Genomic DNA, 72,089 nt, shown 5'->3' with positions numbered 1-72,089 from the left:
CGATCGATAAGGATTTATAATTTTAACTGCCAGCAAATATCATAATGAGAAAAATTAGAGATACTTCAATTCATTGATTTTTATAAATAAATAAAAAAATTGATAAACAATTTTTATATATGTATTTTATTGCAACACTTACGTGATAAGAAATAGAGTTATTAAAAAAAAATCTTAAAATGTATCCAAACAGATAAAAGAAAATATTCCTCAAATTAACCTGCTTCAAGTAAGTCAAAAGTACCGGCTTAATTATTAGAACTAGTTCTGATATACAATACCGGCTTTATTTAAAAAAAAAAAAACGTTCCTTTCAATTTTAGTGTGTGCATATCGTCCTGTGTAACCGAAACTATTAACTATTATGTTATTAGATCATATTTTTTTGAATAAATTGGGTTTATATTTAATAATACTTCTTTGCTTATCTAAAATTTGAACTTTTATCAAATAAATTTAAACTTATCTTTCTAAATATATGATATGATTCATTTTCTCTTGCTATGAAGCGCTTACGACGTATTTTGTTTTTTTCAAAGGATAATAATGTTTATACCATCATATTCTCAGTTTGAACGACTTTAATAAAACAAAATGAAAATTTTTGTTCCGAGGATTTATCAGAGCCTTGAGTTAAATTTGTCCTAATATAATTTCATTATAATTTTTTCCTAGACAGTTAAAAAATAATTATTAATATCGCAAGATATACGATACGTATCACATAATATGATAACTTAGCAATATAATTCATTTGCTTGTATCAGAACTGGACTTGGATCAAACCGAAATTGTATATCATATCATAATTTATAATTCAAAAATAAAACAATTTTATGATTTTAAATTAAAAAAAATCTAAAAAGTCACTAATAATTGGGGGGAAACAGAAATACAATTTGTAATTTAAATTAAAAAATGAATACAAAAAATCACTATAAATTAGATAAACAATCAAATAAATACTTAAATTAATATACAAGTCTCTTCGATCTGTATACAATCCAATACCAACAAAGCCTTGAACAATTGATAGATAGCTTGATACAACCGTATCGAAGAGGAAAGGGAATAAGGGATAGAAAAGTAGAATCAAAAAGGAAACTCAAGTTTTTATTTATCAGATGCTGTTCTCAGATACATGAATAGCTACTTATACTCAACTGTTTACACGTATCATTTCTATATTACACGTATCATTTCTACAACTAACCGTCTATCCTATCTGTCACTATATTATTGGTCAACCGCTTAACTAGTTAACTCCTTCCAGATTCTTCTTGTTCTGATCTTCCTTAACAGGTATAATACTCATCCAGGCTGGTGTGTCCTTCCTTCTACTGGGACGTATGGCAGAGATGGTATTCGAACTTGGGCCATTCGAATCTTCTTCAGTTGGGCCCGTAACAACTACTCCCTCCCTGAGAGAGACCTTGTCCTCAAGGTCTAATGCTGGGTATGCAGCTTGTAAATTAGTACCTGATTCCCAGGTTGCATCTTCAGGAACAGTGTCAGTCCATTGAACTATTGCATCTGAGGCATGCCACGAATTAAAGAAGAACGAGATGCCAATATTGCAAGAGGTTTCTGAACTGGTTTATTGTCAAACGTGTGAGGTGGCAGAGGAGAGAAGTGTACTCCTGGTGTACCCCGAAATGGCTTCAAACAAGAAATATGAAATGTAGGATGAATCTTAGAAGTGGCAGGTAAGTCTAACTGGTATGCAACAGGACTGATGACTTTCTTGATGGTGAAAGGACCATAGAATCTCTTAGCAAGCTTCTGGTGAGAGCGGTTAGCAACTGAGATTTGGCGGTAAGGCTGTAATCTGACTAACACCAAATCACCTTCTGCAAGGAGTAAGTCCCTACGATGCCTGTTGTAAGAACCCGTACCGTTAATTAAGGAAATTAAATAATTAATTATGTGAAATTAGGAAATAATTCCATAATTGACCCTAATAATTATTATGAGGCTCTAATAATTATAGTAAGTGAGTAAGAATGCTGAAAGTTGCTTTTCGGAAGAAAAGTGCAGATACCGATTCTGCTAGTCGGTATAAATGCGTACCGAAAAAGTATCCCAGAAAATTATAATAAGTGCATGATAATTACTAGAATAATATGTAGGACTTGTAAAACGAGTTTCAAGTCAAAATATTGAGAAATGGTGCCAGAAACTGGTACTGGCTATGAAAAGCGCGTACCGGAAAGGTGCTCGGAAAAATATAAGAAAAGTATGATAATTCTTGTAAAATTGAGTAGGTTAATAATCTAAAGTTTGGGATTAAAATGCTAAGCGTAGCAATTAAATTTAATATTGTGTGTTAATTGGTTAAGTAACTATATAAGCCTTAGTTGGCACTCAACCCTAGGTGCCACTCATTTGCTACGTGACTTGGAGGCTGACCAATTTCTCCTTGCTCTATTCCCTGGCTTCTTCACCATTTTGTGAGCCATGTGAGCCCTTTCCTTCCTTTTCTCTTCACTAAACACTTGGTGCTTGTGAGAAGGATCCTTGTGAGAGTGGGAGGGGGCTGTGTTCTTGTTGATTCAGCCACTGTTTGGGTTGTTGAAGGGGGGCTGACTTACTTGGTGGGTTGTGGGAGCCTTGGTCTTGGTATTTTGAGGTGCAAGAAGCCTTCTTTGTGAAGAAAGATCCTTGCTTGGGTGGTATTTTCGTGCACCCTTGAAGTCAGTACCTTGGAGCTGTGGTGTGAGCTCCAAGAGCACCCTTTTTGCTGAGTTTTAGCTTTGGTAAGTTGTACCAACCTTGGTCTTGAGTTTTGTTTCTTAAAGATGAATTCTTGGCATGTTAAGGGGTTAAACAAGTAACCAACTGTCATATGAACATAAATGAACCTTAAGATGCATGTTTAAGCTTCTGGAAGTGTTAAAAATGGAACCTTGGAAGGATATCTTCGCGAAATGCAGAAACTGCATTCTGTCGCGAAATATCCGGATATTTGCCGTGGAATATCCGGATATTGATATCCGGATATGGGGATCTGGATATCCGGATATTGATATCCGGATATTTCCAGAGTGATATCCGGATATTGGATATCCGGATATTGCCTGTTAGATATCCGGATATTGCATATCCGGAAATGTCCCCGAGGAATATCCGGATATTCTGGGTTTGCGAGGAACAATAGCGTACTGTTCATCCAGAACTGATCTATGGGTTTGTGGACCCTAGTTTGAGAAAGTTGAACTTCTGTAATTAATTAATGTAAGTCAGAATCATGTGATTAAGGGCTTATAGCTTGGTGAGAAGCCTTAAGACGTAAAACGTAATGAAAAGGCGTTGTCTTTATGTTGTATACTTGAAGAGTATGTTTGTTGATGTATTGTTGGTCCATAATAGATTGTGAATCTGCTGTGTTTGGACTTTGAGCTGTGGACTCTTGGCTTTGGGTGTTAGCTTGCAAGGTAAGCTTTCGTGTCCTCGGTTTAGCCATGTTGTGGTTCCACCATGTCCCATGGGGGTATGGTTATATGCATGCTGTGTTACATGCTTTGGATATTTTGAAATGCTTTTGAGCTGATATGTGCAATGGCTTATAATATGTATGTGTTGTTTCCACTTAGTCGGTAAGCCTGAGTATGTGGCGTCATACAAGATGGTGATCCGTGGGTGGGTGCAAGTAGCGTCTTGCATATTGTGTGGGTAATAGACGTATTCCTGCATTTCTCTGATCAGTAAAATAGTATTGACACATATGACATGATTATCTGTTGCATTGCACTATTTTAGAACTGATGATGATAAACTGCTTTTAAACTTATATTGCACATGTAAGTGAGCTTGGGGTGGAAGATCCTTGAGGACCCCTTGCCTTACTGAGATTTCTTGTTTAGAGATCTCACCCCACGTTTGGGGAATGCTTATTTCAGGTTCATGTAGTATGGTGACTGATGCCTCTGGCGGCAAGAGGCCAGAGCTTCGCTGATTATGATATTTATGCTGTATTGCTGCTATGACTGGATTGGATGCTGTTTATGTTTTCTGCTCTTTATGTTTTGAGTTGAGACTTATGTTGGGCTTTGTTGCCTTATTTGGGTGAGCATGGGAGTTGTCCATGCCACCATGTTGTTAGTACTGTTAGTCTGAGTTGTATAAACTGCTAGTTGGTCTGGTCTACGTGTTGTAGTTCCGTGACTAGAGACATACTTTATGTTGTATTAATTAATGAGGTATTTCAGTTAGCTGTTTTATTGCAATTTCATACAGGCGATATTTTATTAATTGATTAATAAGAAAGTTGGTAATGATAATGACTTCATAATTGAAAAGAAAAAGATATTCTACATTTTTAATTAAGCGCAGCTTAATACGATAGTATGATAACATTTCTGGATATATACGGGGTGTTACATTTATGGTATCAGAGCAATGGTTCGAGGGAAAAGCCTGTATGTATTGCAATAGCTAGGATGTTTGGTTGTGTCTGTCTTGTGTGTTTACTCCGTCGAATTTTATTATGATAATGCATATGTAATCACATTGCGTGGGCCTGATCAACTCATAATTTGTGTAACTTGTGCACAGTCATGGTAAGGTCCGGGAGAACACGAGAGACTTCTGAGGATCAATCCGATCCTATCCTGACTACATTGGCTGAGATGCAGGCGGCTAGGTTAGCTGATCAGGAGGCCACTAGATTGGCCAACGCGGCAATGATGGACGATGTTCGTGAGGCGAACCGGATAGCCGCAGAAGAGGTTCGTGAAGCGAATCGGAGGACCACTGAGGATGTCCTCGAGGCGAACAGGATGGCCAACATGATGATGATGAGAGTCATGTTGGAGGAAATGAGGGCTGGTCCTGCTGTAGGGCAGTTACCACCGCCACCACCACCGCCGCCACCACCTAGTGTTCAGGATGAGAGCCTGAGTCACATTGGCAGTGCTTCTCATGTCGCTGAGACGATGAAGACTCTTGTAGAGCCTGCTGAGGATCGTGATGTGATTGATCGTTGGCTGAATGCTTTCAGGAAGCATAAGCCACCTGTGTTTGAAGGGTCTTTGGATCCTATTGCTGCGGCGAGATGGCTGGAATCGCTGGACAAGATATTTCGGGTCATGCAGTGTACAGACCCACAGAAGCTGATGTTCTCGACTTACATGCTGGAGGGCGATGCCCATGAGTGGTGGACGAACAGCTCTCGTGCTTTTGAGATGCATGGTTGTGTCTTGACGTGGCCATTCTTCGAGGAATGCTTTCTGGGAAGATATTTTCCCTACGATGTGCAGGAGAGGAAGCAGGGGGAGTTTGATCGATTGGTTCAGGGCTCGATGTCTGTTGACGAGTACCTGGCCAAGTTCAATGAGCTTGTGAAGTTTGCGCACTTCCGGATGGTTCCTCCTACTCCAATGTTTCTGGTTGCTAAGTTCTGCAGAGGACTTAGTGAGATGATTGCTGAGCATATTGCTGGAGCTGCTTCGAGGGATTTTGGTACACTGGTTCAGCAGTGTAAGGACATTGAGGATGTCTGCATAGCGAGCAAGGCTAAGAGGGCCAAGGTCGACGAGACCAAGGGGACTGTTAGTTCCACTCCTGTTTCTACTTCTTGGAAGGACAAGAAGTTTGCTAGGAAGGGCAAAGGTAAACAGTTGGCGACTAGGCAGGCGCCTGGTCAGTTCAAGAGGACTGCTTCACAGCAGAGGAGTTTTTCTAGGTCTCCTTCCACTCCGAGATGTGCGGGGTGTGGAGAGGAGCATGCTGGTTGTTGTGCTTCGGGTCAGCTGATCTGTTTCCTGTGTGGCAAGGAGGGTCACTTCTTGAGAGACTGTCCGTCGTCGATGGCGAGCTGTTCAGGCAGTTCCTTTGCATATGGTTCTGATGGCTTCTACTTCGGCACCTGCGGTGCCACCTTCTGTTGGGCGTGTGCACACCTTGGATAGGCAGCAGTCGAACCGTGCTCCGAACCTTGTTAGAGGTACTGTGTCTATTGGTGGTATTGCTGTTGATGCATTGTTTGACTCCGGGGCTACGCATTCGTTTGTTGCTACCCCGATTGCTTTGGGGCTTGAGTTGCCCATGTCTGTGCTTTCTCCACCGTTGCAGGTGACTACCGCCACCGGATAAATATGTGATTCTACCACTGTACGTCGTGATGTAGCGTTTCAGTGGGACGGTCGTGAGTTCTCGGTAGATCTGATGGGATTGCCGATGGCCAACTTGGAGATTATTCTGGGCATGGATTGGTTGTCTAGAAACTGTGCACTGATTGATTGTTGTGCAAAGCGTGTGGTGATGTCTCAGTGTGATTCCACAGCTAGTTCCTCGCCATATATTTCATTGCTGCAGGCTAGGAAGGCCTTGAGAGCAGGGGCATTTGGTTATGTCATGTTGGGAGGTTTGGTGAGTGGGACACAGGAGGATATCACTGGCATTCCTGTGGTGGGGGAGTTCCTCGAGGTGTTTCTGGAGGAGATTCCTGAGTTTCCGCCACAGCGGGAGATAGAGTTCTCCATTGATTTGTTGCCTGGTGTGGGGCCGATCTCTTTAGCTCCATATCGGATGTAGCCACTAGAGTTGGCTGAGCTTAAGAAGCATATTGAGGATCTTTCAGTGAAAGATTTCATTCGGCCGAGTGTCTCTCCTTGGGGAGCACCGGTCATCTTTGTGAATAAGAAAGACGGGACAATGCGATTGTGCACCTACCGACAGTTGAACAAGGTGACGATCAAGAACAAGTATCCTCTTCCTCGGATTGATGATCTGTTGGATCAACTCAGGGGTGCTTGCGTGTATTCCAAGATTGATCTCTGGTCCGAATACCATCAGATTCGGGTGAAGCCAGAGGATGTCCCTAAGACCGCGTTTCGTTCGAGATACGGTCACTTTGAGTATTTGGTGATTCCTTTTGGACTCACAAATGCGCCGGCAGTGTTCATGGATCACATGAACATGATTTTCCAGCCGTATCTGGATCAGTTTATGAACGTCTTTATTGACTACATTCTGATTTACTCCAAGACTGAGGAGGAGCATGCAAAGCATCTGAGGATTGTTCTGCAAGTGTTGAAGGATAAAAAGCTTTATGCTAAGCCTTCTAAGTGTGAGTTTTGGCTCAAATCAGTCAAGCTCCTTGGGCATGTGATTTCAGCGGATGGAGTTGCAGTGGATCCCAACAAGATTGAGGCCGTGCTGGATTGGGAGAGGCCCAAGACAGTTACGGAGGTGAGGAGCTTCTTAGGTTTGGCAGGTTACTATCGGAGGTTCATCAAGGGTTTCTCCACGATGGTTCTCCCTTTGAATCGCCTTACCCGAAAGGAGACTCCATTTGTGTGGACTCACGAGTGTGAGGCGTGCTTTCAGGAGTTGAAGGAGAGATTGACTACTTCACCTGTGTTGATCCTTCCTGATCCTGAGGAGCAGTTTGAGCTATACTGTGATGCTTTTGGAAAGGGGTTGGGCTGTGTGTTGATGCAGTCTGGTAGAGCTGTTGCTTTTGCTTCGAGGCAGTTGAAGCCTCACGAGGAGAACTACCCGACTCATGATTTGGAGTTGGCTGCGATTGTGTTTGCTTTCAAGATTTGGAGGCATTACCTGTTCGGTATGCAGTTTGCGGTGTTCAGTGACCATAAGAGTTTGAAGTATCTGTTTGATCAAAAGGAGCTGAACATGGGGCAGAGGAGATGGATGGAGTTTCTGAAGGACTACGACTTTGAGTTGAAGTACCATCCTGGCAAGGCCAATGTGGTAGATGATGCTTTGAGTTGGAAATCCATGAGTCTATCCAGTTTGACGATGGGTGACTTCGACCTCATAGAGAAGTTTCAAGATCTGAAGGTGACAACCTTGTTTGGGGGTGCACTTCTCGAGATGGAGACTGTGAGAGTCAGGAACGAGCTTATGGACAAGATCCAAGAGGCGCAAGTGCAGAGAGAGTGTCTCGACTACGTGAAGAACCAAGACGGTGTGTCTTGGAATGAGGATGGACTTCTGTTGTTTCAGAAGCGTGTGGTGATTCCTCGAGGTCCTTTGACCAAAGAGGTTATGGCGGAGGCCCATAAGGGACAATTTACTGCTCACCCTGGTGCTACAAAGATGTACCAAGACCTGAAGAGGAATTTCTGGTGGCCAGGAATGAAGAAGGACATAGCTGTGTATGTGTCCAAGTGTTTGATCTGCCAGAAGGTGAAGATTGAACACCAGAAGTCGTCTGGTAAACTTCAACCTCTTGAGATTCCAGAATAGAAATGGGAGAGCATTTCCATGGACTTCGTTGTGGGTTTGCCGAAGACTCAGGTTGGCTGTGACTCTATATGGGTCATTGTGGACAGACTGACGAAGTCTGCCCATTTTCTTTTAGTGAAGGTGAGCTTCACTACTGAGAAGTTGGCCAAACTATATGTTCGCGAGATCGTGAGGCTTCACGGGGTGCCCGAGAGTATCATCAGTGATAGGGACCCGAAGTTCACATCTCGGTTCTGGGAGGCGCTGCAGGGAGCTTTAGGTACTCAGTTGAGATTGAGTACAACCTATCACCCTCAGACTGATGGACAGACTGAGCGGACTATCCAGACCTTGGAGGACATGTTGCGGGCTTGCACGTTGGAGCAGGGTTCGGCATGAGATAGGTACCTTCCGTTGGTGGAGTTTTTGTATAACAACAGTTTCCATGCTAGCCTGGGCATGGAACCCTACCAGGCACTCTACGGTAGGAGGTGTCGTACACCTACCTGCTGGTCTGAGGTTGGGGATCGTAAGTTGTTTGGTTTGGACTTTGTCCAAGATACCACCCTGCAGATCCAGATGATCAGGGAAAAGCTGAAGCAGGCGCAGAATCGCCAGAAGAGCTACTACGATGTCAAGCATCGCCCAATGGAGTTTAGTGAGGGTGGGCACGTGTTTGTGAGACTTTCACCTGTTACCGGTGTTGGACGGGAACTCGGAGTGAGGAAGCTGAGCCCGCGGTTTATTGGGCCCTATCAGATTCTTGGTAGAGTAGGACCTGTTGCCTACCGGCTTGCCTTGCCCCCGAACCTAGCCAATATCCACGACGTGTTTCACGTGTCTCAACTTCGCAAGTATGTAGCGGATCCTTTGCACGTGGTGCAATCGGATGATGTGGAGGTTCAGGAGAACTTGAAAACTCCTGTCGGACCACTCAAGATTCTCGATCATGGCGAGAAACAGCTGAGGAGCAAGATCATTCCGATGGTTAAAGTGCAATGGTCAGGAAGAACTCCTGATGAGTGTACCTGAGAGCGAGAGGACGAGCTTCTCCGGCAGTATCCCGACTTCCGAGACATGTATATTCTGATTTTGAGGACAAAATCCTAAAAAGGTGGGGTGAACGTAAGAACCCACATCGTTAATTAAGGAAATTAAGTAATTAATTATGTGAAATTAGGAAATAATTCCATATTTGACACTAATAATTATTATGAGGCTCTAATAATTATAATAATAATTATAGTAAGTGAGTAAGAATGCTGAAAGTCGCTTTTTGGAAGAAAAGTGCAGATACCGGTTCTGCTAGTCGGTATAAATGCGTACTGAAAAAGTATCCCAGAAAATTATAATAAGTGCATGATAATTACTAGAATAATATTTAGGACTTGTAAAACGAGTTTCAAGTCAAAATATTGAGAACTGGTACCAGAAACTGGTACTGGCTATGAAAAGCGCGTACCTGAAAAGTGCTCGAAAAAATATAAGAAAAATATGATAATTCTTGTAAAATTGAGTAGGTTAAGAATCCAAAGTTTGGGATTAAAATGCTAAGCGTAGCAATTAAAGTTAATACTGTGTGTTAATTGGTTAAGTGACTATATAAGCCTTAGTTGGCATTCAACCCTAGGTGCCACTCATTTGCTACGTGACTTGGAGGCTGACCAGTTTCTCCTTGCTCTATTCCTTGGCTTCTTCACCATTTTGTGAGCCTTGTGAGCCATTTCCTTCCTTTTCTCTTCACTAAACACTTGGTGCTTGTGAGAAGGATCCTTGTGAGAGTGGGAAGGGGTTGTGTTCTTGTTGATTCAGCCACTGTTTGGCTTGTTGAAGGGGGGCTGACTTACTTGGTGGGTTGTGGGAGCCTTGGTCTTTGTATTTTGAGGTGCAAGAAGCCTTCTTTGTGAAGAAAGATCCTTGCTTGGGTGGTATTTTTGTGCACCCTTGAAGTCAGTACCTTGGAGCTTTGGTGTGAGCTCCAAGAGCACCCTTTTTGCTGAGTTTTAGCTTTGGCAAGTTGTACCAACCTTGGTCTTGAGTTTTGTTGCTTAAAGATGAAGTCTTGGCATGTTAAGGGGTTAAACAAGTAACCAACTGTCATATGAACATAAATGAACCTTAAGATGCATGTTTAAGCTTATGAAAATGTTAAAAATGGAACCTTGGAAGGATATCTTCGCGAAATGCAGAAACTGCATTCTGTCGCGAAATATCCGGATATTGATATCCGGATATGGGTATCCGGATATTGATATCCGGATATTTCCCGAGTGATATCCGGATATTGGATATCCGAATATTGCCTGTTAGATATCCGGATATTACATATCCGGATATGTCCCCGAGGAATATCCGGATATTCTTGGTTTGCGAGGAACAATAGCGTACTGTTCATCCAGAACTGATCTATGGGTTTGTGGACCCTAGTTTGAGGAAGTTGAACTTCTGTAATTAATTAATGTAAGTCAGAATCATGTGATTAAGGGCTTATGGCTTGGTGAGAAGCCTTAAGACGTAAAACGTAATGAAAAGGCGTTGTCTTTAAGTTGTATACGTGAAGAGTATGATTGTTGATGAATTATTGGTCCATAACAGATTGTGAATCTGCTGTGTTTGGACTTTGAGCTGTGGACTCTTGGCTTTGGGTGTTAGCTTGCAAGGTAAGCTTTTGTGTCCTCGGTTTAGCCATGTTGTGGTTCCACCATGTCCCATGGGGGTATGGTTATATGCATGATGTGTTACATGCTTTGGATATTTTGAAATGCTTTTGAGCTGATATGTGCAATGGCTTATAATATGTATGTGTTGTTTCCACTTAGTCGGTAAGCCTGAGTATGTGGCGTCATACAAGATGGTGAGTCCGTGGGTGGGTGCAAGTAGCGGCTTGCATATTGTGTGGGTAATAGACATATTCCTGCATTTCTCTGATCAGTAGAATAGTATTTACACACATGACATGATTATCTGCTGCATTGCACTATTTTAGAACTGATGATGATAAACTGCTTTTAAACTTATATTGCACATGTAAGTGAGCTTGGGGTGGAAGATCCTTGAGGACCCCTTGTCTTACTGGGATTTCTTGTTTAGAGATCTCACCCCACGTTTGGGGAATGCTTATTTCAGGTTCAGGTAGTATGGTGACTGATGCCTCTGGCGGCAGGAGGCCAGAGCTTAGCTGATTATGATATTTATGTTGTATTGCTGTTATGACTAGATTGGATGTTGTTTATGTTTTCTGCTCTTTATGTTTTGAGTTGAGACTTATGTTGGGCTTTGTTGCCTTATTTGGGTGAGCATGTGAGTTGTCCATGCCACCATGTTGTTAGTACTGTTAGTCTGAGTTGTATAAACTGCTAGTTGGTCCGGTCTACGTGTTGTAGTTCTGTGACTAGAGACATACTTTATGTTGTATTAATTAATGAGGTATTTCAGTTAGCTGTTTTATTGTAATAGCATACATGCGATATTTTATTAATTGATTAATAAGCAAGTTGGTAATGATAATGACTTCATAATTGAAAAGAAAAAGATATTCCGCATTTTTAATTAAGCGCAGCTTAATACGATAGTATGATAACATTTCCGGATATATACGAGGTGTTACACCTGTCTGCTTGATTCTTCATCCTATTCTGAGTCCTCAGCAAATTTTCTTTAAGACTGGATAGAATGTCATTCCTTTGACATAGGAGTGTGTCTAAGGCTTCAATTGGAACTAATCCACGAGGGTAGTGAGGTATTGAAGGAGGGACCCTCCCATATACAGCTTGAAATGGAGACATGCCAATGGAAGAGTGAACTGATGAATTGTAATGGAGTTCAGCCCAGCATAAGAATGAAGACCATTTCTGATGTTGCTCAACACAAAAAGCTCTTAAGTATTGTTCCAAGTAACGGTTGGTCACCTCCGTTTGTCCATCCGTTTGTGGATGATAACTAGAGCTGGTTTTAAGCTTAGTACCACTCAAGGAAAATAACTTTTTCCAAAACTTGCTCTTGAAGATTGGGTCTCTATCAGAAACCAAAGAATGAGGAAAGCCATGAATTTTCACTATGTGCTCACAAACTATTTTAGCTACAGTGGCAGCTGTGTAACAATGACTCAATCCAATGAAATGAGCATATTTTGATAAACGGTCCACCACCACTAATACCACAGAAAAGCCATTAGATTGAGGTAAGCCAGTAATGAAATACAATGAGAGATCTTCAAAAATGGCTTCGGGCATCGGTAAAGGCTGAAGTAGCCCCAAGGGTGCTGCTGTAGTGGTTTTAATTTGTTGGCAAATAATGCATTGTTGAACAAATTTAGTGACATCTCTTCTCATATGTTGCCAATGAAAAGAAGCAGACAATCGAAGGAATGTTCGGAGAGAACCAGCATGCCCACCCAAAGGAGTCGAATGAGCTTCCTCAATCAAATCTGTCTTCAATTTGGAATTGGATCCCAAAAAAAAAGGCCCTTATGGTATAAAATGCCATCTTTAGCTGTGAATAAAGGATCAAGCACAACACCAGTAGCTAATTGTTGGTGCAAATTTGCTAGCTCAGGATCCGAAATATTTTCAGATTTAATGGTGTCAAGGATTCCAAAATTTGGTTCAGAGAATAAAGGCAACAATGAACCAGCCTCAGTGTTATCAAACTGCCTTGACAGTGCATCAGCTACTATATTTGCAGATCCTGGTTTATATTCAATGGTAAATGAATAGCCAAGGAGCTTATGGACATACCTGTGTTGTTCTGGTGTCTGTATGGTTTGGGAGAGCAATTCTCTGATGCTTTGGTGATATGTACGTACAATAAGATGGGCTCCAAGTAAGTAATGTCTCCATTTCTTCACTGCCTCTGTGATGGCATAGAGCTCTCTAACATAGGTGGAGGCCTTGGACAGTCTGACCCCAAGCTTCTTGCTAAAATATGAAATTGGTTTACTGTTTTGAAGTAGAACAACCCCTATGCCTATACAAGATGCATCAGTTTCAACAATGAATGGAAAAGAAAAATCGGGTAAAGCTAAAATTGGGGTTGAACTCATAGCCAGCTTCAATTTGCAAAAAGCTTCATTTGCAGCAGATGTCCAAATTAATTTGTCAGACTTCAAGATATCAGTGAGTGGTGATGCAATGGCAGCATAGTGATTAACAAATTTTCTGTAGTAGCTTGTCAAACCCAAAAAGGCACGAAGATGTTTAATGGAATGAGGTGTTGGCCAATCCATCATAGACGCTACTTTCTTGGGATCTACCTTCACTCCCTCAACACATACAATATGTCCCAAATAAGAAATTTCCATAACTCCAAAGGCACATTTGCTCAGTTTGACAAAAAACTGATGCTGATGTAAACATTGAAGGGCAAGTCTTAAATGTTGTACATGATCAGCCAAGGAATGACTATATACTAGTATATCATCAAAAAATACAATGATAAACTTCCTCAAATATGGTCTGAAAATTTGGTTCATGGTTGATTGAAAAGTGGCAGGAGCATTTGTGAGTCCAAAAGGCATCACAAGGAACTCATAGTGTCCTTCATGAGTCCTAAGAGTAGTTTTGAAAACATATTGGGAAAACATGCAAATTTGATGGTAACCAGCCCTAAGGTCCAATTTGCTAAACACTGATGCACCCAACAATTCATCTAATAATTCATCAATTGTGGGTATAGGGAACCTATCCGGAACTGTCAAGGCATTCAAAGCCCTATAATCAATGCACATGCGCCATGTGCCATCTTGTTTCTTTACTAAGAGCACAGAGGATGAATAACGACTCTTACTCGGCTGTATGAAACCTGCAGATAGGAGATCAGAAACTTGTCTCTCCAATTCTGCCTTTTGATGATGAAGGAACCTATAAGGCTTCACATTAACTGGTTTGGCCCTATCTAGTAAGTGTATTGAATGCTCCATCCCTCGAAAAGGAGGTAAAATCTGAGGTGTCTGGAAAACAGCCTTGCATTCCTGCAACACACTCCATAAAGCAGGATTGAGTGTATGTTTGATAACTTCTAATTCAGGCAACATCTATCCATCCTGCTCAATTGAATTAACTGCTGTCAGTAAGCAACAGGAAGCCTTTTCCACACAATCAGCATTGTGAGGCTGTTCAAGGACACCTTGTAATTTGACCAGCTGACCATCTTTAATAAACTCCATTGATTGATGCACATAATCATGAGTTACTCTGCCTAAACTTTCAAGCCAAGTCGTGCCTAAAATGGCATTCAAGTCCTGTAAGTCCAGCACCCAAAAATCAATCACGAAAGGATGATTCTGGATTGTCAGTTGAATCATGTTGCACTTCTTGTCACAGAATAAAAATTCCCCATTTCCCATGAAAACCTTCATTCCCTTGGAGTGACTCATAGGAATACCAAGTGTGGTAGCTAACTCACGATTGATAAAATTGTGAGAACTGCCAGAATCCACCAGTACATCAACATTGTGGTTGCCAAGCAATGCAGTCAAAATTAAAGTTCTATGATTAAAGGAACTTGCTAATGAAAACATAGTAGCATCTGGATTTGGCTGTATGCTAGCTGTTGGAGTAGCATCCTTAGATTCAGGTGACCAAAGGATTTCTTCTTCAGTATCTTGCTGATCATCATCCATCTCTCCAATTAAGAGAAGCATTTTGGATTGCATCTGTGTTTAGAGTGCCACTTTTCATCACAAGTGAAACATATGCCAAGTTCACGTTTCCTAAGGATCTCTTCGGGTGGAAGCTTTTTGATAGGCAATGTGGAAGGCTGAAAGGATAGTGGTTTGGGTATGCTGTTGAATGAGGTTGGTTCACGAAAAGTGGAATTGGGATTTGTTTTGGGAAAAGTTGTATTATTGCTGGTAGAAGAGAAAGAATTTCTGTTCTGATTGGAAAAAATTGACGAATGTAATTGATCATGGTGAGTATCCAATGCATATGCTAACTGCATAGCATGATGAAGAGACTTATGCCATTGAAGTTGAATTGCTCCTCTAAGATCAGGTTGAAGGCCAGAAATAAAAAAACTCATCAAAACATCATCACTGAATCCTTGAACCTGATTCAGTAAGGATTCAAAATCTCTGGTATATTCTATCACAGTACATGATTGGGAGAGTTTGGATAAAGTTCCTTTAAGGTCAACAAAAGCTGAAGCTGTAAACCTTTGACGCAAGGCACAAGCAAAGTCCTCTCATTGAGAAATCAACCCAGTGGTAAACATCCATTGAAACCATGGTGATGCCTGACCTTCCATCTTCATACCTGCAAGTTGAACCTTCATGCATGGCGGCACATTGTGCATCTGGAAAAACATTTGAGCTTTGAAGATCCAATTATTAGGGTCAGATCCTACAAATGAAGGAATTTCGACCTTGATGGATTTCAACACTCTCTGCTCCGGTGTTTCTGGTGAACGAAAATGATTGGAACGTGTCCATGCTCTTTCTTGGTGAATGATTGGAACTTAGTTACATCTCCCGTCATGTGACTTGAGCAACCACTATCCAAGTACCACTTGGAGCTTTTAGCTTTCAAACAAACCTACATCACAAAGTCAAGATTTAATCTTAGGTACCCACACCATGTTGGGTCCTTGTGTGTTAGTCTTGGGCTTAGTTCCCTTAGGAACCCACACTTTCTTTTGCCCAACAATACCATTCCTTCTAACTTTACAAGTGGATGCACTATGACCTTTTCCACCACAATGAAAACATTTAATGAATGGGCTACTTGTCATGTAGGATGGTGAAATGAAAAAGTTTTTATATGATTTTTCTTGTGTGTTAGTGTCAAAGCCTAAACCGGATTTGTTGAACATGCATCTTTGTTTACCAAGCAACACATTTAAGTTGTCTCTTCCACATGTGAATTTGCTTAGAATTTCATTTAAATCATCAATTTCATTGTTTAGATCTTTGCATGAAGTACATGATGATGAAAATGCATGATCATTTGAAGATAGGCATTTAATACAATCAATGCTAGCATCAAGTAATTTGAGAGTTTCATTTTCATTCTTCAACTCTTTTACTTCCTTTTCTAAATATGCAATTTGTTTTTCCAAAGAATTAATAGTTTTTCTTGATGCTCTAAGAGCTTTAACATGTATTAGTGTTTCATTATGCATTTCTTCAAACATGTCAGACAACTCATCATATGAAGGGGAAAGAGTAGAGCAAGATGAGTTTACCTCGGTTTTGGATTCATTTTTGTCCTCATTTGCCATTAGACATATATGTTGAGTTCCTTTGCTTGATTTCTCTGATGGACTTCCATCTTGCATGAAGCATAGATTTGCGTCTTCCTTGGAATCATCATCGGAAGAACTAGATTCATCATCCCAAGCAAGATAGGCCTTCTTGAAGTTCCTTCTATCCTTGCCTTGCTTCTTTTCATATTTGTCTTTCTTTTGATTATTTGGACAATCCGATTTGTAGTGACCGATTTTTCCACATTCAAAGCAAGTGATGGTATGTTGTGATGATCCTTCATCTTTAGATCTTCTTCTAGGAGGAAATGCGGATTTCTTTGAAAAATTCTTCTTGAAGAATTTTCCATACTTCTTTACGAAGAGACTCATCTCATCTTCGTCAAGACCATTTTCGGAATCTCCATCTTCTTTTTCCTCATCCTTCTCTTTGCTTGGTGTTGAGGCTTTCAAGGCAAGTCCCTTGCTTTTCTTGATGGCTTGTTCCTTCAAGGTTATTCTAGTTAGCTCCATTTCATACTCTTGGAGCTTGCCGAACAAGGTCGCAAGATCCATGGATTTCAAATCTTTTGATTTCGTAATAGCTGTCAGCTTGGGTTGCCATTCCCTATTGTGCACACTTCTCATCACCTTAGCAATTAACTCAAGGTTAGTAAAAGATTTATCCAAAGCATTTAGATGAGTGACAAGGTGTGTGAATCTTTTTTGCATACTTTGAATACTTTCATTTTCATGAATTTCAAACATTTCAAATTCTCTAGTGAGTGCATTTAATTTTGTAAATTTAACATCACTAGTTCCTTCATGGGTTATTTGAAGAATATCCCACATTTCCTTAGCATTCTTACAATTTGAAACACGAAAGTATTCATCACGACCTAAGGCATTTGTAATCAAGTTCTGAGCTCTAGCATTCCAATTTCCTTTCTTAATTTCATCTTCGGTGTAATTATCTATATCTTTAGGAATATCTTCATCTTTCTCATTTTTTATAGTAGGTGGTGTATACCCTTTTTCAACTACACTCCATACTCTTAAATCATTAGATTGAAGAAATATTTTCATTCGACTCTTCCAATAGGAATAATCGACGCCATTGAAAAATGGAGGTCTAGTACTAGATGATCCCTCAAGGGGCATATCATGGTTCAAAGAAGCCATCCCTTCTCTTGAAGCGGTTAAGCTCTTTACACAAGAGTTCAAGCTCTGATACCACTTGTTGGACAGGTGGCTTCAATACTCAAGAGGGGGGTGAATTGAGTTTTATAAAATCTTTTCGCAAAGTACCTCCTTTGATGTTTTAAACACTATCTCTTCAATAAAGTGATTTAATAAGGAAATGTCTAATTGTAAAAGCAAGTGTAGTGATCAACAAAGTAAGCAAGCGAATGTATATAAAGACAATCTAAGATGCAATTTTAATGCTTAAATAAAGAGATTAAGGTTAGAAAGATTGCAAACTAGATGTATCCTGGTTCGGTCACCACCACCGTGACCTACGTCCAGACTGAAGCCGCTCGATCAATTCTTTTCACCAACTATCAAGCTTGAGGGTGCTTGACAAACCACTACAACTTTTCAAGACTTCGGGCTCTTGATGCCTTACACTTTTTCACTCCAAATCAAGGAAGGTGTTTAATAATGGCTAAGTACTCTCAAAGTACAAATAACACAAGTTGAAGAACAAGGGTATATGACACTCTTACAAGAATAAAGCTCAAATAGGATTTATGATCAAGAAGACAAGAATAAGGCAAATAGGATGAGAATTAATGAGTAATGATGATCAATAAGTGTGTCCCATCAATGGGAACAGTAGTCTCTATTTATAGAGGGCCCCCATGGCCTTTTTCTACTCATTTTCGCAAACTAGCCGTTTTATAGCCGTTATTTTTGTCTCTGTACAGTAAGTAATCGATTACCATTGAGTGGGTAATCGATTACCATTGTTTGGTAATCGATTACCAACCTGTTGAAAGGTTGGTTTTCGCCCTAAAATGGTTTTCTCTTTATTCACATCATTTTCAAATATTGTTTGAACATTTTATGAACATTGAAAAGTATGTTTTCATGTTAAGAATGTATTTGAATGTCAAACGACGATTTAATGCATGTATTTAAAAAAAAAACTTTGAGCTTCATTCTTGTAAAGAATCAATTTACAAATAATCCTAAGTCCTACAGTATATTACTCTGAGTTTGGACTTAGTGACGTCTCTTGAAGCTTGAGTCTTGATCTTGTTTAGACTTCTTTTTTATGGTTGCTCCTTGAAGTTTTCTTTCCATGCTTGTTTGTTATCATCGAAATCGTTGAACCTTTATATTCTTTTCATGGAGTGCATTGGTTCCACAATGAATTCGCATAATCGAGCATCTAAACTTAGAACTGATTCTGTATGTTGATCAAGTTTCTGAGGAAGATCAGATCGTGTAGCTATGATTTCCAATTGAAATTTCGAACACAAATCCTCAGCAACCTCCTGAATCTTCATGGTGACTCAATGAAAGCGCCAGATGATACAACCGTATAGAAGAGGAAAGGGAATAAGGGATAGAAAAGTAGAATCGAAAAGGAAACTCAAGTTTTTATTTATCAGATGCTGTTCTCAGATACATGAATAGCTACTTATACTCAACTGTTTACACGTATCATTTCCATATTACACGTATCATTTCTACAACTAACCGTCTATCCTATCTGTCACTATATTATTGGTCAACCGCTTAACTAGTTAACTCCTTCCAGATTCTTCTTGTTTTGATCTTCCTTAACAGGTATAATCCTTCATCCAGGCTGGTGTGTCCTTCCTTCTACTGGGCCATATGGCAAAGATGGTATTCGAACTTGGGCCATTCGAATCTTCTTCAGTTGGGCCCGTAACATAGCTGAATCCCTTAAGTATTCTGACAGTGGTTCAATCCCTGGCCGTATATATGAAAGAAAAAGTTTTGTTGGTAGAAACAAATTCACTTCAATGATCTTTACATCTCGAAAGAATTAGTCTTCAGTTGTCGGTTGTCGACTGGGAGATACCCTGAGCTATTCCAAAAAAAAAAAAGTTTTCAAAGAGTTATTGTATAGACAAAAGGAAACAAATTAAAAGGTTAAATTATAATTTATTTGTTATTATATATTTTTAAATTATTTTTTTTTATATTTCTAAATCTCATGACTTGATACGCCAATGCATAACAATAAAAAAAATAAAGAACAATGTACGTAATCAGCAAGGATTCATTATTTTTACCTCCTAGCAAAGATCATAATGAAAAAAAATAATTCTTGATTGATATCATCATAATATATTTTCCCTCAATGATCGGAGCCAGTATGGCTATAATTTCAGGTATACCATATCATCAACTGCAAACTCTACATCTCTTATGTGTTGGTCAGCTTGCAATTTCATCTAATTCTGAGCTATCAAAAATGCTACTGCAAATCATGCAAGATGATATCTCTGTCTTGTAATAGCCTGGATACTTCATCAACTGGAGAAACAACAAAATGTGAATGTAGTAAACTAGGAGGATCACAACCATAAAGCGCCTTGAAAGGACTGGTATGCGTAGAGTCATTGTAAGAAGTGTTATACCAAAATTCGGCCCAATGTAACCAAGTGGGCCATGTCTTGGGTTTAGGGCTGCAATAACAGCGCAAACAGGTTTACAAACAACGATTTACCACCTCAGTTTGACCATTGGACTGAGGGTGGTATGTAGTGCTGTACTTCAACTTAGTTCCAGTGCATTTGAATAGCTCAGTCCAAAATGAACTGAGAAATACCTTGTCCCTGTCACTAACTATAGATTGAGGGAACCCATGAAGACGAACCACCCTTTTTATAAAAACCAGTGCCACATCCTTAGCTGTATATGGGTGAGTTAAAGGAATAAAGTGGGCATATTTAGACAATCTGTCCACAACCACAAAATTGGTATCTATCCCTTGAGCTTTGGGCAATCCCCCTACAAAATCAATTGAGATATCCACTCAAACTTGAGAAGGAATTGGCAATGGTTGCCAGAGACCAGCTGGTGACATGTTTTGACATTTATTTTGTTGGAATATAGCACAAGCAACCACAAAATCTTAATATGCTTTCTCATCCCTTCCCAATACACCAGGGCAGCAATCCTCTTAAAAGTCCTCACGAAACCAGAGTGGCCCCCAACACAGGAATTATGAAATTCGTCTAATATCATGGGGATAAATATGGACTGTTTGGGTATCACTAATCTCCCCTTAAAAAACAAACGACCACCACACAAAGAGAAGTCTGCATGAGACTGCGGATCTGTTAATAAATCTAGCATAATGGTACGTAACTTATCACCAGGCTGCAATTCAGCCTCTAAATCCCCATAACCAATTGGATCCACACAAGTCAGAGCAAAAAACTGCAGAACGCGAGAGAAGGCATCAGCAACCACGTTTTCTCTCCCCGGTTGATATTGAATCTCGAAATCATACCCCAAGAGTTTGGTAACCCATCTTTGTTGTTCTTCTCCCAATACCCATTGCTCTGTCAGAAATTTCAAGATCGTTTGATCTGTTTTAATGATAAAATGACGCCCCAACAAGTATGACCGCCATTTCTGGACTGTAAATACAATAGCCACAAGCTCCTTTTCATATATAAACTTTTCTTGAGCCCTTGGAGAAAAACCCTGGCTGATGAAACTGAGTGGGCATCCTTCCTGCATTAAGACAGCACCAACCCCATGTCCTGAGGCATCTGTGACCATAAAAGGCTTGTTGAAGTCCGGAAGAGCCAGAAATGGAAGGGCACACATTTTTGACTTAAGCATGTCAAATGCTAGCTGGGCTTGCTCACTCCATGAAAAACCATCTTTCTTTAACAGATCCGTCAGCGGTTTAGCTATTTTTCCATAATCTTTGACAAATTTTCGATAATAACCCGTTAGTCCCAAGAACCCTCGCAAGCCTTTAACATCTCGTGGGGCCTTCCACTGCAGCATAGCTTCCACCTTTTTTGGGTCTGCACAAACTCCCTCCTTAGAGATAATGTGGCCCAGATATTCCACCTGTTCTAAGGCAAAACTGCACTTCTTGCGGTTTGCGAACAAACTGTTGGTTCTCAGTGCCTCAAACACAGCTCTAATATGTCTCACATGCTCTGCGTTGCTGTGACTATAGATTAAAACGTCATCAAAAAATACTAATACAAATTTACGCAGAAATGATTTTACAACCTCATTCATCAAGGAGTTGAAGGTAGAAGGAGCAATGGTGAGCCCAAATAGAGATGGCAAAATGGGTCGGCCCGCCCCGACCCGCTGTCAACCCGCCGAAAATGGGTTGGGCCGCCCAGACCCGTCTTTTGAATGTGGGTTAAAAATCCCAGCCTACCCCGTTTTGTGGTGGGTTGGCGGGTCAACCGTCCTAAAAAATAAAAAATAAATTATATTTTATTAATTTTATAATATTAATTATTTTTATTTCACACTTCCCTTAATTTTTTTTCCAATCTCAAGTCTAAATGTATGCTAATATTCAATTAAACATTCTTTAGGAACTTATTTTTGTCTCCATATAAAGATAACATTGGTCATAAATAAAGACTTTCTTCTCTATTTTTCTAGGGAGTGCTAAGATAAAAAAAATTGGATATAGCAAAAGCTTAAAAATAAATAAAATACTACCTAATAGTAAAAAAGAAAAACTGACCCAGCGGGCCAACTCGTCCCGACTCGCCGCCAACCCATTTTGACCCACAACCCAACGGGGCAGGTTGAGGCGGGTTGGGATATGTAACCCAACCAGCCGCGTTTTGGCGGGTTGACCCAACAGGTTTAACCCATATTGCCACCTCTAAGCCCAAATGGCATCACCACATACTCATAATGGCCTTCATGCATTCTAAAGGTTGTTTTATGAATATCCTCTTCCCTCATCCTAATATGGTGAAAACCAGATTTGAGGTCTAGTTTGGAGAACACGTTAGATATGCCTAATTCATCTAATTACTCCTTAATAACTAGTATCGAAAACCTGTCAGGTACCGTGACTTTATTCAGAGACCTATAGTCTACACAAGCTCTCTAGCTCTCATCCTTCTTTCGTACCAAAATCATTGGACTAGTGATGTGCCTCTGGCAAGTGCGGTTTTTCAGTATTAAAATTGATAAGAATTGGGTCATAAGAGAGCAATTTAAATACATATTTGCTATTTTTATTGATTCTTTCTATGTCAATAATATTCACCTTTTGGTTGTGTTTTTACAGGAAAAAGAGGAGTGAAAATTACAAATTATAAAAAGTTTGTTGACGCGACTCCACACACAGTTCCATGTTGCATCATGTCGCATAGGCCAAAGTCCAGAGAAATGGTGCAACTTGGCGCCACAGTGGCGCAAGTTAGCGCCATGTTGCATAGTACAAATGCTAGAGAATTGGCGCTAGTTGGCGCCAGAATAGCGCAAGCTAGTGCCACCATGCCAACCAGCGCCCAAATGGAGCAAGATGGCGCCAATAAATGGAGCAAGATGGCGCCACTTGGCGCTAATGTTAAAGAAGAATGGCGCCACTTGACGCCAAGTTACGAGGAAGCTTCACCGATTTTTATAAATTGGACAGTAACTCCGCGCGGGATGGCGCCAAACCGGCGCCAACTGGCGCCGGGTTGCGAGGAAATTTTACCGTGTTGTCTCGGGGGTATTTTTGGAAGAATAAAAGAGGCTTATAAATATATCCTCTTAACAGAACCCTAGGGATATCTCATTCCATTCAGAAGAAGGCCGACGGCAGAGCTCAAGAGGATTCTTCCACAGTTTTTCTTCTTCATCTATTTAACTTTAATTTTATGCTTCTATTGAATATTGAATTTCTAGCCATGATTATGCTTGGCTAGTTATCTTTTATTGTAGTTAGGGTCACGAGCCATATGTGAACCCTTGTTATGATGGATTGATTTATTTTTACTCATGTATATAATTATCTTTGTCTCTACCCTGTGCGTATTTTTTATTTTCTTTAGTAGAACTGATCAATCTGATAGTTGAGAATAGTTTGAGGGTTAGAACCCTAGATAGGAATATTGGGGTTTTGATCTTGAAAGGGGGTAGGATAACAATTGGTATGCATGCTAGGAATAGATGTGTATTTAATTGTGGATGCTTAAATTATTGCGTTCATTGCTTAATACCATGAGGAACATTGCAAGGAATTGGGTTTCCAATTGGGGATTAAAGGGTTAACCTTGCAAGGAATTGAGGATTAACTAATAAATATTCTTAGATAATAATTTATCTGAGTAATTATATGAATAAGTATTGTGAATCAATCCAAAGTAAGAAGTGGGGATCACAAGGTGAGTGCGCTCTAGCTACAATGATTTTCTCATTGTTATTGTTTTATTTCTCTTAAATAAAAATTCAAAAACAAGTCTTTACTTTTATTTCTTATTGTTACTCAAAATCAATTCGCAATTTTTCCAAACAACAAACCGAGTTTTCCAACTTAAGGGGACTGGTTACTGTAGTACTTGGTTTACAATCCCTGTGGAGACGATACTCTACTTACTTTCTATATTACTTGTGCGATCGGTATACTTGCCGGAGAGCATCAAGTTTTTGGCGCCGTTGCCGGGGATTGTTAAATCCAATATTATAAATAACCGTTGATCTTTGAGATTGGATTTTTTATTTTTATTTTTTATTTTTGTTCTATTTTGTTCTGTGTTCTGCAGGTGCTACTAACATATTTTTCTGAGTTTTATGCGAGGTATACTTGCTCCTAAAGACTTTGTATTTGATCCTGAAATTACAAGGACTGAGAGGAGACTGAGGAAAGTTGCCAAGCAGTTAATTTGGGAAGATTTCAATAGAGAACCTGTACAACCAGTACAAGAGATGGCGGGTAACAACAATGCAAATAACCTACCTCCATGATTGTTGGACACCATTCTGACTCCGGTGTTCAATAGGCCAAACTCAAGTATACTTAGGCCAACGGTGGAGGCAAACAATTTTCAGCTGAAGCCATCTTTGATTACTTTGGTGGAGAGGGCTCAATTTTCTGGTGCTGAGGAGGAAGACCCTCATGAGTTCATAGATCGATTTCTGATGATTTGTGACACTACTAAGCACAATGGAGTGTCTGCTGATGCTATCAGGCTCCCATTGTTCCCTTTTGCTGTTAAGGAAAAAGCTCTCAGATGGATAGAAAGGCAACTAGCTAATAGTATCATGACATGGGAAGACTTATCAACAAAGTTCTTTTCCGAGTTCTTTTCTATGGAGAAGTACAACCAGCTGGTGAATGAGATCACAAACTTCCGCCAGCTTGAAGGAGAATCGCTGTGAGCAACCTGGAAAAGATTCCAGGAACTTATCCGAAAGTGTCCGCACTATGAGGGAGAAGATGACAGAAAGATGGCAATTTTCTTTAATGGCATCTCTCCTGAAACAAGATTGGTGATTAATAGTGCAGCTGGAGGTTCTATTCGGCAGAGTACATCTGAACAAGCTATTGACTTGATCAAGAAACTGGCAAGAAATGAGAATGAGAGTTTCCCAGTTCAAGCAAGAAGAGGAGTGATAAAGTTGGAAAGCAATGAGGCTATGCTTGCCGAACAAAAGTTGTTGTCCAAAAAGTTTGACAGCTTGAATGAGAAGTTTGAGAAATTGCAAGTGTCCAAGGTTCAATCAACCTCTGATAATCCACAACAGTTGCATGTAAATGGGGTTTGGTATGAGCAGAAGCCCCAACAAAATTTTCCAAGAAATCAGAATTTTCCTAGCGGAAATAATTTTCAGAGGAGAGGTCAAGGAGGTGGTCTTGACTATAGTTCCAACAACTATCTGCAACCTCCTCATATTCCACAGAAGGAACCTTCTGATTTGGAGAAGTTAATTGGACAAATGGCTCAACATTCTAATGCTTTCATGAAGGAGACTAGAGCCAATACCAAAAATACAAATGCTTTCATGGAGGAGACGAGAGCTAATACCAAAAATATGAATGCTTCCATCAGAAATTTGGAGACTCAGATTGGCCAACTGGCTAAGCAAATCACCGATAGAACTTCAGGTACCTTCCCTAGTAACACAGTTACCAATCCAAGGGAGGATTGTATGCTTGTCACCACTAGAAGTGGTAAAGTGGTAGCAGCTCCAGAAAAGCCGAGCATAAATGTGGAAGCTGAAAAGAAGCTGGATACTGCAGGTGAGCCAGAAAAAGAAAAGAAATTGAAAAACCTGTTGAAGTGGAAAAACCAGTTGCAAAGAAGAAGTTTGAACTGAAACCATAATATGTGAGGGAAATGGCACCTTATCTAGAAAGGTTTAATAAAGATGCTCAAAAACAGCATTATGAAAGATTTCTAGATATATTCAAGAAATTGCATATCAACATTCCCTTTGCTGAAGCTCTGGCTTGCATGCCCAATTATGCCAAGTTCATGAAGGACTTGTTATCAAGAAAGCATAAGCTGCAGGAATGCCAAACTGTAACACTCACTGAGGAGTGTAGTGCCATCATACAGAAGAAGTTCCCACCCAAACTCAGTGATCCAGGGAGTTTCAAAATTCCTATTGAAATTGGGGACACAAAAATTGGCAAAGCATTATGCGATCTTGGGGCTAGCATTAATTTGATGCCCCTTTCTGTTTGTAAATCCTTGGGGATCACCGAGTTGAAGCCCACTTTGGCATCTCTTCAACTTGCTGATAAGTCTTTGAGGAAACCTAGTGGTATTATTGAAGATGTTCTTGTGAAGGTGGACAAGTTCATCTTTCCTGCTGATTTTGTAGTGTTGGACATGGAAGGAGGAGCTGAGATGCCTCTTTTGCTGGGTAGACCTTTCTTGGCCACTGCTCGGACCATGATTGATGTTGAAAATGGAAAGCTTGAGTTAAGGATGAATGATGAGACTGTTACCATCAACGTCTTTGATTCTCTGAAACAGTCTTCTCACAAAGACGATTGTTTTAGTCTTGAAGTCTTAAAGGAAAAACAAAGTGTAGCGGATGATGCCAAGGAAGATGGTGCCATGAAGGTGGATTTGAAGGAGCTCCCTTAACCTCAAAAAATTTCTTCTTGGGTAATAAGGAAGAGGAAACTGAATTGAAAAATAAAGATCCTTTTTTCCCATACCAACAAAATTCTCAATGAAGATGATGACAAACATGGGAGAAAACCCCAAGGGAAGCGTCATCCTATACGGAAGAAGGTACTGAGAAAGGAAGTGGTGAAACTCTTTGATACGAGTTGGAAGAGACACCAGGAGCTGAAGTTTGACAAGAGACACCGAGACTCTATCTCTCGGAGAAATCAAAGCTTCAAAGAGTTATTGTTTTATTTCTCTTAAATAAAAATTCAAAAACAAGTCTTTACTTTTATTTCTTATTGTTACTCAAAATCAATTCGCAATTTTTCCAAACAACAAACCGAGTTTTCCAACTTAAGGGGACTGGTTACTGTAGTACTTGGTTTACAATCCCTGTGGAGACGATACTCTACTTACTTTCTATATTACTTGTGCGATCGGTATACTTGTTGGAGAGCATCAACTAGAATAAGGACTCACACTCGGTCTAACCAACCCCGAGTTCAGGAATTCAGATACGAGTTTCTCAATTATAGACTTCTGATAATAAAGATACCTGTATGGCTTTATGTTGGGTACCTCGCTGCCTATCTTGAGAATAATTGTGTGGTCTTGTCTTCTCATCGGAGGTAATCCCTCTGGCTCTTGAAAAATATCATCAAACTCTAGCAATAACATTTGTAGCTCGGGCCACAACACCTCTGGGGCCGATTCTGACGACGTCGTCTAGTGTTGATCAACCACAAATCCCTGCCCAACTTCAGATAATGCCTTTATAGTGGAATGAAGAGATGTCATTGCCTTGTTGGAAAGAACTGGGTTCCCTCTCAACACCATTTCCTGCCCACCGATGCACACCTTCAACGTTATGGTGCGGAAATACGAATTCATTTCGCCCCAACTTTTCAGCCAATCTAGCCCCAATATGACTTCAGCTACACCAGGTGGCAGACCCAGGAAAAAATTTTTAGGTCCACACATTTAGTGGGGGGTTCGGGGGCAGCGCTCTCTAATTTTTTTTTTTGTAAAGAAAGTTTAAATCAACGCTTGAACCCGCTCATAATCTAGTTGCTTTCATAACAAGCTGCATGCAATAGTTTGACCAATTATTATAATCTAGTTGCTTTCATAACAAGCTGCATGCAATAGTTTGACCAATTATTTTCTCCCCTATATCTTACAAATCTTCCAAAACAAATATGAGAATATACTCCAGTACATTCATACATCACCATTCTATTTTATATTGGTGAATAAAAAAGTTAATACTACCTATACAGAAGGCAAACAAAATCACAGTGAAGGCTTCGTCTCTAGATATTAACTTATTTGAGAATGTCAGACCTGCAATCAATCCTCTCTTTTTATAAAAATGAAAAAGGAAATAAAGAATGAAGAGAGCATAGGAATAGATACGTGACAGGGGAAGAAGAATAAGTTTTCTCTCTAATCAATTTGCGTTGCTACGTTGTTTTAATCATCTCCGTACGTTGCTAACTAATATAAGAATAAATATCTTTTTTGGTCCCTAACAAAAAATTTGATCCCAATTTAGTCCATTATAAAAAAAAAATTAGTCACTTGATCTCTATGAAAATCAAAATGGACTCATTTTGATTCTTTTTGAAGGACTAATGTAAGTCTTTTTGAACTTGCGGGCATTTGCTGGCAAGTGGGTCCGCGAGTGGCTCCACCCGATTCGAAGAGAAATAAATCTTGCTGGGATTTTGCCCCCTGAGCGTTAACATCTCTGCAAACACCTTAACATTCGACCTTATACCCATCCCTTATCTCTACCTTGTAGCTGGGTGTGTCCTCCACGACGAGCTTTAAACGATCAGCCACTGCTCTCTCCACGAAATTGTGCGAGGCCCCACAATCCACCATCATGACCAAGCGTTCTCCTCGAATCGAACCCCAAAGCTTGATGGAATAAGTGGAGGAAAGTCCCAGTAAACTGTACATCGATAGCTGTCGAGTCACGTTCTCGCCTGTAAGTTGACTTTCGTCTGCCTTTTCATCTTTCTGATCGGGATTGTCTTTGCCTCCATGGTCTTCATCGTCGATGATCAACAAATTCAATTAGGGAATGGTGCAACGGTGAGTAGGATTCCACCGTTCTCCATATTTGAAGCACACCCCTCTCTTCATGCGATCTTGCAACTTAGTTGCGTCAGTCTCCTACTCCCCGATTTAGGGTTCGAACTCCCTGTGCTTTCGTTCATTCGCGTTTGTCCTGAAGGGCTATTTAAGTTTCCACTTCGAGTAAGTTGGGCTGAACGAACTGGCCCAATCCCCTTTCCTCCCACTCCTAGCCCAAACCCATCTTGAACCCACGATTGATTCCTCTTCTCCAAAAGCATCGTCTCCTTTATCAAGTCCCCCCCAGATTCGTTATGTTTCACTGTAACAGCTATGTTCTTAATCCTTCACAAACGCCAGGCAACCAGATTTCATGCAGCCCAGATTTCTGGTTTTTTTTAAGCTCATGAGCCCCTGGTATGGGCTTCCCACTCCTTCTAGAGTAAAACGCTCCATCACTTCTGCTTTGAAATCTACCTACGTCACATTGGGATTACTCCTCTCCCAAACCTGAAACCAGTTGAGGGATAACCCATCTAAGACCACCATAACCGCATCCATCTTGTCTCTGTCTCCTATTCGATTCACCAAAAATTATCTCTCTATCTTCGTCAGCCATGAATACACATCTTCTACGTAAAATCGAGGCATCTCCAGTTGATTAGCTCTTCCTCCTACCAGGGGTTCATCTCTATCCTCTACACATTCTGGATCCACAGATTCTGAGCTTCGCCGACCAGAACGCCCTCGTCTTCTTCGTCCCTCATGACTCTGAGTGCCTTTGTTTCGACGACCCTCCTGCAACAATTGAAGGAACTCTATTAGCCTCTGATCAGTCCTCCTTTGTTGTTCATCTGCGAACTCTTCATTCCTACGGAAGCGTTCGTCAATGGTCTCGAGTCACTACCATTCAAAGAACCCCTGGATCAGCGTGCTCTAATACCGGTTAATACAACTGGTTCAGAGAAGAAAAAAGTAAATCAAAAGAAGCAAAGTCTTTTTGGCCCCAAAGGAACTCCTTCAGGATTTTCTGTATATTAAGATACTGAAATATACAATGGAACAGTAATGAAGATAATAACTAGAAATTATCCTATCAGCTATAACTGTAAAGAACTTTGGGATACATCTCTCCCCAAAAGCTAGTTCAAAGGGTGGGAGTGCCCAAGGTCTTATAAAGGCCATATTTAGTTGCTCATCCAATCAATGTGGGACTATATATCTCAACACGCCCCCTCACGCAAGAGCCCTTTAGGCTAGAAGCGTGGAAATTGCACAGGCCCATTTTTGGTTTACCTTTTGTGCTTTTTTTTTATTTTTATTTCCACTTTAAAGCGGGGGACGGTGAAGCTAGTTGCTTAGTTAACTCTAACATTATTCTGTATAAATGTATGTATCTGTTACATTTCTTAATCAATGAGAATTATTCTACAGTTTACAATAATGAGCTTCCTTTCTCTCCTCTCTTCATTATCCGTTCATAATATCATAATATGGTATCAGAGCTGTGACAAGCTCTGGTATCCACCTTTCCGCTGCATCTAATTCTTCTTTTTGATTTTCTTTTTCTTTGATCTGTTCTTCAAAACAATGGCAGATCCAATTCCAGAATTTCTGACGAATCCTGGTCATCCTTTCTTCTTGCATTCTAATGAAAATCCATCTTTAGTTCTTGTTAATCCTCCTTTGAGTGGAAAGAACTACCATACTTGGGCGCGGGCTATGAGCATGACACTATTATCCAAAAACAAGCTTGGATTTATAGATGGATCCATTGCTCCACCAGCCATCAATGATCCTTTGTTTGTAGCATGGCAAAGATGCAACACAACAGTTCTTGCATGGATTCACAGATCCATCAGTCCTTCAATAGAGAAATCCATTCTTTGGATAGATAGAGCCTTTGATGTATGGCTTGATCTAAAAAATTGATTCAGTCAGTCAGATATATTTAGATTATCTGATATTCAAGAAGATGTTTACAAGCTCCAACAAGGTGAAATGAATGTCACTGACTATTTCACAGAGCTAAAGTCCTTATGGGATGAGTTGGACAATCTTCGCCCTATGCCTATATGCCACTATGTTGTTGCCTGCAACTGTGGCCTTCTTGAATTCATAAGGACACACAAAGACCAGGATCAGACGGTGAGATTTCTTAAAGGACTGAATGAGCAATATGCTTATGTCAAGTCTCAAATTATGATGATAGATCCACTCCCTCATGTTAGCAGAGCCTTTTCCTTGGTGGTTCAACAGGAAAGGCAGATTCAATCGGTTCCTCAAGGTGAATATTCTTTGATGTCTCATTCTTTTCATAATGGAGCTAACTATGGCAGGAAACCTTTTGAGAAAGGTAGATCAAGACCTAATAATGGAGGTCAGGGACGTGGACATACCACTGGAAATCAAGTGCGTGGCACAAAATTATGTACTCATTGTGGGAGAACCAACCACGCGGTTGTTTCTTGTTATCAACTTCACGGATTCCCTCCTGGTTACAAAACCAACTTTCCCAAACAGCATACTGTTGCAAACCTGATACAGCAAGAGTCTGATACAAATGTGATCAATTCAAGCCAAAATGATGAGCAAAAGTTAGGTGTTTCTTTGTCACAAGAACAATACCAGAAACTACTAAATCTTCTGCAATATACTCAAATTGGAATGGAGAAGGAGGATTCTTCGTTTCATTCTTCAAACATGGTCACAGCTGTGAATTCAAATACTTCACAACCAGATAATTCGAATATTCCATCAGGTAATAATTCTAGTTGTTGGATTTTGGACACATGAGCTACAGATCATATATGCTCCATGATCTCAATGTTTAGCTCAGTTCATAAGATTACTCCAGTTTCAATCATGATTCCAAATGGGATTCGTGTAACCACTTCTATTTCGGGAACAGTTTATCTGTCTAATTCATTGACATTGTTAGACGTTTTATATGTTCCTGCTTTCAAGGTGAATTTGGTATCTGTTTCAAAGCTTGTTAATTCAATTCCTTGTAGCCTAACCTTCTCCAAGACTTCATGTCTCATTGAGCAGGTGGATACCAAGAAGAAGATTGGTATAGCTAAAGTCAAGGGAGGTCTCTATGTTTTTGATTGCTCACAAGAAGCTTTGAAGAATTTTAATTTTTCAAATAAGAGTTCAGTACTTGTAACTCAAAAACTGAATAATGCTAAACTTTCGCATTTTTGACTAGGTCATTTGTCTTTTGAATCTTTAAGGCAGATGTCTAAGTCCTTTCCTTTCATTTGTTGCAATGATGTAAGACCATGTGACACTTGCCATATCAGTAAACAGCGCAGACTACCATTTACTGTTAGCAATACCAAAAGTAACAAAATTTTTGATGTTTTACATGCAGACATATGGGGTCCCTTTGCAGTACCTTCAGTTCATGGTCACAAATTTTTCCTTACATTAGTTGATGACTTCTCTCGCTTTGTATGGATAATTTTGTTAAAGACCAAGGCAGATGTGAGTAAAAAGCTACAGAACTTCATTACTTATGCAGAAACTCAATTCAATGCGAGAATAAAAGTGCTTCGTAGTGACAATGGCTGTGAATTTCTCATGACAGACTATTATCTTCACAAGGGAATTGTTCATCAAAGGAGTTGTGTTGAAACTCCCCAACAGAACGGGAGAGTAGAAAGAAAGCACCAACATCTGTTAAATGTGGCACGAGCTTTATTTTTTCAAGCTCAACTACCTATCAAATTCTGGTGTTTTGCAATTACACATGCTGCACACCTCATTAATAGAATTTCCACTCCTTTACTTGGTAACAAATGCCCATATATGATGTTATATGACAGTCTTCCTATGCTCAATAACTTGCGGGTATTTGGTTGTCTAAGTTATGCTAGCACCCTTGCTGCTCATCGTGGAAAATTTTCTCCTCGTGCAAGAAAGTGTGCACTTCTTGGTTTCCAAGATGGAGTTAAAGGCTATGTCCTTTATGATTTAAAGTCTAAGGAGATATTTACATCTCGCAATGTAATCTTCTATGAAGAATGCTTTCCTTTCAAGGACAACAGTAACCAAACTACTTTTCCCATATCTCTTCCTAATCCACCCAAATATGATATGCCAATTCAACCCACTAGAATTTTCACTTAACCTAATACTCAACCTGACCCACCTATACCTACACCTGGACTTCCTAATGTTGCACCCCACTTACCTATATCTCAATTTCCTATGACTGAACCCTCACCTAATATTCTACCTAACCCACGTGATGCACAACACAGAGAAGTGTTATTACGTCGGTTTACACGTCCAAGAAACCCACCTCAATACCTTCATGACTTTCACTGCCATACCTCTTTATCTGAACCCATTTCAAACCATACCCGATTTCCCTTATTTGATGTCTTGTCCTATGCCAAATGTTCTGCCAATTTCACTAGGTTCTGCTGCAACTCCATTACCCATACTGAACCCAAATCTTATCTTCAAGCATCAAAAGAAGACTGTTGGAGAAAGGCTATGGAGGCAGAAATTTCTGCACTTGAAGAAAACAAAACCTGGGTTTTGGTTCATCGTCCTTTGAATAAACATATCATTGGTTGCAAATGGGTCTATAAAGTAAAGCTCAAAGCTGATGGGAGTGTAGAAAGGTACAAAGCACGACTGGTTACTAAGGGGTACACACAAATAGAAAGGTACAAAGTGGAGGGCAGTGAGGATCGAACCTCAAGCTCTGATACCATGTAAAGAACCTTGGGATACACCACCCCAAAAGCTAGCTCAAAGGGTGGGAGTTCCCAAGGCCTTATAAAGGCCATATTAGTTGCCCATCCAATCAATGTGGGACTATATATCTCAACAATAACTACAGAGAAAAGGAAATACTATAGCTCAACACTTTTAAGAGGTGTTGATTCTCTCCCAATTCTAGGTCCCACTTCCAATCTGCCCCGTCATTGCCCATAGCACTTCAAGTGTCACTTGTTAAATGACAGATGTATAGAAGATGCTCTCCTGCCCTTACCAACAAATCTAATAGAATTGCTCTCTCTTCCCTCTTCTAGAATATTCACTGCTGAGTTAGCAACCCCAATTGTTCCTCTATGACGCTTTCTAGAGTAAGCCTTTACTGCTGTTATATCATGAGACTTCCAATATGGATCACACCAGATCAATAAGTAAAGATTACTGATGGGAAATATGTAAAATTTGCATGTAAGAGACAAGATCTAGGCATTAATCTTTGCAAATACACAAAAACCTTTAAAAATGAATTTCATTTAAAATTTTAGCACCGGGCAACATTCAGGAATGCACACAGATACAGTAGCTAGCATGTATGTGTGTATTTGGTGTGTATAAGTGTACGCATAAAGCCATAAAGGTCTTAAACTAAGAAATAAATATGCAATTTGCAGTAACACTTCATTAATTCAACCGTTATAGCATGAACCACAATTAGTGCCTTAAAATTAAAATTAAAATTAGATGCAGATGAAGAGCTTTTCATGAATGGTACACTCGAAACATCTGGGATCCAAATAAGAACATAGTAAGAAAAGGAAAGCATGAGAAAAGAGTAACATTTCAGTACAACACCTGAAACCACCAATAACTTCTCATTGCCAAGCAGCAAACCATATAAGCTGGCTTCATTGACCAGCCTAGCATATTGCAATATCCCCAAGCCCCCAACAGATAATGTTTCTAAAGAGTAAGTAGAAATGCTTTCCTTTACAAACAACAAAAGTATATATACCTGAAACATAACCCGTTGCCTTTCAAACTGTAACATCGGCTACCAGAGTCAAGCGAAGCATCAATCCCGGATGAGCTATATTTAACAAAGTTATTACCATATGAAAGATTTATAACTCCTGGATCATGTAAATGATTATAAAATATTGCAACAATAGAAATCAAAGTTACGATTGTGTGTATCTTATTCGGCCATCACCAAGTCGGAGGAAAGGGGGACAACATGTCAGGATTTTTCTCTCTATAAACTATTCTGAAATTGGTAGCCTTAATGCTATGTGAGCATTACTATTTAAGGGGCTTAACCCCAATATAAATAGGCTAGAGAGGAGACCTAGTCAAATACCCTGAAAAGAGTTTGTGTTTACTAGGTCTACCAATCATGGAAACTAGGGTCGCACTAAAATATACTTTGCTGCCCAACTAGATCTAATATCAATAGATGCCAAAAACCCAACTCAATATGATCACAATGGGTTAATCAAGACAGTAGAATTGAAATATCTATTAAACCAATTAATTTTAAAACGTAAAACTAATTAATTAATATAGCTAGCATAAATAAAATTTTCCAACATTCTCTCACTTGAGCTATATTAATTAATATGATATTATTTTGAAAATAACTTTATATTGAAAATGACTCTATTGGGTTAATAACCATAAATCATTTTACGTGACCACGATTTTGAAAAATAATATTCCAATTCCAGCATCTCAACACAATTTAATTCAACATAACCTTGTAATAGAAATATGGCGATCAATATATCGAAAATATGATAGCATATGACCTTCTATACTCACATACAATGAGTACTACATCTTCATGAATTAGGGCCTAGTAGTGTAGTAAGAATTAGTGTCAAAATATGATCAACTATATAACACTAACTTTTATCGATCCTCAATGTAATTTCTCAATAACTCCTATTGGTCAAGGAAATCAAAAGATCTAAAACACTCAAAAGAAAGCCTCGAGTACAACTCTCACTAATTAAGGGAATCAAAAGAATTTAAAGTATGCTTGTTCTATATACAAAAGAGGCTACTCCAAGATCTTTTCTATCAAAGCTTTTTAAGCTTTTGTTTCATTCTAATATCAGCATCTAACTGGAAAATTAAAATGTCATCTACATAAAGTACTAAGAAGATATATATACTCTCACTTACTTTCATGTAGATGCATTGATCAAATATATTTTTTAAAATTAATTTAAATAAATTAATAGAAAATTTCACTATTAAGGCAAAAAAGAATGCATCAAAATAAACTATAGGGCAAGATATATCTTTAATCAAAACAAGACATTACAATGAGGCCAACACAATAGTACACTTTCCTTTAGGCAAAATGCACATACCAAGATCGCAACCATGGATAGAACCTAAGATGAGTTATTCAATGAGTATCAAAATAAGGCCAACATAATTTCGTCTATAACCTCAAAAAAATTTGCTCAGTGAGCATACATTGACTTCAGAGATTTATCCCCTTTGGGCAGACAAATCACCTAGACCAACACACCTCAAATAACTCCATCTCCAATAATCTTCCAATCAAAACACACTACAACCCCCTTAGGACAGGAAATTGTATGAAATAACCAGAAACATTATTTAAATTACAAAGAAATTTCTATAAATTAATACAAACAATCTCACTTTGGTGACAATTACCTATAGTAATTTATAGAAACTCTTACACCTTTTGCCCAAAATCATAATACAATCACAAAGGTGTAGCACCCTCACTGATCATGAATTCATATACAATAGCTTTCCAAAAGAAAAATTTGCATTTAAACAATTCAAGTGAAAGCATATAACTCAATAAATAAAAATATTTTATAAATTATACATCTGCATTTCTTATAATTTACCTAGTGAATAACTCTATAATGACATGGTTGTTGTTAATAGCAAAAATAACCGATTGACATACACAATGCAACAAGATTAAATTTAGGCAACAAAAATAAGTTATATATCATAAACCCCTTTTTGGACAGGTATATAATATACAAATATTTTCAATTGCATGAAGATTTGAACAAAAAGGAGAATTACATACAATTACAAAAAATACAATTATAAAAATTCATCCCCTTTGGACAGACAAACTTTTAAATTATACATATTTCTTTATAATACCACATGCAATTTAAAATTGATTTATCCCTTTTGGGCAGACAAATACTTCTAAATCATGTATTCCCCATCAATAATTTTTTTATGCAATTTTTCAAATTATCATATATAACAACCCCCTTTGGGAGGGTAACTAACATATATCAACAACAATGTCCAACAATATGAAACACTTCACAACATGTGTTTCCAGAAATCATATTGCGTTGGTCAATCCAACAAATTTTTCCATAAAAAATTCAGCACTTTATAACATTAAAATATAGGGATAGGATATTGTGACACCCAAGTTATGTTACACTCATGTGACACCCAGTCAATCTCACCGTTAGATCGCTTATGTTGATCCAACGGTTATATTTATTTCCATCTTTGTATGGTCATGGTTTCCCAAATTTAATATTTTATATTTATTTCTACCTTTGTATGGTTATGATTTCCCATATTTAATGCTTTCACTTTAAATTTGGGAAATCATGACCATACAAAGATGGAAATAAATATAACCGTTGAATCAACATAAGCGATCTAACGGTGAGATTGACTGGGTGTCACATGGGTATAACATAACTTGGGTGTCACAATATCCTATCCCTAAAATATATGACAAAAATTTATGCTTGAGTGGGAGAGTGAAAACAACCAAAGTCAATTACGAGAAAGTGAATACTGTCATAAAGTCCACCACTTGACATAATAATTTTTCAGTAATTTAGATTCTCAAAATCCGGGAGCACACACACACATAATTAAATATAGAATAGAACATAGTAAGTCCACCACTTGCATTTTTGCCTAAGTTTATTTTTGAAATCTCATTCACTTATTATACTCGTATGTTTGCTGGACATGCTCGCATCATTGATAAACTCTTGTCTTTGAATTCATTCTAGTCTTTCTGGGTTCTTTGGAGTTGAATTTAAGCCTTCGAGTTCTTCTAGCACCATTTCTATGGCATGCGTTCCTTCTCGGTCTCAAAGATCTGAGTTATTAGTATCTTCCAAAATCATGGAGAATCAGAACATTGGGAATCCTGCCATTGGCTTTGTGGTGCAAAATCCGCTATCTATAGCTACCTTTCCCACCACTTCAATCTGGATTAAGTATCCTGGTACTGAAGCCAATATTGCCTGCTTTATTTTAAGCTCTAAACTCGTTGAGCATGGCTTGAAGTCTTTAGTTGAGTCAAACTTGTTGGATTGCACTCACTGTCGGAATCCAATAGAATCAAGTCCTATCATTGGGGACATATCTCAACCGATAGAGATCTCAGACGAGACTTCTAGCTCGTCCAGTAGTAGTTTTTCTTCTTCAGGTATGTGTATTCATTTTTTGATCTTAGCTTTAATTGTTCTAGGTTTTATAGAGTCACCCTCTCTAGAGGTAGAGGCCGAGATATCCTCTGTTGACCCAAGGCCTGAGTCGCCTAGTGCCAAATTAATAGCCAAGTATCCCTGGGTGACTAATGAAGTTTGAGTGTCAAGTCCGATATGAGTGTCGAAGATGTAGACAGGCTTCCCATCGGTAACCCAATTGGCTACGTCTTTCCCCCTACTCAGGGAGAAACTCGGAGGAACCTCATTTCTTCTTCTTTTATCGTGATTTAATTACTAAGGTCGGTCTTCAGTTTTCTTTTTTCGAATTCCAGATATATCTATTTAATCATCTCCATCTTGCCCCAACTTAAATACATCCCAACAGCTGGGCGTTCGTGAATGCCTTCGAACAACTATGTTCATCCTTAAGTTTGCATTGTACAATATCTCATTTTCTTCATTTTTTTAGCGTATATACATCTCAAATTAGGTCCAAACCGCCCGAGTTGAAGGATTGAACCAGTATTCGGGGTCGCCATAAGAAACGACATCTCTAGCTATAAATCAAAATTTTCAGCATAGTGCATAATTGAGATAATATCAGTGTTGTAGGTACATAACCTACGTAAGTCAATAAGCAAAAAATACTCAAATGTGTTCATTATGATTTTTTTAAAAAGAAATTTGGAAGTTTTTTTTTAGATCGGGCCATCGATTTTCACAAAAACCGGCCGAGTCGCATCGGTTCCAATGCATGGTTGGTCCATTGCTTCACTCGGACTGGTTATATGACCAGTTTACCGATTTTTTAATCAACCCAGCTAGATCAGTCCGATTTTATTAACATTACACTTAATACAACTATATAATCAATATTTTTTAAATAGGTTGAACCATTTGAACTAGGTGTTCACGATACCACTAATATTAATATTAGTATTATAATAAACTTGAATTTAAATTATTTATAAAGAAATTATATTAAAATATTGGGGCAGGATATACTTACCACCAAAAAAATTTACCACCTTTACAACCAACCTAATCACCGTTGATTTCTGTCAATCTAACGGTTATAATTTATTGAGAATTAATAATTAATTAATTAATACGACCTAATAATTTTCAATAAATTATAACCATTAGATTAACGGAAATCAATGGTGATTAGGTTAGTTGTAAAAGTTGTAAACTTTTTTTGTGGTAAGTATATCCTTCCCCTAAAATATTTTTATTAATAAAATTGAATATGTAATTTAAAAATATTATTATATTTGATTTTAATAATATTTTATTAGAAGTATTAATATTATTTTAAGTTTTATAGTCAATATGATTTAACACTACATATTTAAAAGTTTTAAATATAATATGATTTCTTTAATATTTCATTAAATTTTAAATTAATAATATAAAATTCAAAACTTCTCTCTCCATTAAAGTTATATAACTTTATTCTCTCTCTTCATGAATGTCAGTATTTAATTTTTTTCTAACTCTTTTTGTTTAAAAAAAGAGAAAAGTGACCTCAAAAAAAGAAGAAGAGAAAAGTGAGTTTTTGGTCCAAAAAAAAACTTGGAGGTTACAATTATTATTTTTTATTTTATTTCCTTATTTCTTTTCAAATAGACAACACAAACACGAACACAACGTTCCCAGTTCATCTTCCAAGAAATAAAGAAACTCTAACCTTCGTAAAATAACTTTTTGCTTTTTTTCAGCATTTTCTTTTAGAAATTTTATGTAATATTTTGGTTCTAGCTTTAGGTAAGAAATACAGAAGATATATATATATAGTATCATCTATTAAGTTTCATTTTCAATGTACAATAAAAAAAAGCAAGTTGAGAAATGATATTGTGTGTTCCTAATTACTTCTTATTCTGTTCCTTATCTAAAAATAAATAAATAACACTTGGATGTGGGCTGGTGAGTATGACTTAGTAACAATTTTTTTATTTATGAATTTCCAATGTGAATTTTTGTAAATTTTGGGTATATTGGTAGTTAATTTGAAATTAAATTATCATATCAATGATGAACTGAAATTTCACAAAAAAAAAAAAAAGAACCATATGTATAATAAAAGGTAAACTTTGTTTTGATATTGCAGGTGTGGCAACAAGTGTTACGGATGAAACGTTAAAATGCTATCAGTTATCATTTGCTGTTGTAAGAAGAATTGAGATATAATAGTGTATCCCTCTTAGTTATCAAACTAAATAAGAATTCATATTCAGACAATGCTTTGGTCATGAGTGTCAACGAGAAATGGTTTTCTGTTGATTCAAATCCTATGCTTATCTATGATGCACGGACAGGGACACGGGACACGACACGACACGCCGACATGTTAATTCTAAAAAATGTCATATTTGGACACGTTGGTACACGTTTTGATATTAAATAAAATTTTAATATATATAATATAATTTATATTTAATACATATAAGAGTCCATAATAAGTCATATAATAACCAATCAAATATTTAAATTTCATAACATAAATATAAATATAAATAATTTTTCATACTTTGTTAATTTTTCATGTCAAATTTCAAAATAAAAAAAATCAATTTATAAATTATTTCTTTTATATTTAGTTAACAAAATAAAATTAAGATTTAAAAAAAAAAAAAAAAACTTGTCTGAGCGTGTCCGAGCGTTGACCGCGTGTCGAAAAAAGTTGACTGCATGTCGAAAAAACGTATCAGAATGTGTCGGAGAGTTGATCGCGTGTCCCCAAATGTTGACCGCGTGTCGGACGCGTGTCGGAACGTGTCCGTGTCGGACACGCAAATTTTCAAAATATTTGCATATCCGTGCTACCTAGATGCTTATACGAGATAGAGACAGAGAAAGAGAATGAAAAAAAAAAATCAACATTTCACATTAACACACTTTTGATTGAAAAATTGATGATAAAATGGGTTATATTTTACCGAATCAAACATGTGAAATTCAAGCATTAAGATTAATGACTTATTAGATCACACAAATCTATTCGTGTATCCCTGGATCCATGGGAGATATGGTGAATTTTTCAATTCGGATTTATGTATACACGAACATTTTTATTATCATGTATGATTCAAGATTCATCAGTTATTCAACTTAATTAGAATAATCCGCATAATAATTTTAATTAAAATTAATAATCTGTATGTTCAAAATCCAGTACTAAGCCCATTCTTCATTTTACTGCATCTCGCCATGTGCAAATTTGAAGTTTGACACCTCATATGAGAGCAGTTAGATCAAAGAAGATCAACGACTCTGATTTGTAAGCATATAATACCATTGATATTTTTTGATCTAACGACTCTCATACGAGGTGTCAAATTTCAAATTTGACAATATGAGAGCCGTTAGATCAAAAAAGATCAACGACTCTATTTGTAAGCATGTGACACCATTGATCTCTTTTGATCTAACGGCTCTCAGATGAGGTGTCAAATTTCAAATTTGACGCTGGTGTCAAAGGATCCTGCCTCTATATATATATATATATATATATATATAGGGCTTCTCTTTTCTCATGTCACATGAGATATCATCTCTCATGTCATAGACACAATAAGTGGTGGGGCCCACCACTTACTAAAAAAGAAGAAAAACTAAAAAGATAGCACGAATTTCGATGTCTCACAACATGAGAAAACTATCTCCTATTACATAAGAAAATGATTTCCCATATATATATATGGAAAAATGTTTGTCATTTTAAATGACAGAAAGTTATGTCATTTTAAGAAAGATACAGACACAGAAAATTTGAATTTTAAATTAAAAAAACCACTCACTTTCTCTCTCCCATGATTTCCATTTTTCTGTGTCTATTGCTCTCCTAAAATGACATAACTTATGTCATTTAAAATGACAAACACCAAACCCATATATATATATATATATATATATATATATATATATATATATAATTCTAAAAAATTATTGAAAAAATAATTTAATTATTTTTAATCATTCAAACACCACAAAATTAAAAGAAGGATTAGCGTTGAGTCCCCTACATGTCGCCATGTGTAATTTAATGTAGTACTGTTTGAAATTATGGCTGAATATTTAATATAATTAATGATTTTTTAAAAATTATGAAAATCATGGCTGATTAATTAATATCATATAATTTTAAAAAATTATTAAAATTAAATTATTTGACTATTTTTAATCATTCAAACCCCACAGAACTAAAAGAAGGATTAGCGTTTTTTGTGTGTGTGTGTGGATACGAGTATATTTGAATATATAACTTAATATAATCTATCCAAATTCTTCACCATTACACCAATCTTAATGGGTTAAGGAGTATTAGCGTTGAGTCCCCTGCATGTCGCCATGCGTAATTTACTGTAGTATTGTTTGAAATTATGGCTGAATATTTAATATAATTATATATATTTTAAAAATTATGAAAATAAAATAATTTTACTATTTTTAATCATTCCAACCCTACAAATATGATCTGATCCTAAACTTTTACTCACTTTCATTTTTTAAAATCATATTATTTTAATAATTTTAAAAAAATATATTATATTCATCATCGGTCAGCATAAATATATAGTATATCTTTTGAAACGCCCAATTTTCTGCTTCAATTCCCTTCCAATTTCGTGCCATTTCTAGCAAATGTTTGACCCATTGGAAGCTCTAGTCAACAAAGGTTATCTTCTCTCAATTAATTATATATTATTATATCCCTCACCCCCACCCTTATATATTCATACATTATTCACCTCTCTAATTTTTTAATTCTCTCTCTTTTTTAATATCAATTTAGCTAGCACAGTTTTTCTTCAGCATGCAAATGGCAGGGCGTGGTCATATAGCTGGCTTTTTGCTTTTGATCATGGTACCAATGTCGCTTCTTAGCTCATCATCCTCATCTCAAGCAGCAGCAAAGGAATTTAACGTTGGTGGCAAAGATGGTTGGGTGGTGAAACCTTCAGAAAACTACAATCATTGGGCCGAAAGAAACATGTTTCAAGTCAATGATACGCTATGTGAGTCCAATATTATTAAGGGAATGATCTCTTTATAATTTTTTTTATAAATTACACTAAGTATGAATGGTCATACACTTTTGATTAAAGTATAACCGGTCATACTTAGTGTAGTTTGTAAACAAATTTTTTGTAAATATAACATTTCCTTATTATTTAATATAAAGTTTATATTAATTTTAATTTTATTTTTACATAAAAAATTAGGATATATAAGGGATTAATATATTGTTATTCTGTTTTGGATGCATACAGATTTCAAGTATAAAAAAGGAAATGATTCGGTTTTGGTGGTGAAAAAAGAGGACTATGATTCTTGTAACATCAATAACCCCGTATATAAGATGGAAGATGGGAATTCAACTTTCCATTTGGACAAAACAGGTCTCTTTTACTTCATTAGTGGCAACGTTGACAACTGCAAAAATGATCAAAAACTGATTATTCTCGTTATGGCCATTAAACACCAACTGTCCGAGTCACCGGCAACTGCTTTGCCACGTACACAGCAAATTCACTCTTATGGTATGACTCCTACAACACTTAAGAATGGTACAACTATATATAATCAATATTTTTTAAATAGGTTGAACCATTTGAACTAGCTGTTCATGATACCCACGTGCCATGGTGGAATATATTGAATTGTTAACTTTGTTTTGATATCGCAGATGTGGCAACAAGTGTTACGGATGAAACGTTAAAATGCTATCCGGACCGAACGCTTTGCTTAAATCTCCCAGCTTGCTTCACCTTATGCAAAAAGCAAGGTTGGACGGGCTCTTGTCTGAGTAGGTCGGGCTCTGATTTTGTTTGCTGTTGTAAGATGAATTGAGATATATTATATATATATTGTATACCTCTTAGTTATCAAACTAAATAAAAAACATATTTAGACTATGCTTTGGTCATGAGTGTCAACTAGAAATGGTTTTCTCTTGATTCAAATCCTATGCTTATACGAGATAGAGACAAAGAAAGAGAAAAAAAATAAAAAAAAATCCAACATTTCACATTAACACACTTTTGATTGAAAAATTGATGATAAAATGGGTTATATTTTACCGAATCATCAAACATGTGAAATTCAAGCATTAAGATAATTGAATTATTAGATCACACATATCTATTCGTGTATCCCTGAATCCATGTGAGATATGGTGAATTTTTCAATTCGGATTTATGTATACACCAACATTTTTATTATTATGTATGATTCAACTATGCTTTGCCCCTTGCTGCTATTGATGCTCGGAAGCATTCTGATTTCCCTTGCCAAAATTATATTCTTAATGGTCTAGACAATACTCTGTATAATGTGTATAATACCTTGAAGACTAGTAAGGAACTATGGGATAATCTGGACAAGAAGTATAAAATCGACGATGCTGCCTTAAATAAATTTATAGTTGGCAGATTCTTGGACTTCAAGATGCAAGACTCTAAATCTGTTGTGAGTCAAGTTGAAGAACTTCAAGTGATTGTGCATGAAATTCATGTTGAAGGAATGTCTCTTAGCGAGTCTTTCCAAGTTGTTGCTTTTATAGAAAAATTACCAAATTCTTGGTAAGATTTCAAGAATTATCTCAAACATAAGCGCAAATAATTGTCACTTGAAGATCTAATCATGAGATTGAGGATAGAAGAAGATATTAAGATTTCTGAAAAGAAAAATGGCAACAATCCTATGGTCTCTAAGGCTAATATTGTTGAAGAGGGATCAAGGTCAAAGAAGCAGAAATATTCTGAAGAAGGAAATGCTAAGCAAGGAAAAGGCAAAAAGTTCAAGGGCAATTGTTGCAATTGTGGGAATTCTGGCCACCGTGCAAGGGACTGTAAGAAGGAACAAAAGAAAGATCAAAGGAAGCCACAAAAATTCAAGAAGAAGAAGACCACCCAAGCCAATATGGTTGATATTTCTCATAAGGTTGAAGATTTGAATCTGGCAGCGGTGGTGATGGAGTGCAATCTGGTGGGAGATGCTAAGGAATGATGGGTGGACACTGGTGCCACCAGAAATGTCTGTTCAAATAAGTGGATGTTCTCCTCCTATACTCCTACAAATAATGACGAGAAACTTTATATGGGTAATTCATCTACTTCAAAAGTTGAAAGTGTGGGGAAAGTCGCTTTGAAGATGACATCTGACAAGATAGTGACACTCAATGATGTGCTGCATGTTCCTGATATTTGCAAGAACTTGGTTTCTGGATCTTTGTTGAGCAAGAATGGTTTTAAACTTGTATTTGTTTCTGATAAGTTTGTACTTACTAAGAATGATGTGTTATGTGTATTTACTTAATAGTAAAGATAAAGCTATTGTTGCTTTTAAACAATATAAAAGCGAAGTTAGAAATCAACTTAACAAGAAAATTAAAATAGTAAGGAGCGATCGTGGAGAAGAATATGATGGCCCCTTCGAGGAATTCTGTGTAGAGTCTGGTATTATACACCAGATAACAACTCCATATTCACCGCAATCAAATGTGATTGTAGAAAAGAAAAATCAGACGTTGAAAGAAATGATGAACGCTATGTTAATCATACTCGGTTTTCCACAGAACTTGTGGGGGGAAGCCATTTTGACGACTAACTACATTATTAATAGAGTGCCTCACAAAAAGACAAAGAGTATATCATACGACGTATGGAAAGGAAAGAAACCATCATTGAAATACTTTAGAGTGTGGGGGTGCTTGGCTAAGGTCGCGGTTCCTAAACCTAAAAGGTTAAAAATCGGACCTAAAAACATGGATTTTGTATTCGGGTCAACCGGTCTGATCAGTGACCCAATGACTCAGTACTCCGACCGGATCGATCCCCGAATCAGGTTTAATAACACTGGGTATTATATAGAAAGGATATAGGAAAAAAAAAAGATAAAAAAGTTGAGATACAAGAATAGATATAGTTTATCGGGGAATGTTATATTTACAAATTTTTTATTCCTAAAAAAGTTGCTTTTTTAAAAAATAAAAGTATTTTTGATAATTTTTAGATGTTTGGATAACAACTTTTTTAAAAAATAAAAGTTAAAATGCTAATTTTTTTTTTTTTTTTTTTAGCCAGTAGTATGTTGCTTTTGAAAAAAGTAGAAATTAAAAGGTAATATAATTTTTTTTTGGAAATAAGATAATATATTTTTTTAAAATACAATTTTAACCTCATCTTATCATATCTATTTTATCTCTCCTTATCCCACGATCATGCTTTTTATCTCTCCTTTATTTTAATTTTATATAAAAAATGCTTTTTTTTATTTTAATATCCAAATAATTTTTTATGTAAAAGTGATTTTTAGATCATACATCCAAATATAAAATAATTTTATCTTTTAGAAAAAGTTCTTTTAAAAAACGCAATGTATAAAAAGTTATTTTTTAAAAACTTATCCAAACGGGTCATTAGTGTAATTTGTAAAAAAAAAAAAAAAATTATAAACAGATGATTCCCCGTAATTTTCTAGACCCGCTGATCACACAACTATTTGGCCGTGTAGCGACCCTTGATGGGTCAAATAGTCTTAAGCCTACCTAGACTATTGGAGTATCCATCGACACAATTATTGAGAATAATACAAATGTAAATGAAGATTTAAATTTTGCATTTTTTTAATATATACACGTGAGTGATGTTCAATTTCATATATAATTAAAATAACTGTTCAATTTCTATTTTTATTTTTATTTTAAAGACTTCCTAATTTGAAACATTTTATCACTAAAATTAAGTATATTGAAAATATCAATTTTAACTTAAAAAGAAAGAAAGAAAGATTGCAATATAAGCATTGGAGCTAGTTGGATTCCCAAAATTACATATAAGAATTCCACATTCTTACATATTACTCAAATTTGACAGAACTAAAGCCCAAAAAGACAATTTCATATTTCACCTATTTTTATTACTTGTAAAATAAAACTCAAGTATCAAAATCAATCATTATATACGTATGTTTAACAAAATTTATATCATCAAATTACTTTTATATTACTAATAATAATTATTATTCATCACTCAAAGTCATTGAGTCTATGAAATTTCAAATTTGACAAAGAAAAATAGTTTAACAAAATACACTGTATTTTTCTCTTTTGGGCGTAAAGCACTACTTCAACTGCAATGGTAAAAAATTGCTAAAATTCAAATAACTTCCACGTTAATAATTGGCCTATGGCCCTCTGAAAAAATATTCACAACTTCCCTTGTTTGAGCCAAAAGAACTGCTACTCATCAACTAATAGTATGTCCTTCCCCAGAAAAAAATACAAGAAAAGTTGTAGAAAAGGCAAAACCGGATCCAACTAAAAAATAGTTACCATCAAAATGGGGAAACATCAGCAGGGTAAAATCTGCGTGTGAAAGCTTCGCCACTGTCCTATTGCAACCTCTAAGTTTGAGTCGTGGACAAAATCTCAAACCAAGCACCCTAATCCATTCTTTCCTTTCCATTGCTTCACTATGTAAATGATATACAAAACTTCGATTCAAATATGATTTTAGGAGGATGATTCACAAAGCAGACATGGTCCCTCCCTAGCAATCGAAACAGAATGCTATATATAATCAGAAAACAGCTTCAGCAGATAATAACATTATGAGCAAACATCATAAATGCTAATAGTTAGCTTTCATAGAAAACGGCAAATAGAAAATTGCAAATTTAAGTAAGCAGTCCAAGATCCTCTTGTTATGTGCTTTTGTTGCTAAAACAGGTAATATTATATTGACATTGTCACCATTCTGTGATTTTGACCTTTAATAATGGCTTATTGTATTTCAGACTCGGAAGCTTAGAACAAAATGAAAAAATGGAAGAAAGCTAAAGGAGATGTTACCATCAAAAACTATATCTTATTGCAAGTAGAAAGGTGAGGAGAGGACTGAAGGAGGTAAAATCCACAAGCACCTGTCAAGAAGATTGAAAAACATAACTTGAAAAGATGATTATGCTTCCAGATGATGACCCATATAAGCTACCAATAATGACTCTGCATTTTCTCTAAACCCTGATATATACTTGTCCAAGATCATCTCCTCAGACATACATAACAAATAAACATAACTTGGGACCTTCTTACATAGGTTTTTTGATATTAAGAGCTCTAAAACTCTATACCGAGGAACCACCCTATCCTGGATGCTATACATTAAAATCATAGGCCGCTGAACCAAGGCCGACTTTGGCAGCATAACTGTTTGCAAGAAGAATTCCACTCTAACCTTTAATTTCTTCTCTGATGTTCTAAGCAAACCTGGACATCTTTTGAACATTAACAGGCTCTTATCTTTAGAGAACCCAAAACACTGAATTAGCTCCAGCTTTCTCCTAAATGTTTTACATTTCAAACTACTTATTGTATGGAGTGCATGGACCAACATTCTTGAATTTTCATTGAACTACAGCACGCAAAATATGGTTTTTAAGAGTAGAATGTGGTGCAACGAAAAGTCTTGACTGTTGTTTCAGTAGCATAGAAAGATGAGATCCAACAATGCCATAACTCTCTAACAAGGTAACATTGCCAACAAATTTTTGGTACTTTGGGAGTATCCAGCCACATCTGTGCAAAACTTGAACAAAATTCATCTCTTTGTACATAATTTTTCTAACAGCTTCCACAGAGGGGACCAATGCTTTCCTCAAACTAGAAGTCAAAATGGTTGAATTCTTGGAAATAAATTTGCACAACTCATAACCCTCAAAACCCACTAGTTGAAAGAACTCCAATTTTGGTCTAAGGTTTTTATCAACATCTGAAAACAGTATTTTGGGTTTCTGATGAATAATAGACTGAATCTGGGCTTAAGAAAATCCAATGTTTGAAAAAATTCAGTATGGACAAGGGCTTTTGAGGGAAGCTGACTCCTGTAACATGTTTTGAGAAATAGATGAATTGGGCTTTTGAGAATTTGAAGTTGAATCAATTATGAAAGTGCTTTCTTTCGAGTCATGGCCTGCGGTTGATAAAGAATCAGAAGAGAATGGATAGAGAAAGGATCTGGCAAAGTTAGAAGATAAGTGATTCAAAAGAGCAGGGTGTAAGCATTATCTCTTCTGAACAAGAATATTCACTTTTACAAACTTTTGCATCAATATGACATCAAACACAAAAAATGGGGCTTTCAGGTTGCCTGTTTTGAGTTTGCAGCTAACGAAATAGTTTCATAAATTAGCACAAAAGCTTCCCAAATGAACTGTCATTGTAACCAATCACATGTGATTGGTTACAATCACATTAATTTCTTACATTAATTTCTTACTTCCATACAGATGCATAACATGTGATTTTGACTCTCATTATCTCCTGAGAGATGAAGAAAACAAAACGCTAATTTAATGAACTAACATGATAGATCAAAATATGACAAACTGTAATACAAAGCCATCGAGAATGTCAAACGCAGAATTCGGATATTCAAGAAAAAACATCAACTTATCAAATAAAAACTGTACATAATACAATATAAAAGTTAAGCTGTACTTGTAAACCGAGAAAGACTGCCTTTTATGTGTTTCCAAGATTGTCGAAGACTCATAAGTCATACCACGAATGGCAGACATATTAAGCCATTTACATCAGAATATACAGCTATAAATGAAGGACCAATCCAGGTATATATTCTCATCATATATTCATTTTTTAAAGAAAAAAGCCATTTCATTGGTTATCTATCAAATGCAATAAGAAATTAACAACACTAACATTCTAAATTAATACCAGCATGACACTATAGAAACACTAGTCATCGCACAATCCCGTCTTTACAAAGCATACATTTTCTCTCAATTTATACAAACGAGTTACTCAACTCCAAGGAAAATTGTACATAGAAAGTGGAAGACTTAATTCTATCTTAATTTGTAACACATGCAATGCAACCAGAAAGACAAAGCAATACCCATCCTCTACTCAAACACAAGACATACCCAAGAAGTAAGAAAAGGAAAGAGAATTCCTTAAGCTTACCTAGGATTGGATTCCTAGTGATCCACGGTCTCACATTAAATTCCTCACTTCTGGTTATTACTGAGAAGAGCAAAGACAATTTCTCCCCATTGATTTGGACAGAAACGAACAAACCCAATCGAACTTAACATCGAATTTCTCACATTCAGGGACCTTAGAGTTATAATCTATTGAGAGAAGAATTTCCCCACTTCCCCATTGGGCTCTCCACCTCTTCAACCGCAGAATCATGTTCAGCAGAAGGCTCAGTATTTAAAAAAGAAAGTGATGCGTACTTTACTCAATAATTGATGAATCGATATATGATATAAAAAAAATCATTAGAAAATACTTTGGCTAACATTAATTTCAAAGAAAAGAAAAGCTCATTATATACTAAAAATTGTGGTAACAAAATAAACAATAACACGATCAACTATTTCGGCCACGGAATCTATGAAAAAAAGAAAGTATTGATATTTGAACAGAAATACAAACAAAAAGTACACACAAGAATGGGAATGATTACATCTGGACAACTAATACTAAATCAAGGCAAAGTAGTATCCTACTTCCAAGTTGGACTAATTGGTTGCAGCATTTTCTTCTTTGGAGGCAAAGCTGTGGCGTCTGTACCACACGTGCGCAGAGTGTTCGAATAAGAAGTGAAGCAGACTCCGGTTTCACATCCATGTTCACATATTTCCTCAAGCACTATACAATTTTCATTACTCAAACCATAGCCATAGACCTTCTTCGTTGTAGCAAAGACCAAAAGATCACCATTCAAGACAGTAAAACCAGTGACAGTAGGATCTTGCTCCACTAATCCCATTGCTTTCACTCTTATTTTCAAAATCATTCTCCAAGAACTTGATTCATAGTCTCTCAAAGCCCATATGGTAAAAACAAACTTTCTTAACCTCACCAAACAAATTGATTTAGTTGAACTAGTGACTTTACCCCATTTAAAAATCCCCATGTTACAGCTGTCATCGTTAAAACCCCTTCTTGCTTTTTTAGGCACACGGAGCATTCTTGATGCTCCACTCTCAAGATTATAGGACATGATATATGGCCAAAAATATTGACTATTTCTGTTAACGTAAGGAGAACAATCTGAGATGAAGTGGATGGCACCATTATGAATAACAGGAATGTCAAATCTCAAGTTCCTAGCGCCTGTGGTGAAACTTTCTTCCCTTGCTTTCCATACACCTTCCTTGTGAAGGTAAACATTGCAATACAAATTTGAAGACCAACCATCTTTTGGGTTCTCACAGAAAAGAAACAGCATGCAATCATCTGAGTGGCATTCAAAAACGATTTTGAGATCAGCGTCAACACTCACCTGCAAATCCTCAGGGATAGGAATGGGGGACAAAGATTGTGTTGCTGGGTTACAAATAAACAACTCAACTTGGTTTTGACAAGTAGCACGACAAAGAATCAAGCCATTGCTTGAAGCCACAATTCTTGCAGAGTTTGTCAAGAATTGTAAAACATCATCAGAGACTCCAGATGATAGCTCCTCTCCCGGTAAAGGGTGTAACTCTGTTTGGCCATTGTACCTCTGACCAATATCTGATTGAATGAAGAAGCACGTGTCATCCTTTAACAATGCATTCTGGGCCTGCTTCGATGCAAATAATGTTTCATCTGAAAACTCTAAGGAGAACTTGCCAACTGACTTGAACCTGTAAACAGCTTTTGCTGGTAACCAAGAGAATATCTCAAATAACACATCATGGGACGACATTGCCATTGTGATAAGTTGTTTGAATGCAAAGAAAACTTTCGAGAGGGGGCAATGAAGGAAGGATGAAAGATAACTATGATTCAAGAAAAGGAGAGAGAACGTGTGTGTTTCTTGAATATAGCATGTGACTCTTGTTAATAACTACTAACGTGCAGAATCCTATTACGAATTAAATTGGAGATTTGCGAGAAAACTTCCTTATATATTCAAATCTTTTTCGAATAGATTTCGTTTTATCTTTTTAAATATATGGTATGATTTATTTTCTCTTATTTCTATCGTATTCTCAATTTAAATGACTTTAAAAAAGAAAACAAATAGGATAATCGATTGATAAGGATTTATAATTTTAACTTCCAGCAAATATCATAATGAGAAAAATTAGAGATACTTCAATTCATTGATTTTTATAAATAAATAAAAAAATTGATAAACAATTTTTATATATATATTTTATTGCAACACTTACGAGATAAGAAATAGAGTTATTAAAAAAAAAATCTTAAAATGTATCCAAACAGATAAAAGAAAATATTCCTCAAATTAACCTGCTTCAAGTAAGTCAAAAGTACCGGCTTAATTATTAGAACTAGTTCTGATATACAATGCCGGCTTTATTTAAAAAAAAAAACGTTCCTTTCAATTTTAGTGTGTGTATATCGTCCTGTGTAACAGAAACTATTAACTATTATGTTATTAGATCATATTTTTTTGAATAAATTGGGTTTATATTTAATAATACTTCTTTGCTTATCTAAAATTTGAACTTTTATCTAATAAATTTAAACTTATCTTTCTAAATATATGATATGATTCATTTTCTCTTGCTATGAAGCGCTTACGATATATTTTGTTTTTTTCAAAGGATAATAATGTTTATACCATCATATTCTCAGTTTGAACGACTTTAATAAAACAAAATGAAAATTTTTGTTCCGAGGATTTATCAGAGCCTTGAGTTAAATTTGGCCTAATATAATTTTATTATAATTTTTCCTAGACAGTTAAAAAATAATTATTAATATCGCAAGATATACGATACGTATCACATAATATGATAACTTAGCAATATAATTCATTTGCTTGTATCAGAACTGGACTTGGATCAGACCGAAATTGTATATCATATCATAATTTATAATTCAAAAATAAAACAAATTTATGATTTTAAATTAAAAAAATCTAAAAAGTCACTAATAATTGGGGGGAAACAGAAATACAATTTGTAATTTAAATTAAAAAATGAATACAAAATATCACTATAAATTAGATAAACAATCAAATAAATACTTAAATTAATATACAAGTCTCTTCGATCTATATACAATCCAATACCAACAAAGCCTTGAACAATTGATAGATAGCTTGATACAACCGCATCGAAGAGGAAAGGGAATAAGGGATAGAAAAGTAGAATCGAAAAGGAAACTCAAGTTTTTATTTATCAGATGCTGTTCTCAGATACATGAATAGCTACTTATACTCAACTGTTTACACGTATCATTTCCATATTACACGTATCATTTCTACAACTAACCGTCTATCCTATCTGTCACTATATTATTGGTCAACCGCTTAACTAGTTAACTCCTTCCAGATTCTTCTTGTTCTGATCTTCCTTAACAGGTATAATCCTTCATCCAGGATGGTGTGTCCTTCCTTCTACTGGGACGTATGGCAGAGATGGTATTCGAACTTGGGCCATTCAAATCTTCTTCAGTTGGGCCCGTAACAACTACTCCCTCCCTGAGAGAGACCTTGTCCTCAAGGTCTAAAGTTGGGTATGCAGCTTGTAAATCAGTACCTGATTCCCAAGTTGCATCTTCAGGAACAGTGTTAGTCCATTGAACTATTGCATCTGAGGCATGCCACAAATTAAAAAAGAACGAGATGCCAATATTGCAAGAGGTTTCTGAACTGGTTTATTGTCAAACGTGTGAGGTGGCAGAGGAGAGAAGTGTACTCCTGGTGTACCCCGAAATGGCTTCAAACAAGAAATATGAAATGTAGGATGAATCTTAGAAGTGGCAGGTAAGTCTGACTGGTATGCAACAGGACTGATGACTTTCTTGATGGTGAAAAGACCATAGAATCTCTTAGCAAGCTTCTGGTGAGAGCGGTTAGCAACTGAGATTTGGCGGTAAGGCTGTAATCTGACTAACACCAAATCACCTTCTGCAAGGAGTAAGTCCCTACGATGCCTGTTGTAAGAACCCGTACCGTTAATTAAGGAAATTAAGTAATTAATTATGTGAAATTAGGAAATAATTCCATAATTGACCCTAATAATTATTATGAGGCTCTAATAATTATAGTAAGTGAGTAAAAATGCTGAAAGTCGCTTTTTGGAAGAAAATTGCAGATACCAATATTATATATATATATATATATATATATATATATTATTTTATTTTATTTTATTTTTACATAAAAATACTGGTACTAAAGGGTTAATATATATAATGGAAAATATTTTTCTCATCTTACATAAGAAAAATATGTGGGATCCACTTAATTATGTCTCTACATAAGACAATGTTATCTCATATAACATGAGAAAAGCATCGCCCCTATATAATATATGCTCATTCTATTTTTCATGCATGCAGATTTTAAATATAAGGAAGGGAATGATTCAGTTTTGGTTGTGAAGAAGGAGGATTACTATTCGTGTAACATCACTAACCCCATTCATAAGATGGATGATGGAAATTCAACTTTTCATTTAGATAAATCGAGTCTTTTTTTCTTCATTAGTGGCAACGTTAGCCACTGCAGAGATGGTCAAAAGCTAATTATCGCCGTCATGTCCCAGTCACCGGCAACTGCTCCGCCGCCTCAACAAATTCACGTGACTTCTCCGGCGCCGTCTCCATCCAAAGTTTTGGACTCAGCAAGGCTGCTTCAAGGTTCAATTGGTGAGGGTTTGTGGTTGGAGTTTTGATTTTTGATTTTTTCTTAATTCTAATAATTTAAAAACAATATTAATGTGAACCTTGCCTGAATCCTGTCCATCCATTACTTTTAAAGTTATTTATTTATGAGTAAATACCTTTTTTCGTCCCTGGAAATATTTGCGAAGCACAATTTAGTCCCTCGGTTTTAAAAAGTCACATTTCAGTGTTTCATCTTTGAAAAAAAGGGCCACGTTCGTCCTTCCGTTAGTTGGCATCTAACGGCCCAACTAACGGTGCACACGTGGACCGTTACTTTGCTGAGTCACCGTTAAGTATGCCAGCTTGGAAGTAAAACGACGCCGTTTTGAAGGTGCCTTATGTCTTGTTGGAGTTTTGAACAGCTGAAGGTCCTATTTAGTCCCTGACAAATTTATCGAGGCCCTATTTGGTCCTTAACACTAAAAAATCACCATTGCAGCAAACCTTTCAAACCACCATTGCAGCAAACCAAGGCTTATGCTATTGGCCAAGGCTTATGCTATTCGATCAGATTTCTCATTGTCAACAACCACCTGAAACCAAAAAAAGGATTACAACAATCTTTTACAATATATAACGAGCTTTCTACAGTACATATGAAGTGCCAATATGGATACAACCTTACCCAATGAAGCAGTAACCAACCCCTTTGAACGTCTAGGACATCCAATGACCAGTGCCCAGTACCTTCTTTGTAGGATTCTCTTTTTTGTGTCAATCTATTTAAGGATCAAATGGAACAAGGTCAGAAAAAAATGAAACAGATATAGCAACTTGAGATTGTGACCATAATAGACCAATGCTCTGGAGGTTATATCATCCAGGTCAGCCAGCATGAAGCATTTGATGAAAAAGTACAATTATCACTCACATCATCTGACGCCCTGGAAGTTTTCTCGCGGAAGATGGAATGCAAAACTGCAGCACTTGTCTGTGTCCTTCCCATCACCAGAATGCCAGAGCAGTCTCTGTCCAGTCTATGTACCTTAATATATACAATCTTGTTCAAGTATCAATCTAATATCTAGTTCATACTTCATGTATCCAAGCAACCATCAATAATATTGGCACAGAACTAAAACACAAGGCAAACAATCCCACAAATTTCATGGATGTCCAAGCTTTGTAATGATGATAACAAATGCAATGATCTATGAAAAAAATAATAAATAATTAACTTTTACCATTCTTTTTTACAAAATACCACTTTCCAAAATCATGGCAACTGTCTTGAGTAACAATAAAAGTGTTGTCTAATGAAAAAGGAGAACACATGAAAAAAGAAAAGAAAAGAAAAAAGAACTCATTCTTCCCTTTTCATTTAATGCATTGTTTGCAATTGCAAGGAACTCCTTTAGAAGTGATACCTCTAAAAGGTCGTAAGAGTGAAACCTTTGTAATTAAACCCTGATGCATGAAACAATATATTGCTTCATAGAGGAAAAAAGTTTCATTGTGGGTTCTTATATTATTGTCATTATTACACAGCCAATGCAAAACTTGAGCAAGTTGAGTACACGATATGATGAGCTCCCCGTCCTCTCTGGACACAAACAGCTAGTGGTGGATTGTGATGTTCAAATCATTAACGAAAAAGTACAATAATTTGAGTCAATGTGATTTTCCTGCGATGAAATGCAGTTCTCCTTCACCAAATACTCTATTCGACTTTAGTTTCATTTTATCATCATCAATTTTTATTGAATCAGAGCATAAGCCTTGGCCAATGGGAAATCTGATCGAATAGCATAAGCCTTGCCAATAGCATAAGCCTTGGTTTGCTGCAATGGTGGTTTGAAAGGTTTGCTGCAATGGTGACTTTTTAGTGTTAAGGACCAAATAGGGTCTCGATAAATTTGTCAGGGACCAAATAGGACCTTCAGCTGTTCAAAACTCCAACAAGACATAAGGCACCTTCAAAACGGCGTCGTTTTACTTCCAAGCTGGCATACTTAACGGTGACTCAGCAAAGTAACGGTCCACGTGTGCACCGTTAGTTGGGCCGTTAGATGCCAACTAACGGAAGGACGAACATGGCCCTTTTTTTCAAAGATGAAACACTGAAATGTGACTTTTTTAAACCGAGGGACTAAATTGTGCTTCGCAAATAATTCCAGGGACGAAAAAGGGTATTTACTCTTTATTTATTTATTTTTAAGAAAGAGAAACGTGAGGGTTCCATTATCTTTAATTTTATTTCCTTATTTATTATTAAATAAACAACATATAATAAATACAATGTTAATCATTCATATTCCATGAAAGTAGATATTATAATTCGAAAGTGGAATTTTCGTTAAATGAATTTATGCTTTTGTAGTCGTATATTGGTAGTTAAGTTAAAAATGTATCATATTTCAAGAAATAAAGCAAGGAGCTAAGGGTATAAAAATTGTGAACTTATTTCACATTGCAGGTGCTGCAGGTTTTGTGGATGAAACGTTGGTGTGCCTAGGGCCTTGCCTTGATCTTCAAAAATGCTTAAACGATTGCCTTGGCCGACACTATCTCGGAGCCGTCTGTCTCAGTAAGACGGGGTCTAAGTTTACTTGCTGCTGTAGGAAGGATTGAGATATATTGTACCAGCTCTTCTTAGTTATGAAAATAAAATAAAACAATATCGGAACAATGTTTTGCTCATGATTGTCGAGTATATTACATAATATAAAAGAAATGATTCCCTATTGAGAATTTAAATGCTATACCTACGAGATAGGTGTATATATAGAGATTGGAAAAATAACAAACTTATTGGTGTAAATACTGGTGAAACATATTGGTATGAATTTGTGTCAATTATTATTTAATATGTTCATTGAATTGATGATTGCAACACCATGGAATAATCAGCCCAAGCACTGCGCCGCAGTTTTGTTTCATTCGAGTGTGTAGATGATGGTTACCAAGAATGAGTATATATGGAAGCTGTGATTTAAATAGTATTATCGAATAATTGTTTTTCTTTTATAGGGTACACATTTCTACACCACTTTATATAAGGTTATCTACAGCTATCCCAAAAACTACGTCAGTATGAATGGTGTTTTTGTAATTTTAGGTGAATTAATGAAGGGTGTTTTCGTAATTTTGTTATTTTTTTTATCATATTCATTTTACTAAAACACCCTTCATTAATTCACCTAAAATTATAAAAACACTCTTCATTAATCAAAACGACATAATTTTTTGGGATAACGGTAGATAACCATATCTGAAGTGGCTGAAGAAATATTTATATATACATATATATGGGAAGGGTTATATTTACAAATTTTTTGTTTATACAAATTACACTATGTATTCCTGAAAATATACTAGGTTACACTATGTACTTCCGGGAGTACATAGTGTAATTTACAAAGATTTGTAAAAAAAGTTTGTAAACTGATCCTTTCTTTATATATATATATATATATATATATATATATATATATATATATATATATGAGTTAAACATTTCTACATCTACTTTAGATAGGGTTATTTACAGCTACCATTTTTTATTATCAATTCTGTGAATCAAAATTATTGTCATAATTATTAATTTTATTGTGTTTTGATTCTTAATGACTATTAGTATGACTTTTATTTAAAATTTAATTGTTGATTAAATAACCATTACATTTATTTTATATATGATTAAATCTCATAACTGTATAATCAAGGTGATGATGTGGATGCTACGCACTCAAAGTTGATACATGTGATGATGCCACGTCAACATAAGTTTGATGATAACAAACAAGTTTGAAGAAGGAGTTTCAAGAGCTTTAAAGAAGCAACATTCAAAAAGAATCCAAGCTTATATGAAAGCAATGCAAAATCAAGCATCAAGTTTCAAAGCACGAAGCTAAGGGCTTTTTGACCACTGTAGCCCTTATTTAATAATTAATTACTAATTCGCCCTTCAACCAAAACATATCTCTCATCTGCCCTTGTTTTACTATGCAGGACGTAAAATACTCGGGTAGGCAAGGGGATACCCGGGTATAATTTGAAAATTTCATCCTACCCGGGTAGTCAATGGGATACCCGGGTATTGTTCAAATTCTGGAAAATTTCTTGAATTATTTACCCAGGTAGGGAGGGGGCTACCCGGGTAAATTTCGCGAATAAGGTTTTTTTAAAAACCCAACAACCCCCATTTGGAAAACTCACAAAGGGGTACCCGGGTAGAGAGCTGCTGGAGTGCGATTTCATCCATTCTCTGAGCACATTGGTTGGATCATCTCAAGATTTTCAGATCATCCTTCGTGCACGTTGTTGGTTCCTTCTACCGATTGAAATCCATGAAAGGTAATTTTTTTCCGTTTGAATTTTTGATTCAATGTAAAATGAATTCTGACTTTGCATTTTTCAATTTGCGTTTTAAATTATTGCTTTGCGTATTTTGAATTTGCGTTTTCAAATTGCATTCTGATTTGTTGCCATTTAAAAATCCTAACCGTAACCCTAACACTGTATATTGTTTCTGAATTTGGATTTTTATTTTGATTTTGTTTTACAGTGTGACTGCATGGCTGAGAGACACGTTTCGAAGAAGAGAGCAGTGGATACCGAGGGGAGGACCAAGCGCCGACATGATGGGTCTTCCTCCTCTCAGCCCCAGGCTGCTGTGCATCAGGCTCCGGACCTGCCGTTCAGATATTTATTTGAGGATGAAGTTGATGCACACGAGAGGTTTGCGAAGTCATTCATGAGCCGCAAGATTTGTGAGCCGAAATCACTGTATTAGACGTTCTTCAATTTGGAGCCGTTCAACATAGTGCAACTTCTTCAGCACACACATTTGCTGGTGCTTGCGGAGATGAGGTGCCCGTACTCAAAGTTTAAGGTGAGAGCATTCTACCAGAACCTCAACTATCCGCATGGAGAGCTGACTTCTCGTGTCTACGGGATTGATATCATCCTTACTGCGCCTATCTGGACAAAGCTACTGGAGTTCGACTTTGATGGTGTCACAGGTGCAACCCTATATGACAGAGACAACCATCATATATTTGGTGGTTATGATCGGGATGCTATTGTTGCTGAGACCAGGAGAGCAGATGCAGAGGCCTGACAATTTGCTCATTATCCTGTGAGCAATTTGTCTGTGTCTTCCCGCATACTTCATTATGTGGTGACACACATTACTTTCCAGCGCGGGCATAATCACTCGAAGGTGCTGGAAGGTGACTTTGTGATCTTGTGTGTAAGAACCTGCACTGTTAATTTAGGAATTTAATTAATAAAATGTGAATTTAGGAAATAATTCCATAATTGACCTTGAATAATTATGAGAGGGCTTAAATAATTATAGTAAGTGATTAATAATGTTGAAAGTTTCTTTTCTAACGAAATTGCAGATACCGGTTTTGCTTCACGGTATAAGTGCGTACTAGTGAAGTATCCCAGAAAATTATAATAAGTACATGAATATTCCTAGAATAATATCTAGGTCAGGTTTACCAAGTTTCGAGTCAAAATAATGAGAACTGGCGTCAGGACTGATACCGGCTAGGTAAAAGCGCGTATCGGCAAAGTGCTGCAAAAATTATAATAAAATATGATAATTCCTAGAAAAATGGCTAGGTTCAGAATATGAAGTTTAAGATTAAAATGATTAGCGAAACTATTAATGCTAATACCGACGTGTTAATTTAATGAGCCTATATAAACTAAATGTGCACTAAACCCTAGGCTGATTCCACTATTCCTACGTGACCTTCAGCTGCTGCTTGTGAGTCTCTACACCTTGCCAATACACTCTCCCCTTCAACAACACCCATTCACACCATTTTCTTCTTTCTTGAGTTGATCAAACCTTGATTCAACTTGAAAGTAATCATCTTGAGGCAGAAAAGTCTCTTCTTGGAACCCTTTTTGCTGCTGTCTTGGAAGGGTGAGTGTGATTCTTGTGAGTTTTAGAGTTGGAGCCAACATCAAGCTTGCTTGGACGCTCTTTGTGGTGAGAGGAGTGATTTGCATCACTCCATTTTCGTGTACAGAGCTTGGTGGGAGTAAAGAGTGAGTTTTCCAACATCAAAGGCCCATTATTTTCTGTTTGCAAGGCTTTGGGGTACATTCCTAACCTTTGTTCTTGAGTTTTCATGTAAAAGATCAAGTCTTGGCATGTTAAATGAAGATATTAATTAACCAACATGAACACATGCTTAAATGTGTCTAAAAATGCGTGCTTGGACGTCTGGAAGTGTTAAAAATAGAACCTTGGAGGTTTATCTTCGCGAAAATGCAAAACTGCATTCTGTTGCGAAATATCCGGATATTCGTTTGGTGATATCCAGATATGGATATCAGGATATTGGGTCTGGGAATATCTGGATATTGATATCCGGATATTGGGTTTGTAAATATCTGGATATTGATATCCGGACACTGGGTCTGTGAATATCTGAATATTGATATTCAGATATTGGGTCTGTGAATATCCGGATATTGATATCCGGATATGTCCCCGAGAAATATCAGGATATTCTGGAAAAAATCATGTTTTGAGCTATTTTACCCAAACAGAAGCGTGGGTTGGGTTTCTGGACCCTTAATTGATTATTATAAACCTCTGGAATAATTTAATTAAGTTAGGACCAATAATATTGAATGTTGTATTGAAGTGTTTGATAATATAACCTGAGGAACTAGGTTGATTGAGCGGGTTATTGGCCATCAGCTTATTGTGGACTATCCCTAGAGGGGATGCATCCGAAGAGGTTGCCTCTAAGGAGTTTGTTGGGATGCTCAGTTGATGTGTGATCCATTGAGTGATCCTTGTATACGAGGTGCACAAGAGGCTGGTATGCCTAATTTTTCTTTGGCCGATAATCTATGTCATGGGCTTTCCTTTGGGGATTGGATCCTAAAAGTGTTGACTCTTGGAAGTCCCATGAGGGCACCAATTTGAGTTTGACTCATCGGGTGGCCCGGGTGCACGAGTTGCATAGATCAATCAATTTTAGTTGCCTCACGGTATGATAATGCATTAAGAGACTTGAAATATGAGTTTATACTCTACAACCACCAAGTGGGTGGGACGAGTAAAATATACTAAGAGTGATATGCCAAAGCTGGGCATGAAAGGTAAGATGTCGCACGCCATTACCTAATTGTGATGGTGCTTTGTTTGACAATGTGAAATTCACTTTAAGGAATTTAAGTGTGTAACACTTGGACTTTGTGGCAAGGCCACGCACGATCTTGTATATGTGAGGCAAGTGCATGTACAATTAGTTTTGTGGGATGAGTGGTCGTCTCCATGACTCTAGGTTAATATGTAAATTATTGATCTGCTTCATATGTAGTTGGCATGTTAACACCATGGATAGTGCTAAGCATGAAATCAGTACGATAAATTATGGTAATGTATCAATGTTATTTCACCTTTAATTGACTTTCGATTTTGCAGATGCTATGGAGATTGAGGTATACTGTTGCATAGAGTATTTGATTTATTATGTTATTGGAATTGAAAATTTTGCAGGTGTATGTGAACTAAGGTACGCTACTATGTGAATTAGTATATTAACTAACATGTATTGATTGAAATGAACATGGTTATGATTTCGTACGGTGAAAGGAATATGATTTTATTTTGAGAGTAATGACTTATAGAAATTGTAAGTCGAGATGAGGTTAGAGTCATGGAATAGAACCTAAACTCACCCAAGTCATTGTTAGGAATAGAGTATGTGGGGTCATGTCACCTCTATTGATAGAGTGACTGGTGATCCCAGAGAATCGAATGGCGATTTTGATGTTACATAAATGATGTTATTGAGAAGTTTCGAGATCTGTCAGTGACCTCTTTATTTGGGGGTACACTTCTCGAGATGGAAACGGTAACAGTAGAGAATGAGCTGATGGAAAGGATTAAATAGGCGCAAGTGCAAAAAGAGTGCTTGAATTATGTGAAGAACCAAGACGATGTGTCTTGGAATGAGGACAGATTGTAGACGTTCTAGAAGCGGGTTGTAATACCTAGAGGTCCTTTGACTGAGGAGGTGATGACAGAGGCTCATAAGGGCCAATTCACTGTCCATCCTGGTGCTACAAAGATGTACCAGGACTTGAAGATAAATTCTGGTGGCCGGACATAAAGAAGGACATAGCGGTCTATGTGTCCAAATGTTTGATTTGTCAGAAGGTGAAGATTGAACACCAGAAACTGTCTTGTAGACTTCAACCTCTTGAGATACCGCAGTGGAAATGGGAGAGCATTTCCATGGACTTCGTGATGGGACTGCCTAAGACTTAGGCTGGTTGTGACTCTATCTGGGTCATTATGGATAGATTGACTAAGTCTGCCCATTTCCTTCCGGTAAAGGTGAGCTTCACTACTGAGCAGTTGCCAGACTATATATTCACGAGATCGTGAGGCTTCACGAGGTGCCCAAGAGTATCATCAGTGATAGGGACCCGAAGTTCACATCTCGGTTTTGGGAGGCACTGCAGGGAGCTTTTGGTACTCAGTTGAGATTGAGTATAGCCTATCACCCTCAGACTGACGGACAGACTGAGCGGACCATCCAGACCTTGGAGGACATATTAAGGGCTTGCACATTGGAGCAGGGCTCAGCATGTGATAGGTACCTGCCATTGGTTGAGTTTTCGTACTACAACAGTTTTCATGCTAGCCTAGGCATGGCACCCTATGAGGCGTTGTATAGTAGGAGGTGTCAGACTCCTACCTGTTGGTCTGAGGTTGAAGATAAGGAGTTATTTGGCTTGGACTTTGTTCAAGATACCACCCAACAGATCTAGATGATCAGAGAGAAGTTGAAGCAAGTGCAGAATCGCCAGAAAAGTTATTATGAGTTCAAGCATCGACCACTGGAGTTCAGTGAGTGAGCACGTGTTTGTGAGACTTTAACTTGTCACCGGCATTGGCCGGGCCCTCGGAGTGAGGAAGCTTAGCTCGAGATTCATAGGGCCATACCAAATACTTGGTAGGGTAGGGCCTGTTGCCTACCGGCTTGCCTTGCCTCTGAACTTGGCAAACATCCACAACGTGTTTCACGTGTCTCAGCTTCGGAGGTATATAGCGGATCCGTCGCACGTGGTACAACCTGATGACGTGGAGGTTCGGGATAACTTAAAGACTCCCGTCGGACCACTCAAGATCTTTGATTGTGGCGAGAAGAAGCTTCGTAGCAAAGTCATTCCCATGGTCAAAGTGCAATGGGAAGGAAGAACTGCTGAGGAGTGTACGTGGGAGCAAGAGGACGAGCTTCTCCCGCAATACCCCGAGTTTCGGGACAGGTATATTTCTAATTTTGAGGACAACGTTCTTAAAAGGTGGGGTGAATGTAAGAACCTGCACAGTTAATTTAGGAATTTAATTAATAAAATGTGAATTTAGGAAATAATTTCATAATTAACCTTGAATAATTATGAGAGGGATTAAATAATTATAGTAAGTAATTAATAATGTTCAAAGTCGCTTTTCTGACGAAAAGTGCAGATATCGGTTCTGCTTCACGGTATAATTGCATACCGGTGAAGTATCCCGAAAAATTATAATAAGTTCATGAATATTCCTATAATAATATCTAGGTCAGGTATTAGGGCTGGCAATACGGGCTGGCCCGCCCCGGCCCGCCATTGGCCCGCCAAAAATGGGCCGGGCCAGCCCGCCCCGTTTTGATAAAATGGGCCAGACTTAGCAACCCGCCCCGTTTTATGAACGGGCTGGCGGGTTGCGGGCTAGCCCGCCCAAAATAAAAAAACTCATAAAATTAAAAATTAAAAATAAAAAATCTGCATAAAAAACACAAAAAACTACATAAATAATAGGAATCAACGTTGCTTAAATTTGATTCTACAAGCTAGTCCAAAAAATAAAATACAAATATTAATTCACAAAACTAGTTATCAAGTTTAACTACAATACACACAAATGTCCATTCAAATTGAAAAAAAAAAAAGCACAAACTACTTTTTGATTCATTGCTTTGAAGAAGCTCCAACAAAACATTAACTGCCATCGTCATCATTTATCAATCTTCTCATCAATCTTCTCATCAATCTTCTCATCAGAGGCACCTTCATCTATATAAATAATAATTGAAAAAAAAAATTAATTTTACAGACAAGTATGGTTCAATATAAAATGAATTCAAATTAAATAAATTACCAGTCCTAGAAAAACCATTCTGCCAATTACGGGTACAAAGCAAAGCTTCAACACATTCAGGTAAGAGACTGCTTCTGTATTTATTAAGAATCCGTGACCCAATGCTGAATGCAGATTCAGATGCAACAGTGGTAATAGGAATGCTTAATAAGTCACGAGCCATTAGTGATAAATTTGGAAGACGTTTAGCTCTCCCCTTCCACCATTGTAATATATCAAATGTATCATCATCAAACTCTAAATTCTCCTCTCCCAGATAAACATCAAGTTGAGATTTTCCAATCTTTGCTGCATTGAAGGGTTGATTGTGCTTTTTCAATTCCTACCATATTTGACAAGTTAATTAAACACATAAAAATATAAGTTTTTAAAAAATACAATGTAAGTAAATAAATTATTATTTCAAATTAAAATAAACTTACTTGGAACATGATTTCTGAAAATCCCTTCTTCTCTATTGATATTGACCCACTTGAAGATGCACTTGTAACATCACAGAGACTTTGACTTAGAGCATTTGAAGAGGGAGGAACGTGACATGCATAATTGTCAAAGAGATTGTATGCATTTTTCTTTATTTCTTCTACTTTTGCTTCACTTGTCAATGGATTAACTTTGGAATAACAATAAGACAAAGCAGAAGTCTTCATCCGTGGGTCAAGAAGTGCTCCTAGTGCAAGCACAATACTATATTCCTCCCAATATTTGTCAAATTTTTCCATCATCCTTGCAGCCATGCTCTTTAAAATGTCATCTTCATCATGTAATGTGTTCTGGAGACTACATTGAATTTGCCAAACTTGCAAAAAGTATAAGTTGGCAGTAGGATAGGATGTGCCAGAAATCAACTCAGTAATATCATAAAATGGCTTCAAGAACCCCATAATTTTTTCTCCTCTATCCCATTCATCAAGTGTAGGACAATATTTATAATTTTTATCACTGAATTCAAGAATAGAAAACACACGTCGGTATATAAGAGCACTTTCAAGCATCAGATAAGTTGAATTCCATCTAGTAGGGACATCTAGGCATAAGCCTTTTGAAGTGTTAATTCCTCCCACTTGATCAATGCATTCTTTAAATGCTTTCATTCTGCCTTCCGAGCCCCTTAAATATTTGACACTTTCTCTAATTTTGCTCAAGGCATCACTAGAAACTTTCAACCCTTCTTGAACAATTAGATTCAAAATGTGAGCAGAACAACGAATATGAAAAAATTGTCCATCACATAACAACAATTTCTGCAAACCAAGCTGACTTTTCAAATTTCTCACCATATTGTCATTTGCAGATGCATTATCCAAAGTAATGGAAAATAACTTCTTCTCTATTCCCCAATCCTTCAATAAATCAAAAACTTTTTGACATAATTCAAAACCAGTGTGAGGAGGAGGCATATGACAAAAGTTAAGAATCTTGCTATTTAAATTCCAATTCCTATCAACGAAGTGAGCTGTTAAACATATGTAACCCTCTGTATTACAAGCTGTCCACAAATCAGAAGTTAAGCAAATCCTAGTTGGAATGCTAGCCATTATGTCTTTAAGGTTCTCCTTCTCTCTCATGTAAATCTTTAAGACATCGCTCTTAGCAGTATTTCTTGTAATTGGAATTGCATTAGGATTTAAGTAACTTACCCACATCCTAATCCTTTCATACTCAACGAAATTGAAAGGCAAATCATGCTCAATAATTGCAAGAGCACACATCTCACGTGATACCATTTGATCTATTTTTTGACTTTTCAATTTACCTTGCATATCTATCATCATTTGACCCACATCTTCAAATTTAATATTCTTGCACTTTAGAATGTGACGTTTCAGATGCGACGTTCCATAATTTTTCCCACCAACTTTGTATTCTTGATTACAACCAATACATTTTGCCCTCTCAATTCCATCATCCGCTACTCCTATCTTGGTAAAAAACTTCCAACAATCTGAAGTTTCTGTTTTTGCCTTCTTCTTTGTGGATTCAACAACAGATTGAATTTCTTGATTATCACAACTTTCCACATCAATAGGTTCATTAACCTCCATTTACAATCAACTATAAAAAACAATGAGAATATATTTCATTAAAAAGGACAACAATCAGGGTCCAATTTTTACTAAGCTGCATAGGCACTAAAAATATGGAACCATAACAGCCGGGTAGCAGGGCAACTAGATTCCTAAACCCTACTTACTCATGAACATAACAATGGAAATCCTTGGAAGATAAAACTCCATGAAGACAAAATGCTAAATATTGAATGGAAGTTTACTTGCCTTCTTCTGTTGATTGGTTTTTCAATAATGGAGCCCTTGGTGGAACTTTCACGGACACTGTAATGTGGGTTTTTTGCCCCTTCAATGGACCTTCCACTCTGAAGATAAGACCTGCCCAGAAACCAAATCTTCAATATGCCCACAGGATTGTGAATTATGTATAAAGTACAGTCCAACCCATAAGGAATTTTTCAAATAACTCAACCAATTAATTCTGGCACTAAACATGATAATTTGGATTCACATGTCTTGTTTGCTTTTGATTGAATGAAAGCAGGTAAACATCAATGGAACAGTGTTAATTAATAAGGAAAAGTTATTGCCATAGGAAGACTTTGCTTAGAAAACAATCCAAACTTCATGTCAGCATTTGAAAACATGATTAGCACTAATTCTTTTCTTATCATGCATGGATTGTATTTATTGTCTTAATATAGACGCACTAACGCACAAACAGTATGTGATGAGTTGACTCTTATGAACAGAGGTTAAACTATTCTTTCACTAATTAGATTTCTCACCCTCTTAAGCACCGTCATCAGCAGTTTGTTCGAACTTTCATTTCAGAAGGTTTCTTTGCACATCCAAGCATAACTAAATAGCTGCCAAGTGTATTGTGTATACATTTGTATATATGTACCTTAACTACATGGGGATACCCTCTGAAAGTGTGTTTCTACCTCAACAACCGACTGGTACACTTTCATAGCAAACTGAATTTTGCTTATTACTAGGAAAAGTCATAAACCTCAACCACCATTGCATGAGAAAATTGATAAATGTTTTTACTTGGTATAGGTACAACTATTAATGGGTGATTTCAAAAACAAGTTATGCAGTTGGTTGGCTAGTTATAATTGTAAAATTTCATGTCTTCTTTCTTTTTTGAGATTATGAAATAAGTAATACTAATCACATAAAAAAATAAAATAAAAAATTGAAACTGAGCTTGCAGTGTCTTCTATGTTCCTTTATTTAGATAGGTTGCAAGAAAACTTTAACAAAAGTGGGTCAGAATCAACTCAGAGAGAAAGTAGAGTGGCATGTTGGTTGGGTTAGTTAGTTTAAAGGTCGATGCTACTTTTCAACCTCCTTTTGTTAGGACACAAAAAGTAGCTAAATGGCGGAGCAAAGATCAAAAGTATAAAATAAAGGTAAATCGTACAAATCACGCTTAACTGGAATCACTTTTTACAACTAGGAAAAGTTTTAAAATCCCAATCTCATTTATAGGACACTGGCTGAATTAAATAGACTTAGGAGAGATTGGGGAAAACAACACCTGAAATTATAGGGAGGCCTTAGGAGGAGTTTTATTCAATATAACATATGAAGAATGGCTACTCTGCCATCATTCCTAATATATACTTGTGCCTTGCTGGTCACCAATGTCTTTGTGGAGAGGTACTATCTTGCTATGCCAATAATTGAGAGAAAATGATGACATCTCTTATCTTATTGGTCTTTTTGGTTATTTGATTAATTTATAGGTAGAAAGTGCCACAAAATGTTTAAGAATATGAACAAAGAGATATCAACATCATGATCCAATAGACTCTCAATCACGCAGGTTATAAATTATTCCATTTAAGATTAGGTAGAAAGTGCAAATTTGGAACGCAATATTGGTCAGAACTCAGAACCTAGATTGAACTGAGAATCAAAGAAGTAAATCAAATCAAAGTTTCACAAAATCTAATGCACAAATTGACTTACCTAAGTACCAGTATTATCAATTAAACACAATTCCATGACACCCATAGCTACAGAATTAATTGGTTGAGTTATTTGAAAAAATAAAAAATAAAAAATGAAAAGAAAATTTCATGGACAGATCAAATTGGAGCGTAATCATTTATTTTGACTGAGTTATTTACTTGTTATTTGTGTCCAGATTGAGCATCACTAGACATAACAGATTCAAGCAAAAGGACCAAAACAAAAAAGATTACAGGACTTACAATCCAAAATAATTTGATCTGACAGGCACCACAGAGGAACGAAGATGAATGGTGGTGAGATCGAAGGCAGGAACGAAGACCGGGGAGGAACGGCGGCGAGGAACGGCGGCGAGGAACGGCGGCGAGAAATAGAAGGGGTGGATCTGAAGGGAGAAATAGAAGCCAGGATCTCAACTCTCAAGGGGTGGAACGGCGCAATTGCTGGTGTAAAATTAGGGCAAACAAGTGCAATGTAAATTTTGTAATTTTATTTTTTGTGTATTAAAAAAAATAAAAAAATTCGAATATTAAAAAAATGAACCCGTCGGGCCAACCCGGCCCGAATCATGATCAACCCGTTTTGTTCCTTTTGTAAACGGGGCGGGCTACCTTGGGTTGGTGGGTTGAGACTCATAACCCAACCCGCCAATATCAGTGGGTTAAACGGGCTGGCCCGACGGGCTCGGCCCATATTGCCAGCCCTATCAGGTATACCAAGTTTCGAGTCAAAATAATGAGAACTGGCGTCAGGACTGATACTAGCTATGTAAAAGCGCGTACCGGTAAAGTGCTACAAAAATTATAATAAAAATATGATAATTCCTAGAAAAATGGCTAGGTTCAGAAAATTAAGTTTGAGATTAAAATGATTAGCGAAACTATTAATGCTAATACCGACGTGTTAATTTAATGAGCCTATATGAACTAAATGTGCACTAAACCCTAGGCTGCTTCCACTATTCCTACGTGACCTTCAGCTGCTGCTTGTGAGTCTCTACACCTTGCCAATACACACTCCTCTTCATCAACACCCATTCACACCATTTTCTTCTTCCTTGAGTTGATCAAACCTTGATTCAACTTGAAAGTAATCATCTTGAGACAGAAAAGTCTCTTCTTGGAACCCTTTTTGCTGCTGTCTTGGAAGGGTGAGTGTGATTCTTGTGAGTTTTAGAGATGGAGCCAACATCAAGCTTGCTTGGACGCTCTTTATGGTGAGAGGAGTGATTTGGGTCACTCCATTTTCATGTACAGAGCTTGGTGGGAGTAAAGAATGGGTTTTCCAACATCACAGGCCCATTATTTTATGTTTGCAAGGCTTTGGGGTACATTCCAAACCTTTGTTCTTGAGTTTTCATGTAAAAGATCAAGTCTTAGCATGTTAAATGAAGATATTAATTAACCAACATGAACACCTGCTTAAATGTGTCTAAAAATGCGTGCTTGGACGTCTGGAAGTGTTAAAAATGGAACCTTGAAGGTTTACCTTTGCGAAAATGCAAAATTGTATTCTGCCGTGAAATATCCGGATATTTGTTTGGTGATATACGGATATGGATAGCCGGATATTGGGTATGGGAATATCTGGATATTGATATCCGGATATTGGGTCTGTGAATATCTGGATATTGATATCTAGATATTGGGTATGTGATATCCGGATATTGGGTTTGTGAATATCCAGATATGTCCCCGAGAAATATCTGGATATTCCGAGAAAAATAATGTTTTGAGCTATTTTTCCCAAACAAAAGTGTGGGTTAGGTTTTTGGACCCTTAATTGATTATTATGAACCTCTGGAATAATTTAATTAAGTCAGGACCAATAATATTGAAGGCTTATGGCGTTGAGAGAAGCCTACAGTCATGAAACGTAAAAGGAAACGTTGTCGTTATGTCATGAACTTTTAGATTATGAATGTTGATATGATTGTTGGTCTAAACAGATTGTGATTGAGCTGTTTGTTGACCTTGGGCTAGTGTTGACCTTTGTCTTGGGATTTATTGCTTGCGAGGTAAGCTTTCGCGTCCTCAGTTTTGTCCATTGTTGGTTCCACCATACCTCATGGAGGGATGGTTTATATGCATGATGTGTTTTCATGAAATGATGATTTATTGAAATGCTATTGAACTATTAAGTACAATTGTCTTATGACATGTATGTGGTGTTCCACCTAGATGGTAAGCCTGAGTATGTAGCGTCATGCAAAATATGATTCTGTGGGTGAGGTACAAGTAGCGTCTTGTACTGTAGGTTGTAGACGTATGTAATTCTTGCATGTTTATTCTCTGGCCAGTAGGATTCTGACACACATGACATGATTATATACTGCATTGCACAGATTTTGGAACTTATATTATTATACTGCTTTTGAACTTATATTGCACATGTAAGTGAGCTTTGGGTGGAGAGATCCTTGAGGACCCCTTGTCTTACTGAGATTTCTTTTTAGAGATCTCACCCCACGTTTGGAGCACATTTTTCAAGTTCAGGTATCTCGGGGGTTGATACCTCGGGCGGCAGGAAGCCAGAGCTTAGTTGACTGATGTATGCATGCTTATACTGATATGCTTGGATGTTGATTATGTTTTTTTGTCGTTATGCTGCTATTTGAGTTATGACTATGTTGGGCTTTGTTGCCTTATTTGGTGGGCATGGGGATTGTCCATGCCACATTGATTATGCTTTGTTTATTTAGACTTATGTTGTATAATGAATCAGGATTTTGTCCGGACTACGTGTTGTGGTTCTGTGACTTTTTATATGAGGTTTTTCAGTTAGCTTTTATTGTAATGTACATAATGGAAATCTTTTGAAAATGAATTAAGTAATCAACTTGGTTAATAATAATGACGTTATAATTGAAAAGAAAAAGTTATCTTCCGCATTTAATTAGCTGTGCCATTACCATTTGTATGTTAATACACCGGGTGCACACAGGGTGTTACATTATGGGCCCTCCTTCACCATATTCAGGTGAACTGGAGGCACTACATATGCAAATTGATATGGAAGGCGGCCAAGTCAAGGAAGGCTGAATTTCCTTTTGCATTCCTGGTGCAGAAGATTTTGCACAGATTTGGTGTGCCTATAGCAACAGAGACGCTGAAGACAGTAACATATGGAATTCAATATTTGGTGAGCGTCTCTTGAAGCAGTGTAGGATCATGCAGAGCCGAGCGGGTGTGTGATACTGTAAGAGGGCACCTGAATCACCTGAGATCCCTCTCCACCACGATGCTGAGATGGAGGATGCACCTGCAGGTGATGTATTTTGGGTTAATGAATGCATTAAGGTTAATGTTTTACGTAACGTAATTTTAATGTTTGCTTTTTATGATGTTGATGCAGGCCTTGTTGATGATGACGATGATGATGGTGCTGCTGCTGTTGATGATGCACCTGCACGTCCCACCCGCATCCGGTGACCACCAGCTCCTCCATCTCTTGAGGGTGGATGGACAGCTCCTGAGGGGGGATGGACACTTGATCATGTCATGTCCTCTATGTATAGCCTGACATGTGGCCTTGACTCCTTGA

General features: G+C 37.1%; 1 protein-coding gene across 1 annotated transcript; it reads right to left on the bottom strand.

The window, feature by feature from the left end:
• Window positions 1–50,295: 50,295 nt before the first annotated feature.
• Window positions 50,296–51,492, bottom strand: LOC133297552 (F-box protein At5g07610-like). Its single transcript, XM_061496720.1, has one exon. The coding sequence runs from the start codon at window positions 51,490–51,492 to the stop codon at window positions 50,296–50,298; it is 1,197 nt and encodes a 398-aa protein (XP_061352704.1).
• Between the last annotated feature and the right edge of the window lie 20,597 nt (window positions 51,493–72,089).

Source organism: Gastrolobium bilobum, unplaced genomic scaffold (genome assembly GCF_033153095.1).
Source record: "Gastrolobium bilobum isolate Gb01-03AN ecotype WA unplaced genomic scaffold, APGP_CSIRO_Gbil_v1 utg4186, whole genome shotgun sequence".
NCBI classification, from domain to species: domain Eukaryota; kingdom Viridiplantae; phylum Streptophyta; class Magnoliopsida; order Fabales; family Fabaceae; genus Gastrolobium; species Gastrolobium bilobum.
Note: the sequence above shows the minus strand (reverse complement) of the source record. Positions and strands in the feature narration are given on the sequence as shown.

Coding starts and splice junctions, on each gene's coding strand:
- LOC133297552 (XM_061496720.1), bottom strand. CDS start 51,492: ATGGCAATGTCGTCCCATGATGTGTTATTTGAGATATTCTCTTGGTTA.